The following is a 61,255-nucleotide window of genomic DNA, read 5'->3' on the forward strand; positions in this document are numbered from 1 at the left end:
TAGCATTTTGTGACGATGAGTAACCGCACAGAGTATGAGTACAAATTCAGTTTTAAAAGCTTGACGTAATTTTTGGACGACAATTAGTTATATGCAGAACTTAGATCACTTACTTATAAACTTGAAAACGCACCACATAGTGTCTTCCTCTGTACAAAAAAAAAAAAAAAAAAAAAAAAAAAAAAACCACACAACTATAGCTGAGCGGATGCTTAGTAATGTATGTTCCTTTAGTGTTCATCACTATTGCTAAACAACAATTATACTTAAATACTTTTACACAACTATACTTGCGACAATTCTTACAAAATCTACTTTCATGTGTATGCTCAGAGTACGTTCTGCCATACACATATAAATTAAACCAATTAATGTGTTCAACATCATACTCTACCGTTCCTTGATATTTGATGTGATATTTTTCTCTTCTCATCAAACATCACTTCTCTGAATTAATAGCTGTCATTTCACATTTGCTTTTACTTTCCACAAATGTCTTGTTACATTAGCCAGCCAGTATTCCAAATGGAAATGTCATTGCTAACACGTCAGGTAGTTCTTTTTTTTTTCTAGCAGTACTGGAAACAAAGTCAACTGTCCCGTCAGACCGTCAGTTCATTTGGTACGTGAAGTAGAGTTTATCTGGTTTTCTGACCATTCAATATATACTAATAATTATTATAATCAGCTACATTTACTTATCGCCAGGTACTCATTAGAGCTGAGTTGACTCAGGGGTGTCATATTCACTCTAACCCTGGAACTGAACTAGACATTTGTGTAAGCAGGCGAGTGATCCAGTTGGTATGGTGGAGAGGTGGTGGATGGACGGTGGAGTATAAACAGGAAAAGGAAACCAATGACCCAACTCAAGTATACACTATTGTCTGAGTTAAAAAGTTAAGACGGTGTAGCTATTGAAATTTGAATTTCAAATTCTGACGTCTAAAGGAAGACAAAATGAAGACACAATGTGTGTGATCTATTGAACATTTTAACTCTTGCATTCATACGTGGTGAAAACAAAGAAACATTTTAAATTGGCCTTCATCTTTATCTACGTGTGATTGTGTACATTTTCTCTAATCTTCTGTTTGAAGCAATAATATATTTTAAAGTTAAAAAAAGTGTGATAAAATGTATTGTTGTGGATGAAGATGATATCGCACTTCCGTTACGTGTCAAATATAAATTCTCAACCACTTAAGGAATGTATTGTTGTGCTGTTTTCCATTTTATTTCAAACAGACTAAATTAAATCGTAGAGTTTGTTCTTTTTAACTTAAAAAAAAAAGATGGCATAGACTGTGTATTTATATTTTACATGCTGCAATGAGAATAATGCAAACTGATTATTGTTGGTAGAACATCAGTTAAATGATGTAAAACATTATTAAAATAATTGTAACTGATTTAGCTCAGTTCATTGTTGACTCTTGACAAGCTTATGCACGGGAGATTAATGAAGAAATAAAGATGCTACGATTAATAGCTATCATTTGTATTTGGAATTATATAAGATAAAAGCAAGTAACTTAATGATTCGTTTGGTTTTTTTTCTTAGCCCAAAGCACTATGTGATGCTTCTTTGGAATTTAATTACAAATCAATTTTGGCAGACGGAACAATAATATAGAGCTAATTAAAGAACAACAGAATGACCTCATCGACAGAAAACAGTAAGTGCATCAATTTTACTTGAAGCAAAACTTGTGTTGTTTCTTATTTTAGCTTAACTGCTATTTCAACTGTTATGGTGTGTCAATGTGTAAATGTTTACTGGTTTATTAGTGATTGTGTTAATGATTTCTTAAAATTTGTGATATGATTTCAAGCACTCGTTTTCTAACGGTGAATGAGTTATGTTGGTGGACCCTGTGTAATTTTAAATAACCAACTACGTGGTAAGTGTACTTCAGTAGGTTAAATGTGTTTATTTACATTCAGTCGAAGAATACATTGAATTGTTAAACACACCCCTCAGTTCTCTGGCCGGACCAAACTGACCTCTTCCACGAAATAAACACTCTTTTCTATATCTCCACTAAATAGATTCTACTTCTGCTGTAATTATTGACCCATACAAAACCAACGGCAAGAATATCAATACATACAAACAAATCGATTCTAGAAGGAGAAAATAGTTATTCCTATACTGGTTATTAGCTCACCACATAAAAATACCATATGATGGGACTTTTATTGAATCAATAATAAGTCATTTACCTGAGAATGCTTTTCTTAATTACATGTATTCTTTTTTATGACCAATTTGCACTAGGTCTGTTGTTGTCAATCGATTCAAAACAACGAGTAGATTACGAAATATAGAGAATCCGGCCGTGGAAAAAGGAGGATATTGATGTGTTATTAGCAAAATTAACATATTTAATGATTTTTCTAAAGAGAGGAATGGCTAAGATGTGGACATCAAAGTTAGACAACCACACAGCAAGATGTAGACCTTGGAAAATCTTTTTTGTTTAGCGTCACGTGTTTTCATTCCTTGGGGGACATTTCTTAGATGGATGCTAATTATTAATTAAACATTTCGAGAGCGTATTCAAAATTACGCTCAATATTTTTCTAGAGTAAGTAGAATGTCATTGAAATGCGTTATTTAATCGTGTTAAATCGTATGTGCGATGTGGGTTATGTGTTTAGATAGTTTTCCGCTTAACATATGGATCTAACATTCATACTCTATGGTAAGTCAATCCTGTTTTTGTTAGCATATTATTTATTATATATTTTTATATTAGCATATGGGTAGATAAACATTAGTAGACTAATTAAATGTTTCGCTTCACGATGAATATGGGTGGGGGGGGGGGGGGGCAAAACACAGTATTATAAATGGTGTTTTAATACACCAGGTTTGTTTTGCAGCTTCTCGTTAAATAACCGAATCCCAAGGCATCTTAAGGTGTATTGTTAGTTTCTATTTATGTGTCAAATATAATAGTATACAAGAAGTATGATGTAAGATAAACATACACAAATATGTTATATGCCTTTAGAGATTTATTCGCTGAAGGTGCATGATGTTACTTGATGGTACTAGATGTCAGGTGATGTTTACGTTTTGTAACATGATAGTATATGACAGTATGTTACACAAATATCATTAAAATCCTTATGAGTTATTTCTACTTAGTTAACGACTAAATATTTGATAGTGGCATACTTTGCTTAAGGATAGATACGCTTCGTCAGAAATACATGGCCGGAAACCTACATTAAAGTTGTGACTCGAATCTTTAATGTAGATAACTGCATCGTTTAAATTACACTTAGTTTGCTGCTTCAATAAAATATGATGGACTTAATTACTATCTTACGAAATAACATTCATGATACCTTGAAGTATTTATAAAAGCAATACGATTTTTGTATTCTTAATTGAAAATATTGAAGTGCTCAACCGGTATTTTTATTGCCTTAAGTGCACTTGTTCTAAAAAAAAATCTGGCTTCATATTCCAACAGTGCTTTCAAATTATTTTGCATTTAATTAAGATTTTCTTTTGTCAAGATTTCCATTTATAGAATCTTCTATATGAGAGAGCATGATTACAGACTATAGATGCTATTAAATACATGCGTTTTTTACATTTATACCTGATCTTCATTGACTGCGTCAAAAACGCCCAAAACTTAATATTTTATAAAGGCATTAGAAAACGCAATTAATGTATTCGATCATAAGTATTTTTACTTAATCATATCACTGCTAAAATTATGTTATATTAACTATTAATTAAAATTTCGAAATACTCTTTAACTGTATTTTTCCTTTAAAAGCCGGATCTGTTTATAACACAAAAAAACTATAACCGACAGAGTTTCCTATAAAACAGCTGAGAATGTTCACGTTTCCTGCTCCTATTAGAAGCGATTAAGTACTCACGCTCAGGGAGCGTAGGTTACAGATTATCGACTTGCCCTTTTTTCTGTGTCTAATGCTTCCTCCCGACATTTAGATTACCCATCGGAGCTTAAGCAATGGCTGGGTCTTGTTGTGTGACATAATGTTTGAAGATTAAGTGTTTCTTTCATCAGGTAAGATATTAGTTTATACTTTTCTTCTGATACTCTTCTTCTTCTTCTTCGTTCTTAATTATTAGTGTTGAAGAAGATCGAGATTTATCTGCCAGTGGGGTTGAACTCGAGACTGTTCGAATTTATCAACCATGAGCTTTTTGCCGACTCGACCACGCCTCCAACACAATTAAGCGTTACGTGTCAACTGGTTATGCGCCATTGAGGCCATTGACTCCGATTTCAGCCTGCTTTTCTTTTTTGGATTTGCTTCCATAGCCTTTGTGCAACCAAGAACAAACTACAAGGCAGCAGTTGTTTAGTTTTGGAGTTGTCTCTCCTAGAAGAGTGGCTGTCCCCAGCTAACGAGCCTCATCTGCCCGAGGGTTCGAACTCGAGACTTTTCGGTTTAGCAACCATGTGCTTTACCGACTCGACCACGCCGACCAACCTTCTCGTATCTTCTGATACGACAACCAAGAGATAATTTACGTTGTAGTTTTCGGCACACAATTAACTTGATAAAAAACCTAAATGTCAACTAGATCTAGTAGTCTAAGTATTACACTTTTTTTTTCGAAAAGCTCCTTTTTACATTTTTCTTCTATAATTTTAAAATTAAACGTATTATATTTTGAAATATGAGATACGTTTTCAACCAGATAAAACGACTTTAGCTTTAATATTAATTTTATTTTTAGGTAATATCTTAAATATCTTAAGTATATGTTTTAAGCAGTTATATTTTAAATACCTGTAAGTTTACCTTTTTAAAAACGTTAATCTTATGAATTAACTAAATTATTATAAACTTAAAAATCGTGTGTACTAATCAAAACGATTGCACCTAATAATTAATTACTAAATAAACACAACGTTTCCAATATTTTGAAAACGTTGTACAACTATATATAAAAACTACTTTCACTACAATAGTAGTTGCTGTTTTTCCTCTATGTTTAGATACTGGTGTATTGATGTGCTTTTAACATTAAATTTGACAGATAATTATTTTTTAAATGCATTTTTTTAACGGCAACGGCAAATCACACATCTAAACGCTTTCTCGGGTATTGATTTACGCTACTTCCGGTGCAATTATTTCGATTTCTTTCTGACATATTTTTACCCAGTGTCTACTTTTGGATCAGCTGCCATTCAAAACGTATCAATGTCTTTGTGCCTTTGTTAAGATAAACGGCTCCGTGATAGACCTCTGATTCTAAAGTTTTGTGATGAATTTCCATGGATGATATGTTCTAATTAGGTTCGATGCCCGCACTGAAATTTAGAGAATACAGGCAAACGAGAGTTTATTTGCATAGTCAATTTTAGCTATTGTGGAAAAAAATCCAGCGCTATACATTCATACCTTGTTAAAAATTCTTACTAATGCACACATAAATCCACTCATTCTAAAGAAAGAAATACGACGGCATGTTTTATTTGCTAACTGGCCAATTAACGCATTTCTACAATTCGAAAATTTAAAAAAAAAATACGTTTCTTCTATTGGTATCTCAGTTTAAAAAATCAATGTAATGCTTATAATTGTATACATAAGATCAATAAATAAGACGTATATAAATATCCGGGGACGGTTAGTTTATTTGCAGCTTGGTTAAACATCCACGCCTTGTTTTTTATCAGAGGATTCAACACAATTTAATATCAAAAGCTGAATTTCTTCGTGTGTTTGTAGGGAAAAATTAATGTGTTATATCTTTTTAAACTAATGACTAGTGGTTTCACAAGTTTTTATTTAGTTCGCAACGTCTGTTTGTGGGTTTGTGGTAATCTTGTAACTCAATTTAGACACACTTGTTTAGATATAAGAACTGAAATAATTACATATAGTACAACAAAGAGTGTTTGTTCAAAACTATTAATGAAATAGATTATTTTTAAAAAATTAAAATAATTGTTTTTATGAGAATGTGTTTGTGTATCATCATCATCTGAGCCTGAGATCCGAACTCGAGACTTTCGGGTTAGTAGCGGTAGCTCTGCCACTCGACCACGCCGTTCCCGAAGTCTTTCTTAGTTAGGTAATTATTTTATTATGTATATAATTTGCTCATAAGTTAAGAACATTATTAGATGTATTTTTTAAATAGCGTACACATACAATATGTGTCAGAAAAATACGCGAACATTAATTAATATTATTCGTTAAACTTTAACTTATGACTAATTTATCCTAGATCTAGGTTTAATATATCATACACCAAATAATATATAGCTTTGTAATAGCTTGCAAGTAACACTTCTGGTATGAAATTCGTTATTACTGAATTAACATTAATAAAGGGAGGCAATACACAAAGTAATATTAAGATGAATTGATATAGCCAATATGCACTTATTCTATTAAGTAAGCTGTTTTGTGTACAAAATATTATACGCAATCAATTATTTAAAATCCAGAAGCAAAGATTATATTACGTTTTATTTTCAAAACGTGATTAAAATTAAGATATTAAATATTTACGTCACCATGTAAAATTAGCTGCCCCTCAATATATATAAAGAATCGTTTTATAATATTTTCTAGTTTGTAATCGAAATAGTTTCTCAATATTTTTCTTATATCTTTGCTGAATTTATTTATTTATTTCAGCTCTACTTAAAACCCAAATTCTACCCCGTCCCGCCCCCCTCACCCACCATGCCGAGGGAAAAAAAACCTTGAATCATCATTTAGTTACACATTTGCATACTCAAGTTATTTTTTTTTTATTTTTTTTTTTTATTTTTTTTTTATATTTAGACGTTTTGTATTAGATCTATGTATAAGTAAACCATCTTAAATCAATGAAAGTAGGTTACAAGTCAGAAAGAAATATTACTATTGTAAATCTGTATCAGCCTTCACAAGTCGATGATGAAAACTGTAATACTAAAGCGAACACACACAACTGACGCTGTAAATTACATGTTTGATGCCAAACAAAAAAAAATGTCTTTGCTGAACTTAATCAAGCGTTAGGCTTTAATATTTAGGCTGAAGTCTGATTTTTTTCATTAGAAAAAAAATGATTTCCATGACATATTGCACGGGTTCCCAACCTGGGGGTCGCGACCCCCTTGGGGGTCGCGAAGGGCTTTCTGGGGGGTCGCCAACTGGTATACTAAACCTAAGCAATGAGAAACAAAACTTAAATATTTAGAAGAATATCTTAAATTTGGCTTTACTAACATCACTAGAAATGGAATAGAGAAGAAACAATGCATACTGTGCAAAATTGTTCTCAGTCAGGAAATCTTCAAAACTAAAATCTCATTTTGCGACGAGTCATTAGGAATATACCAAAAACGATATGAAGTACTTTAGTCGGCGTGAAGCTAGTCGCAAACGTTAGAGAGTTAATCGAACAGGATGTTTTCACCAAGGAAACACAACATCATATAAAGTCGCGATAGAAATTGCCAAGGAAAAAAAAAACATTTAAAAAATCACCAAACCATGCATGTTGAAGATGGAGAAAATAATTCTTAGGGATTCCAGTGCAGTAAAGATGCAACAAATATCTCTGTTTTATAATACTATTCAGCGGCGTATAGCAGATATGTCCGTAAATGTAAAAGAACACATTTTGAATTAAATCAAGCTTTCACTATTGTTTGCTTTTCAAGTTGATGAATCAACAGACGTGAGTTCGTGTTCGCAGTGCTTTGTCTCTGTAAAATATATTCATTCAGATCATAGCAAAGAAGAGTTGCTATTTGGTAAAATAGCATGGAGAAAATAAATACGTTTTTTGAAACTGGATGATTAAAATGGGTTTAAACGGCTGTGGGGTATGTACGGATGGTGCGCCATCGATGTTTAGGTCAAAATCGGGCTTTCAGAAAACAATAAAAGATTTAGCTTCCTAACCAAGGGTTATTTTCTGCATTCTTCACCGGGACGTCCTCGCCAGCAAAACTCTTCCGACTCTTCCGGAGCCCATAAAGAACTGGGCAAAGACATTAATAAAGATCACGAGGTTTTTCTTTTCTACACTGGCAGTCAAACGAAATGTATTAAATCGTGTTTTTGAATTGAAAGACAAAATCAAGTTGTTCTTGTAAGTGCAAAAGATATAAGACCTTTTGATATACTTTAACGACAAAGAATGGTTGGAGGGAGCAGAGTTTCTGCCATGTTTCACTCCAACCCCCCTCCCAGAAGAAAGTCTACCGCCCCCCCCCCCCCCCCGAAAAAAATGGAATTTATCTAGGAAATATATATACTTTTAACAGAAAATTTTTGTCCGCCCCTTCACCAAAAATTTAGGCCCCCCCCCCCCCCCTGGAGAAAAAAAATCTAGAAGAAACACTGGGAGAGAGTATCATACATAAGCTTAACCTGAAGCTTCTGGGAAAATGAACCAATAGAAAATAATATTTTAGTGCTTATTAATTTCCTTCCTAATTTCGACTTTTTAATTCTATGGGGGTCGCGGGTCACTTTCTTTTTATAAAAGGGGGTCGCCACTCGAAAAAGGTTGGGAACCACTGACATATTGTATTTGCTACGTATAAAATGTATATTATGAACTTGAAAGAAATCATAATATTTTCATTGCAATACTATTATTATGATTTGAGGCTAAAGCGCAGAAACAAGTATTTTTAGTTTAAAAACGTATTAATTGATTTTTAAAATGAAAACCATAAATTTACGTGGTTCAACAACATATAACAACATTATAATTATATTTCCATAATTTGTATCGTCTTTCTTCGAGTGTATATAAATAGGTTTTTAACAACGTTTTAATTCTATTTTCAGATTAACATCGTCTTGAACTACAATTCCATGTTGACTACAAACCGGTAACATTTTTTTTATGACTGGATTCAATATAGCGTACATGTCAGTAATTCTCAGTAATTGGTATGTATTAGATCTCACACGGTACCTTCTTATTTATAACAAGCGACAATGGGCACACGTAATTCAACTGCTACATTAACCGTAGTGCTGATTATGCTGCGGGTTGTTCTAGTACATCCTCAATGTAGTGCGAACCTCCAAGGAGACGATTTCCTTCTCAACGGCATCGACACTCGCATCTACGCTAAACCCGGCGACATCAACATCGGCGCGATCATGCAACTCACCCACCCACTAGACGGTTTCACGTGCAGTGAGCAGGTGTTGACAGGTTCCACAGCGATAGAGTACACGGAATCGATAGCATTTGTTGTGGAGCAAATAAACAATCGTAATGATCTACTACCCAATGTTACTTTAGGATTTGCTATACTCAACGACTGCGCGCTTCCTTCAATATCTTTAGCTCAGTCGTTGTCTTTTCTACCGTTAACCGAAAACAGATGTCACGCTAAAGCGGTGAAGAATTCGTCGTGTTATGAATGTTGTTCGGCTGGGTCTTCACATCACGTGGATGTTGTCGGAGTACTTGCCCCGTTGATGAGTGTCTCGGTAGGTCCTGTGTCTTTTCTATACACCGTAGCGAAAATACCGATTATCGCTCCTACTGCCTCGTCCGACGAGTTCAGTAACAAAAACAAACACCCGTATTTTTTCAGAGTTATCGGCCCTGATAAATTTCAAGTAGAGGCCATGTTAAATTTTATCTCTGATAACGGTTGGACGTATATATCTGTTGTTTACATAGAAGGGACGTATGGAGAACGTGCTTTTGATAATATCAAGTATTTAGCTCCGGCGTTTAATATATGTTTAGCTACCTGGCATAGAGTTAAATACAACGAGAACACCGACCTAGTTGCCGCCGACTTGATAGGTTATTGGAAAGCTCGTGTCATCATAGCCTTCATGGATGAAGTCCCGTTCACAAATTTATTGACATCCGTTGATAAACTAAACGGCACCGGTAATTTTTCATGGATCGCCAGCGACGCCGTGTCTTTAGCTTCCAGCGATTTTATGTCGCCTTTTAAAAGAATGCTGGTGGGTTCGTTTTTTATATCGTTCCGGGTACCGGTTGTGGATGAGTTCTACTCATACCTTGAGCGCCTGAACGTTTTAAACTCGACGAATCCCTGGCTAAAACCAGCATGGGAGAGCCTGAACAATTGTTCGTACGATAGCGGAACGTGCAACAACAGTTTAAATTTTCTCAATACTTCTAAATTTGATTATCTCATTTTTGCAACGCTAAGCATGGATGTGGTCTTGGCTTTTGCTAACGCTGCTCATAAACTTATATCCGATTTATGTCCGAATGTAACCGGAAAAGATGTACAACAATGCGTTAAAAGTGATGTTCTGTATAAGTATTTAAAAGGCGAATCTTTTCAAGGATATAGCGGGGATATAAGGTTCGACGAAAACGGGGATTCAATAGGAAAATATGTTATATATCAGTGGAGTTATGAAAAAGTACAAAACATTGACCGGAAATTGTTTGATGAAAGTGAAAAAGGACTAACGAAACAGGAAGTTGCGTATTATGATACTGTTTCGAAAAATATAACTTACAGTGATAATGTTATTTCGTGGGATTATTTTACAGTTTTTGAAAGGCTTATTCCGATAGATGGGGACTCTAGTACCGTGTACCGACCGGAGTCTGTGTGTAGCCGCCCGTGTGTTGTGGGTGAGTACAAGATCCAGAAAAACCCCGAGTGTTGCTGGGACTGCCGGACGTGCCGGAACAACGAGCGGATCATCAACAAAAACACAGCGTGCGAGGAATGCCGGCTGTTCACCTGGCCGGACCCGGCTACCAACTACACCACCTGCAGCCCCATCCCCCTCACCTACCAGGAAACGACCAGCGTGCTGTCTGTTCTACAGATCAGCTTCGCCATCCTGGCACTGGCCGCCATCTTGCTCGTCAGCGCCTGTTACATCCATCTGCGGGAAAACCGCGTCATCAAAGCGGCCAGCAGGGAGCTGAGTCTCCTACAGATCGTCGCCATCTTTGTCGGTTACTTCACCGTCATCTGTTTCCAGACCTACCCGACACAGCACATGTGTAGTGTGTTGTTCTTCACGTACTGCCTCAGTTTCGCCACCCTCTACTCGCCCTTGCTCGTGAAGACCGTGAGGATTTATAGAATTTTTCACAACGCGACCAAATCCAAGACCAAACCACGGTTCGTCAGCTCTCAATCTCAGGTCATAATCTCAACGAGTTTAATCCTAATACAGGTAAATAGTAATCATATCTCCTTATAACAAATCATGTATAATTTTCCACAGTGAATACATCATTAGTTTAATAGTTACGATCAAATATGGCAGAAGTCAATTATGTTATTGGGTAATGAGATGTACATTTCATTAATTTGGTTACGGTTATTGCTACTTATTTTTACAAGCTTTTACTTAGCTCACAAAGTCTAAGGGTTTGTAGTAAATCTTGTAACTCAATTTTGACTCACTTTTATTCCAGCGATTTCGGACTAACTTTTATATACTTTCTCTCTCGAAGACACTACATGAATATACATTTTGAAATTTTGCAATTAGTTATTAAATTTTAATTTAAAAAATATCGAAATTTCGTAACAAATCTCAAGCGATCAATCTATCACTACCGAGGGTGAAATGTCACGGTTGGCTGATTTAATGCCTGAAAGTTGCTTACGAACTAGATAGGGGCAGATAACTCTCATTTAGAGCCGGGGTTTTAGTCGTACCCTTTATAAATTTAGTCAACTTTATTTCGAACGAATGGCTAAATTCGGAAAAGAAAAGTAATATAAAACATTTATAATAACAAGCTTTTAAATACACTAAAAATAAAATAAAACTTATTTGCTTGCTTTATCTCATGAGCAACAAAACCTTTTTATAAAACAAAGAAAATTTGTTTCATGTTTTATTTTCAGTGCATTTAGAAGCTTGTTATTATAAAGGTTTTTATCTTTTTTAAAGTAAACATGTGTATTCGTGATTGTCATAGCACTATAATAGATTGAGTTTTAATGCTCCAACACACTATAAATAAAACAATACAAATATATTCACAAGGTATGTCATTGTTGTTTTGTAATTTGATTTTAGAGTTACATTAAAGCAAGCAATAACACAAATTCTAAATTAAACTGGAAAGACAGCAAAAGTTATCTCCCTGTTACGTACAATGCCAGGTCAATACGCCCTGGTTAAATGACAACGTTTCGCCCGAGTTGTTACACCATAGCTCGAGGCGTGTGTTAAGTGCTTATCCAGGCGAGTCGCGTGAAACAATCAATAGACCTTGAACTAAGATCAAAATATGAAATAATCCCAGATAAAGATGTACTTAAAGATTGCAATTTATTTTTGTACGTTTATATACGTTTGAAATTTTTAAAAATATTTAAAACCAAAAACCAAAACTAAACAAAATGATTTTATTTACCATAAAACCATCACAATAGAAATCAACTACACATGTAACAGCTGCAATACAAAATCAATCAACAGCCAGTCTTTCGCTAAGTATTAGCTATCTGAAAGTTATCTGAAAGTCTCTGTGTTCTTTTCTTCTCGCCTGTCTAATAGGGCTGGTAAGTAGGTCACCAACCAGTTCTACGGCTCACTAAAACCTGCATGAGCCATAGAACTGGTTGGTGACCTACTTTCCAGCCCTATTGATATTAGAACAAGGAAGTTCACAATACGAGGTTATCTTTAGATTGTTCTCTTTAAACGCAAGGACATCAAGGGCTTGTCTGCATTGAAAACAATGGCTAAAAAATAGTGTTTATCATAAGCTAACACGCTTGCTTCTTCTATATGGGAAATAACTCTTAACTACCGTACACTGTTCACATTCTCAGCAAGTACTAGTCGAATCACAAGAAGTGCGCTAGAATAGTTCTTCATTATATACAACGAGCCGACCCGCGGCATATCATACGCCGCTATTTAGTTGTTTTTTCTACTTTTCAGTAATTCATAATTTGTGAATTCGACACAACGCTGCCACTGAAAATATTTCTTTAAAACACTATGAGTAGCTAGTTAAGGACGAACCCCCTCCCTCCTCCCCCGCCCCCTCTGTTAAAGTAAACTCCACTTAATTACCCCCCCCCCCCACGTTTAAAATCGTTTCAAACTAAATTATCTGCCCCTAATAGTCGTCACTAAACCCGGCTCTGCTTGTAAACATTTAGCGTGAACCACAGCTCACCAGACCATGTAGGGGTGGGGGTGGTAGGGAGTGCGCTTACAGTTTGTTTTCTAGCGTCTCCCAGAAGATAATTATATATATATATAGAGAGAGAGATTTTTATGTGTGTTCATTTGAACATATACTGAACATTTTATTGTTGGAATATGCTTTAAACAATATGCTATCTTTTTAAAAACTTTTTTGTGTTTATTTTTCAGATTGGCCTCTGTATTTATATGTACGTCGTGTACCGACCAACGGCCAAGAAAACCCAACCCGTCGCCACAGAAAAATTCGTGGAGCTCAACTGTGACATGACTCTCCCAGGGTTATCGTCCTTCCTGGCCTACAACCTCGTCCTTGTCTCCCTTTGTTCCGTCTTCGCCTTCAAGACCCGGAAACTTCCGGACAACTTCAACGAGTCCCGGTTCATCTCGATGTGCGTGTCCACCACGCTGGTCATCTGGCTGGCCTTCATCCCCACCTACTTCACGGCTGGACGTCAGTACGTCCGTGTGCTGCTGCTCTCTGTCTCGCTCATCCTCAACCACACGGTGGCGCTGGTCTTTCTCTTCCTGCCCAAGGTCTACGCCGCCGTCTACCTGCCGCAGGAAAACGTCAACACGACTAGGCTGAACACCGCGCTTACGACAAACGCCTTCCCAATAAACAGAGTAGCACCTGCCAGCCTTGATCACAGTTCTACTAGTTAATCAATAAGATGTTAATAATAGCTTCCCCCCCCCCCCCAAAACACACAGTCATTTCTTTGGGATAGCAAGGGGCAGTATTGCTTCCACCCCCTCCACCCCTCCACCCCTCCAGGAACACGTCAACTCCACCCGGGTTAATTAGAAAATACGTTATAGAAAAGAAATACCTTAACCAGTGTCCAGGGAGAAAATTGTCTGAAAAAAAAAACACTGATTAGTACATAAACATTGCATATAGATAGGATAAAACGAGAACTGAAATGAGGTATGTGTTACAAGTATTATAAAGAAACAGAAAGTGTTAATAACCTCACAAGTTAAGACTAATTAGAGATATATGTCATGTTGCAACCCATGGCCTTTGTCAATACACGCACGTGTAAATAACGATACAATTTTTTTTTTTGAAAGCTGTGAAGTTTGTACCTGTCTTCTTACTTTACCTATGTTTTTAACTGCTGTCATTGCGCTAAGATTGTGGAATCAAATGAAAATAAAATATGTTCGAAATTCTTATTGTTGTTCGTTAATCAAATCCAACCAACCATAAGATACTAACAAACTGAGTAAATAAATGTGTACTGAGCATTGGATTCGGCCATACATTTTTTACCCATTTCAAAAAAGTTCTTAAATGAGTTTATTTAATACACGAACAACCTATAAAAACCATAAAGCAAATATTTTACGAATTATGAGATAGCATATATATACTATGAAATCATAACACTATGCTACAGTAACGATAGTAGATTTTGTATACTATGCTAGAATGACATATTAACATATTAATTTTAAAGTTTGCACATAGTAATTTAAAAAAAAACTTACCCAGTACACTAATAATACGCTAACTGTATTTATGTATTTTAAAATGTAATAAGTTCTAATTTTATTTTACTGTAAAAACATTTTAGTAGCCTTTTTTGGAAGTTTCAGTGTGTTATAAATAAGAAGCTTATCAATAAAACGTAAACCTACGCTATATGCAACATATGTCATTTGTATGCAGCTTATTTTTATCGCATCGTTATCGAATATTAGCTCAGCAGCACAACCCCGAGACAAGGTTCTCTGGGTTGGTGTGTCCTACCAGCTGTGATGGTGTGTCGTATCAACTGTGTTGGTTTGTCGTATACAATGAGTTGTTGTGTCTTATCAGCTGTGGTTTAACGAAATGTGCTGGTTTGATAAGAGACTTTTGTTTTTCTTTTGGGGTTTCTAGGATGCCTAGCTGTGTGATAGTAGTGTGATACTTTAGTAGTGTGATACTTTAGTAGTGTGATACTTTCGATGAGTAATCATTTAGTTGTGTGATTATTTATTTGCCTAATACTTACGTTATTCGATCTTCTTCTTCGTTCTTAATTTTTAATGTTGGAAGGGATCCCCTCCAACACAATTAAGGATACGTGTCAACTGGTTATACGCCATTGAGGCCATTGACTCCAACCAAGAAAATACTACAAGGCAGCAGTTGTTTGATTTTTGCGTTGTCTCTCCTAGAAGAGTGGTTGTCCCCAGCTAACGAGCCTCATCTGCCCGAGGGTTCGAACTCGAGACTTTTCGGTTTAGCAACCATGCGCTTTACCGACTCGACCACGGCCGACTCATTCGATCAATTATTTGTGTCGTACTTTGAATTGTATGATAATTTAGGAGTGTGATACTTTAGTTGTGTCATCTTTGTGTTTTGTGATACTTCACTGGTGTTAACCTTTAGTTGCGTTACATAGAAACCAGAAACAATCATGTCTGAAATGGTCAGTACTCAAGCGAGTACGTTGTTTGTGAGGACTGTGATTATTCACACGACAGGGCTTACTGTAGATCTAGACGAACTGGGCAAGTATATCAAACGTTTATTTCAAAGGCAGGCAATCGAGGATGTGTATGGAAAAATAAACAGCGGCGAAGTCTTTGTGTCCTTTTTTAACAGTGCAGGTAAGCATTCACTGCAGCTAAAAACGATTATATTCAAATTTTAAATGTTTTGTGTATTTTGACGTTTTTACTTTCTCGTATACAGAGTGTACAGGTAGTATTGTAATCGTGCATAATTGTCACATGTAATTTTGACAGTTTTCACCGTTTTACTTCTCAGAACTTCATAATACACAGAGTATAGGGGACTTATTTTAATCGGACTAAAATTCTCAATCTAGATTTATCGAAATTTCGGCGTTTTACGTATAATCAAGTCAGAAAAACTGGGCTGTGCAATTATGTTTGTGTGTGTATGTGTGTATGTGTGTCTGTGAACAAGATAACTCGAGTACCGTTACAGTTAGGTTGATGAAATTTCATATATAATTATATCAAATGTGTAGTTCTTTATTAACTTTTTAGCGTTTTCTGGCAAACGGAAGTGGAACTTTTTCTACTTTTTGTAGAATAGCGTAAAGTAATACTTCCGTTCACAGGAAATTACCTAAAATTCGTCTATCTAACTAAAAAAACTACTCAAGTTATAGGCTTTTAAAAAACCGAAAGTTTATTAAATTCAACATTCCGGTCACCGAAAATCGCTGAAAAGTTGGTATAGAACTATAAATTTGACATAATACATATGGAATTTCGTCAAACTAGCTGTAAATGTACTCAAGTTACCTTGTTTATATACACACACAGACATACGGACAGAATTGCAAAGCCCAGAAAGCTATGAACACTTTCTTCTTCAGTACATACTATTCATTTTTTTTTTCATTTTTTTCAGACGCATTGTTTTTATGTGAGCAGCATCTCAACAATAGCATTCCTAGTATCTTGCAATGTACAATGGCAAAGATGGATAGCCTGGATATGGATGTGGACAAGCTGTGGCTACACGGGGATCACGTGACTGACTCGATGCTCAAACAAAGGATCCAACAGATGATCCATGACAAGGGTTATCACGTGACTGGAATAATCCAATACAGAGAGCCTCGGTGTATTATTGTTTGCTTTAATACTAAGAAACTTGCAGGTAATACTAGGCTGTTGTCTATTATAAGAAGATAGTGAATTTTAATTACAAAAAGTTTTATGATGAAGAAACAATTTATTTTCTAACACCAATTACATTTTTAATAAATCATTTTTAGTAATTATATTTTGATGTTTTGTATTATATAAAGGTAAACCATCTTAAATTAAAGAAATTACATGTGATAAAGAAGTATCGTCATTGTAAATCTGTTTCAGTCCTCACAAGCCGATGATGTAAACTGTAAAACCAAAGCTAACTTAATACACTAGCTGTATGTGCTGATTACCGTGTTGTAATGTCGCTACGTTTTGTTCTGGTTTTATTCTACTTTTCAGCCTTATATGACGTCTTCAACTTAATTTCTGTCACATACAAATGCCAATTCGTTCGGGCTCAAGTGCGGGTACGTTTTAATGTCAACCAGCTCTCAAAGGATGAAGTTCTTAAGACAATCAAGTGCAAAGTGGGAAATGATGAGCTGATAGACAAGAAAGCTGACGCTCAGGGAATGATCCTCAAACTTAAAACAGTCGAAAGTAAGTCGTGTATCTCACATCTGTTTAACATCTACATCGGTATGTCAAAATAGTAGCTTTGCTAATACCGAGAGGTTCTGACATATAAGCTGGTGAGTCTGTCGTATATAAGGTGGGTCTGGCATATAGCTGGTGGGTCTGGCTTATAGCTGGTGGGTCTGGCATATAGCTGGTGGGTCTGGCTTATAGCTGGTGGGTCTGGCATATAGCTGGTGGGTCTGGCGTATAGCTGGTGGGTCTGGCTTATAGCTGGTGGTTCTGGCATATAGCTGGTGGGTCTGGCTTATAGCTGGTGGGTCTGGCGTATAGCTGGTGGGTCTGGCTTATAGCTGGTGGTTCTGGCTTATAGCTGGTGGGTCTGGCTTATAGCTGGTGGTTTTGGCTTATAGCTGGTGGTTCTGGCATATAGCTGGTGGGTCTGGCTTATAGCTGGTGGGTCTGGCTTATAGCTGGTGGGTCTTGCATAGCTGGTGGGTCTGGCTTATAGCTGGTGGGTCTGGCTTATAGCTGGTGGGTCTGGCTTATAGCTGGTGGGTCTGGCGTATAGCTGGTGGTTCTGGCATATAGCTGGTGGGTCTGGCATATAGCTGGTGGGTCTGGCTTATAGCTGGTGGTTCTGGCGTATAGCTGGTGGTTCTGGCATATAGCTGGTGGGTCTGGCATATAGCTGGTGGTTCTGGCTTATAGCTGGTGGTTCTGGCTTATAGCTGGTGGTTCTGGCATATAGCTGGTGGGTCTGGCTTATAGCTGGTGGTTCTGGCATATAGCTGGTGGGTCTGGCGTATAGCTGGTGGGTCTGGCTTATAGCTGGTGGTTCTGGCATATAGCTGGTGGGTCTGGCTTATAGCTGGTGGGTCTGGCGTATAGCTGGTGGGTCTGGCGTAACATAACACTCTAAAGCATTCCGTCATACATTGGCCCACATAATTTGTAACGCCGTTATGACTGTGGTTGAGTCAGTAAAGTTATCGCTTCAAAACCCAAAAGTCTCGAGTTCGAACCCTCGGGCAGACTAGACTCTACAGCTTGGAACACCAACTTATCTAGGAGATACAACTCTAAATTGAAACAACTGCTGCCTTGTCGTTTGTTCTTGGTTAGACTAAGGCTATGGAATAAAATCCAAAAAGAAAAGAAGGGTTAAATTGGAGTCAATGGCCTTAATGGCGCATAATCAGTTGACATGGTATACTTATTTGTGTTGGAAGGAATCTGTTCCAATACTATAATTAAGAACAAAGAAAAAGACCAAAAACGATTTGTATAGAACATTAAAATTATATTTTACCTGAGTTCAAAACGTTCGATATTTTAGTAAACAATATTATATATCCATTTATAGTAATCTCCTGTTTATCTTCTAGGCTTGCAAAAGTTGTTGAAAGACAAACATTGTGAAGTCAAGAAACAGCAAGTGACCTTTGAACTCTTCTACCCTTGTCTCACTGTAGAATACTACTCCAACTTTCAAAAAGAAGAACTTGAAAAAAGGTCTAAAGGTAAAATCCTCAAAGCCTGTGCGGGAGAAATTATTTTACTAGAAAAATCAAAATATTTGTCCGATATAAAAGTGAAGTATATAGACAGTGTCAATATTGACTTGGATAAAAACAAAGAAGAGATATATATCTACGGGGATCCTGTGCCTGAGAGACAAGTGTGTTCGGAACTGGAACTCGTTCTGAAAGAAAAATTTAGCTTTTGTCCTGTCGATGAGCTGGGGTTAGAGCCAGGGGAATGTGAAGTTCTAGCCACTGAAGGGTTTGACGAGATGACCAATCTCTACTTCAGCATTAAACAAATCCACGCGTGTATATCTAGGGTCAACTCACAGCTCAAGGTGCACTATGACGTGGCGAGCTTAACAAGAGCTGAGCTTAAGCGAGTTCTGTGTGAGTACATCTCGAGAAATGAGATCGAACTGGATCCCGTTCTTTGTGCTGTGTTCTGCTCAACTTCTTGGCGAAGTTTTTATACGCGACGAAAGCAAGAGGAATCAAAGCTTCAGTACACGGCCTTTGGTGTAGACGTGCCGAAAAACAAGATGATCATCTACGGACCAACCGCAGACACCGAAAAAATAAAAAGTCACATGACAAAATACCTTGACGAACAATTCCTCAGAGAAAGTATATTCACGATGGACTACTCAATATACAAATACATGGAGACATTTAAACCAGAAAAGTTTCAAGAAGTTGAAACCATTTGTAGACAAAATGGATGTAGATTAGAAAGGTTTGAAAACATGTTCCATTTTGTGGGACTTGAAGAAGGAACATTACTAGGCTTAGAAACCATCAACAATTTAAGGTAAATCATAATCTGCCTTTCTATTTTATTAATTAAAAGGAATTTGATTTATCATAAATTACCTTCATTTTAATATTATTTATCTTTCCCAATAGTATTAAAGTAACCACAAAATCAAAATAAAGACCTCCATAATTATTACTTCGGCTATTATTTTATGTGGAATAAGATGGATTCTAAAATTATGATAATTTTGCACATAAAGCATAATATAGTAAACTAGCTGCAAGGCCTGGGGGATAACAGTCCAAAAATTTGTTTTTTTATCTCATGTTTTGTTGGATTCCCAGTTTTCTAGCTCCAAAGAAAAAGGTTTCATGGTAACAACTTGAAATGACGACATATACAAATATTTCATCCAAATTAAGTACTATGGATTCCATTGTACTATTGAATACTCATTGATTTATCTAACTAGCTTATTTATGTTGTTTCATACAGACACATAAATATATAAGTTGCACTGCGGAATATAAAGCACTATGTCATTATGCCCAGCTCAACTCTACTCCACCCTTTCTACACACACGAACTACCGACCCCCACCTCTTAACTTACCATTTAGTGTTTCTTTCTGACATTTTTTCCGAGGGGGTGGGAGCAGGGGCGAGCATTAATGACAGTATTATTTTGTACATACGGTCCAGTTTTTTTTGGTGGGGGTGGAGGTGGGGGCGTACGCGTAATTCGTGGGAAATGCGGGGTACATGTGTATCTATTATGCAATAAAATGGATAATAATTGCATATGAAAGCGCTTGATTTATATAGATCATATTCGTAAGTAAGTAAGTAAGTAACTTTTTCCTTTCAAACCTGACGGTCTACGGGGCAAGTGAAGTAGAGTTCACTTGTTTCTGTGACCTCGGCATATGAAGAGATAGTGTGGTCAGCACTTTGCCCAGCCGCCTTTACTCTCCCTAACATGAGTTAGGTACCCATCAGAGTTGGGTAGACTCAGGGATGGTCTACTGACTTGAACCCGGATTCGAACTCGAAACTTACGGGTTAGCAGTCCAGCTCTTTACTACTAGACCACTCCGTCCCACGATCATATTCATTAAATATGTTAATTGGATAGGTTTTGCGATATTTGTTTATACAAATTTTGTAAACGTTTATACGTTATTCATATATTGAATGATTGACGTTATTTTCTATTTAAGAATCACAGCGTCAACTTTCTTTAGGGTAAACGTTTAAGATCCACGACCAAAAGATACCCGAAACATTTTTTTTGGTGACTTTTTGTAAAAACATAAAAGTCACTCTTGGTCGACAACCAAACATAATTTGATTTTACTTTTTCCTTTGTAGCCCTTGAGGAGCAAAAGGCTGCAGCCCTACCTCTCCTTTGGAGTCTGATTTGGGCAGCTATTTTTAGTTGAGCCCACTTAGGCCCAGCAGCCCTTGCTTCTCCTTCTATGGTCCTTCATTAAGGATTGTTTACGTAGATCTACTTTTTAGTTTCTCGTATATACGAAGTATAGAGAAAGTATTGTAATCGTGCAAAAAAAAAATCGAGATTTTTGCATATCTCGACGTTTTACACCGCACTGATACGGAAAAACATAATTTTGCAATCTTGTCCGTATGTCTGTGTGTCTGTGAGTAAACACGATAACTTGAGTACCGTTAACGCTAGGTTGAAGAAATTTCACATAGAGGTATTTTATCAAAATCATAGATCCGTATCAACTTTTGAGCGATTTCCGATAATCGGAAGTGGTACTTTTTCTACTTTGAATTTTTCAAAAGACTATAACTTGAGTACTATTTCAGATAGATAAATAAAATTTCACATGTAAGTAAAGGATCTAATTCTCTACCTTTTGAGTAATTTCCGTTGACCGGAAGTACGCTATTTCCAATTTCTCAAAAAACGCACGAAAATTTATAAAGTACTAATAATATCCCGCACTATTATGCACATTTTATTAGGCGTTCACTTAATGTGCTATTCTTTTTTTTTTACGAGATTCCATTCTATTATAAAAAGTTTAAGTAATTAAAAATGCACTACAAATATTGTCTATATCCTGAGTTGCCATCCCTCGTAGTTTTATCCTAATCTAATAAATCTATAATAGGCCACGTTCGCACTTCTCTCTCTCTCTCTCTCTCTCTGTCTGTCCGCAAAATATTTTCGCCGGACATCACGTCAGAATCTGCAGCGATATATCGAGAACTTTTTACGGACTTTTGTTGAAAATAATATGTTAGATGTTTTAAATGTATAACCACAATTTTATTTAAAGAAGAAAAATATAAAATAAAGGCGTATTCAACTGTAGAAAAACAATTTTATTTATGAAACAGGAAAAGCATTTATAGATGTGAAAAAGAACGCATAAAACTGTGACGTCACTAATGTTTATACATTAACTAATGACGTCATCTGCCGTGTTTAGAATAAAAAGAAATGAACTATTTCATTCAAATTTGATTTAGATCTACGTACACTATGAAATGTACACAATACAATTTTTTCCGGCCTAAACTCATAAAATTTATTTTATTTATTTGGATTCTAGATCTAGAGATTCTAGATCTAGACTAGATCTAAATCTACAAATCTACGCAATAACTAGATCGAGACGTAGACGCTAAGATCTAGATTTAGACTCTAACTTCTCTAGAATCTATTCCAAAAATAAATTTCTATATTAGGACTAAACTATTTCAAGACATAATTATTTTATACAAAATCTTTGTTTGGAACTGGCTAATTTGGGATTAAAAAAATTAATTTGAAAGAATAGGCATATTCGCGTAAGTTAAGATTTTAATATAGGCCTACGTCTTTTATTCTCCGTGTTTTAAAAGGTGCCTATATAGCGGAGATGATAGTGTACTTAAACCCACGCAGGTGGTGCGGGTTCGAGACGCACCAAGTCAACTTGAATAATCTATTTTTTTTTTATTTTGCTCGGGCTAAACTTAAAAAAATTCTATTAGGATTCTAGATCTAGATCTAGACGATCTAGATCTACGGAAAAACTAGACTTACACAGATGTAGACCCTACCTAGATCTAGAATCTATTCAAACAATACATTTCTATACTAAAGTATTTCAGGCCTTAATTACTTTATTGAAATCTTTGTTTATCTAGGCAATTTGCTAATCTCTATATTATATAAAGCAAAGTTGTCGGGTGTCCGATAGGGCACTTCCCGGTGCCGCAGGCGCTTCAAATTTTGCAGGATTTTGCCTTGGAGCGACAGAACACGAGGGCCGGTTGGCCGAAAAGTCTACGATGAGGGGGTCAAAACTGACCTCGACTGACCGGCGCCTTATATGAGCTATAAATCGAAAAAAAATGTCCACGGAGGAACCTCTTCATAACTCTTGAGATCGTAGACCGACCCTCGGGCGAATTAATTAAGCATTCAAATTCTCAATGTTTTCGAAAGCCTAAGCGAAGCTGGGCAGCATGCCTAGTATTAGAATATCCGAGAAAGTTTAGGGGAGATTACTCCCGGTTTATTTCCCTGGGGATTCCAGTCTAACGCATAACTCGTGATGTAATCTATTTCCTTCTCACGGTATGCCCGATCTATCCCCATTTGCGGACTTTTACTTTTATGACTCTGTCAAACAACTGCTTATTTGTGGTTTGCCAAAAGTCTTCCTTTGACGTTTCTGGCTATTTGATCTTAAGGATTATTCGTAAACATCTGTTTGTGAACGACCACAGCTTGTCTGTATTTGACTTGGTAACCCTCCATGTCCATGATCCATAAAGACACATTGCCTTAACATACCATTTACCTACACAAACACATAATCATCATCACTCGACGTGGTCAGGTAGCAGTGCTGACCATACTGACCCTCTATATGAGGATGTCATTCAAACAGATGAACTCTACTTTATCTGCCCATAAGTCTTCGGCACGAATGGGATAAGATGATGATAATTTTTAACAATAAATTAACAGGCAATCAACGGTATTATTTTAATTAGACTAATTAACTATTCTATTTCCAGACGTTCGATCAAAGTGGGCATGATCTCGTTTGGCCTTTCGTGCTGCTCGGAGTTTCTTAAGTCAGCACAAGGCCAAAGAATTCTAGAGGAAGTAGGACGACAGAAAGGTTGTCTGCTAGAGCTTCGAAGTGGCAGACGTAGCCACCAACCAGAGAGCGCCCTCCCGAGTGCTTGTTGCTATTCTGGTGTCATGGGTGCGTGGCATGTTTATATAGTCACGTGTGAACCTTCTAGGATGCAAGTCGATTGTTTTCTCAACGTAATGCACGTGCAGAGATTCAAAGATGACACACCACCTTTTGGTTAGTTTTCCGATTTTTACAAGAAGCAATATCATCTAAATGTGACATATCAGACCACAATATTTCTTAAAGGTGACAATAAAGACCACGACATTCCTTAAATGTGACAATTTAAACCATCTGCTGTACAACTCAGGGGTAATATTTTACCACATGTGACAATATACTGCCTCAGTAAATGTTCCCTTTCGGACTTGGCTGGCCACGAGCAGGTGAAGTAGAGTTCAACTTTTTCCGTGACCTCGGCCTGTGAAGTTATGGTTTGGTCAGGACTATTCCAAGCCGCCTTTACTTTCCCTAACGTAAGTAAAGTACCCTTCAGAGTTGGGTGGACTCAGGAACAAGCAATGACTCTAGCCAAAGAAACGGAATCGAGACTTTGATGTTAGCATTCGAACGCTCTACAATGGTTTATTACCTCTATATTCGATTACTTATCGTGTTGAAATTAAAACTAATAAATTATTATTTTTTTAGGTTTTGATGACGATTGCTGGAAGAAACTAAGGACGACTGACATCACAAACTGCAGGCTGATATTAACAGGCGCAGGAAATAAGAAAGACATCCCAATCATTCACATCATTCACAGTGGCGCTAGGAAAAAACTTCTCAATGAAATGACACCTGCCTTACAATATGCTGAAAAATGTTCTGAACATTCAATAGCTCTTTCAACAAGCTGTACTGGTATGTTATTAAAATACCATGTTCTTTTCTTTCTGAATTTTAAATATTGAAGATGATTTCCACAAACACAATTAAGTATTACGCAGAGGCGTAGCGAGGGCGGGACGGGGGGTGAGGGCCGCACTAGGTGACTACATTTAGAGGGGTGACACCAAGGCAAAAAATTGCAAAGTGTGCAGAAGAAAAATGCTTGTAGCGAGTACCATTACTGATTAATTAAAGTTAAGCACTAATTGACTATTATTACTAGAGGGTGTGGGTGACATCATGACGTAAAAATTATTCATTTAAAACTAAATATGCTGTGGAAAAGTCATTGCTACGTAGATTATGTAAAACTTTTTTTTTTTACATAATTGTAGGCCCTACATTGATTACGTTGTTAAAAGTAAAACGTAAATTTAAAATATATTAGATCAGTACAGCGAATGATCATTCACTTTTAATTTATTTCAAAAGTTGTTGCTAATTCATTGCTCTATACATTATGTAAAAAATGTTGTAGGTCTAAAGCTTGTAAATAAATTGTACATGAGGTTTAGCGTTGAAATCTTCGATGTTTTCAGATGAGGGTCTGTTACAGTTGTACAGTTGGTGATGATCAATATGCAAATCATCGGCAGTCAATCTGAGTTTCTAAAAAAGCCTTTGAACCTCTACGTCTGCTGTGGTGACTTCACTCAAGCTAGCGGTGTTGCCAACAATCTTTTCCTGAAAGGTGCAACAACGTTGAGTACTCGCACTTTTTCTCATCAACCGATTTGAATTTAAGTTGTCTTGTCATGCATTTCGGTATCGTCTACATCAGGGTACTCCCCCCTCCCCCACCCTCTAAGAACAATCTAGTTCTGTGAGAAGCAGCATAGTCATAGAGGTTAGGTTCAGTGTTTCTTCCAGACCTTTTTCCTCCGGGGGGGGGGGGGGGGGCGTGCAATTGAATTTTTTTTGGGGGGAGCGGATTAAAATTTCCGAAGGGGGGGGGGGACACTGTTAAAAGTATATATTTTCTATTTTAATTCCATTTCGTTCGGTGGTAGACTTTCTTCGAGGGGCCCCGAAAAGATTCCTGGAAGAAACTCTGATTAGGATAATTAGTTCTCGAAATCGGAAAAAAAAATTAAAAATCCTTTACACCCGTTAAAATCCTAAAACGTCTGTAATTATATATATTTCTTTAGTTTAGGTAGGCTAAAGATACTAAATTTACCATGTTTATGTCCTGGGTTAATCGTTTGGCAAGATGTAAATGGGGTGGGGAGAATAATATGTCACAAAAATATAAACCCCCATTTAAAATTCTTAGCAAGCGCCATGTAAAATACATTACTTGTTTCCGTCAAAACACATTTCTTGTTACAAATGCTTCTTTTAGCACATCGATAATTGTGTTTTGTAAATAACTAAAACAAAAAAAAAATTATTAATCAACTGTAATTATGCAAATCACCTATAGTAACTGTAATCTTTTTTTTTTCTCTCTCTTACCATTATTGAAGCGCAACCTTCTCTATCCTCTGGCCGTGGATTGAAACGAACAGAAATTGAACACATCCCACTCGAGAAATTAAACATCTCCACCAATGCAATAAACGACGACGGAGACACACCCCTGTCTTTTAAAGAAATAACCGTATTTTCTACGGAAATAAATCTTATCATTGGAGACATAGTTCTGGTTGATGTAAGCACCAAAATCAAACGCAGTTTTAAAAATACAAATATTTTCATTGAAAACAACAAACAACAAACAATAATAGTGTTTAGGAGAACCTATTTCTAAACAAGACAAAGTTACACATACTTTTATGAAAATGTATGGAAAATGAAGTATGTTTTTGAACTCGACATATGAAGGGATACTTTGGTCCACATTATACCCAGCCTCCTTTATTTTCCATCTGAGCTGGGTGGACTCATTGACTCATGTTTCCATATATATATATATATATGTGTGTGTGTGTGTGTACGTGTGTATGTATGATTGTGAATGAGATTTTTTATAAACTTTAATTATATTTTTAAACGTAATTATTTTGAAGCAAGCTGATAATTATTCTAGAATTTCTAATAAAACGTAATAATGTGCTCTGTTACAGTCGGATGCTATGGTGACCTCATTTCAGTCCAAATTTGGTGAACCTAGAGGGATGGTCATGAGGGAGGTGGTTTCCCGTGGTGGGGCTCATATAGAGGAGCAGCTCAAGCAAAAGTAAGTCGTATGGTGATATAGATGAGCAGCTCAAGCAAAAGTAGGTCGTATGGTGATATAGATGAGCAGCTCAAGCAAAAGTAGGTCGTAGGGTGATATAGATGAGCAGCTCAAGCAAAAGTAGGTCGTAGGGTGATATAGAGGAGCAGCTCAAGCAAAAGTAGGTCGTAGGGTGATATAGATGAGCAGCTCAAGCAAACGTAGGTCGTAGGGTGATATAGAGGAACAGTGCAAGCAAAAGTAGGACGTAGGGTGATATAGAGGAGCAGCTCAAGCTAAAGTAGGTTGTATGGTGATATAGAGTAGCAGCTCAAGCAAAAGTAGGTCGTAGGGTGATATAGAGGAGCAGCTCAAGCAAAAGTATGTCGTAGGGTGATATAGAGGAGCAGCTCAAGCAAAAGTAGGTCGTAGGGTGATATAGAGGAGCAGCTCAAGCTAAAGTAGGTCAGCTCAAGCTAAAGTAGGTCGTATGGTGATATAGAGGAGCAGCTCAAGCAAAAGTAGGTCGTAGGGTGATATAGAGGAGCAGCTCAAGCAAAAGTAGGTCGTAGGGTGATATAGAGGAGCAGCTCAAGCAAAAGTAGGTCGTAGGGTGATATAGAGGAGCAGCTCAAGCAAAAGTAGGTTGTAGGGTGTTGAGGAAGTGGGTCGTGTGATTTGTCAGCTCCTGTCTGGTGTGGGTAAATAGCTGTCTTGGTTGTGTGGGTAAAAGCTGACTTTTTAGTGTGGGTAATTTAATTGTCTTGATCATATGGTTTTATTAAATCTTTCAACTCAATTGCTTCCAAACTTCTTAATGTATACTTCAACCCATACATGCCTTTAGACTTGGAAAAAAAAGAAAGAAAAGAAACAAATTTAGAATTTTATAAACACCAATTATTGTGAAATAGGTGCGCGGATCTTTGACCACAGGTGCTTTGACCATAGGGGGTTTGACCATAGGGGGTTTGACCACAGCGGAGCTTTGACCATAGGGGCTTTGACCATAAGGAGTTTGACCACAGCGGGCCTTTGACCATTGCGGTGCTTTGACCATAGGGGGTTTGATCATAGGGGATTTGACCATAGGGAGTTTGACCACAGGTGTTTTCTCAGCAGAGGGTCTTTGATCACAGGTGGTTTGTCAACGGGTGTTTGATCACAAGCGCTGTGTCCGGCTTTGATCATAGGTGTGATACAATTAACACGATTTTATACATGTTTTCTGTGAGTACGTTAATAGAAATTGACATGTATTTTAAAAAAGCCAAGAACTAAATTTTAGTCTCCACATAAAGGCTGGTGCTAGACCTCATAGATTTATTTTAAATATAAATGAAGCACAAATAATGCGACATATAACAAGTTTCACAAATAAATAATGTAGAAGTACTTGAAAATACATAGCATATATAAAGGATAAAAAATGATACAAAACTTGCCAACAATATAGTCAAAGAAGTAATACTTAAAATAATAATCATTAAAAAAGTTTTAAAAAACCCACGTTTTCTGATTGAACTAAAAAGTAGAAAATAAATACTATACATCACAATAATGCAAGCGATCACTCTACTATAAGCGATGAAAAACGTGGGGCGCCGAAGTAAAAGTTATATTACTATTGATTTAATAATACTATTGACTTTTATTAGGGAGCTTGTAGAGAGTCAACAGTATTAGAAACTGTAAGAAAATCACGGCGCCCCACGTTTTTCATCGCTTATAGTAGAGTGATCGCTTGCATTATTGTGATGTATAGTATTTATTTTCTACTTTTTAGTTCAATCAGAAAACGTGGGTTTTTTTAAACTTTTTTAATGATTATTATTTTCTACTTTTTAGTCTTTGTCTGTTTGTTTGCATTGAAATCTTGCTATCGATTTTATCTTTTCACTTTTTTTTGGGTAAACGAAGACAACTCGTAAAAAGACAACTCGTAAAAACGAGAGACCCTTTCTTCTTCGGACTCAATCGCAAGTGAATGATTGTCAGAGGTTAGTTGATAGCGGTTAGGACGAGGGCTGGTTACTGACTAGAACACATAGATTTGAACCCGTGTCGAGTGGGATAGCAATCGTGTGCCCAACCACTCGACCATATCGTCTCCCCCAAACTGGCCACCAGTGGTAATAGTTACCTCCTGTAAGTTTAAAGTCGGTTCAAACTAAATTATCTGCCCCTAAGCCTGTCGCGACGTGGGATCGTTCGCTTCACTGCGCGCGGCAAGAGAGAGGCGAGCTACGCGTCGCTCGTTTTTTTTCTAATGGCTCGCAGAGGAGAATTATATATATAGATTATATAGCGGTCTAAAATGCTCAATAAAATGTTTCCATTGATCAATTTAGTAATAATAACAATTGAATATTCTATGGTCATCCAAAAGAAAGCTTCCCTGAAAATTTCAGCGCTAGCTAACTGGGAAGTGCCAGAAATTTCGATCGCAAGATTTGATTGGAAAGACAGAGAAAGCAAGTTAATGAAAACGTGGGAAAAATGGTTAACTAAATGACAGATGTGCTATAGCACGCAAATATGTCAGTACGTCTGTTTGACCATATTATTACATCATGTCGAAATTTAAAATATAATTTAGCAACTTTTAAAATAAATCCTTACCATATATGGACAGCATTGGATAAACCACCTGAGATCAAAGACCCTATGTGGACAAAACACCTGTAGTCAAAGCCGGACACAGCGCTTGTGATCAAACACCAGTTGATAGACCACCTATGATCAAAGACCCTCTGCTGAGAAAACACCTGTGGTCAAACCCCCTATGGTCAAACCCCCTATGATCAAACCCCCTATGGTCAAAGCACCGCTATGGTCAAAGGCCCGCTGTGGTCAAACCACCTATGGTCAAACCCCCTATGGTCAAAGCTCCGCTGTGGTCAAACCCCCTATGGTCAAACCCCCTATGGTCAAAGCACCTGTGGTCAAAGGTCCTAGGACCGTGAAATATCAGTTTAAATAAAGTATTTCTGTTGACTCATGATGTCATGAATAAACTAATCCCAATATAAACGACAGATATCCAAACGGCATGAAAGATTGGGATTTTGCAGTCAGCGGAGCGGGAAAATTACCTCACAAATATCTCTTTCACGTGTGTCTACCTTACTCGTACTTCAAGACAGCAGAAGACAAGGTACGAGCATTGATACTTGCTTTATATTTACTCAGTTCCCAATGACGCGCACTGTCTTATCCTTGTTTATAATAAAACCTTAGTCCAAACATAGTCATGACTAGTTGGCGCAGGTACAAAAAAAACTAAATAAAAAGCTTATTTTGAGCTGCCTTAAAGTAGACATTAAGAAAATAGAAAGTTACTTGACTCTACGAACGATTTTCTACAGTACTTGTGTGATACGTCAAAAAAACTATTAGCAGTGACTGGTGGTGGTGGGGGGGGGGGGGGTCGCTAACGTAAATAAATATATAAATATGTGGGGCGCAAAACTAACTGTTGTAACCTCTACCTTATTGTAATGTCAGTATTATAACAAAGACAATGATCATTCGCTTTACATTATTATAAGTATCATCTTTATAACAAAGACAGTAAAGGTATTAATAATAAAGTATTTATAACTGTATTACAGATCACACAACTGGTTTTCAATCTACTTGAAGAGGCGGGGAATCTTCAACTCCAGTCTATTTCCATTCCAGCTTTAGGCACTCGGGCACTGAACTTTAACCCGAGTAAGAAGTCCAGAACTTTGAACATAATTAAAATATGTATACAGTATAAACAAAAATTGCATTTACATATAACCTAAACACTTTGTTTTTTTTTTAAGATGTAAAACAATCGTGTATGCAGTGTAAACAAAAATTGCATTTAGATATAAGTTAAGCACTTTGTTATTTGAAATTTTTAAAAATCTTAATTTCCAAGGGTTATTAGACAGCTTGCGTGCTGAATTTATTCTTAGGACATGTCCAATCTATTGCCATCTTTGTTTTCGATAATTTCGGAAACTGCTTCCATTCCCATCTCTTCTAGTTGTCTATCATTGAAGATGGTGTTAGGCCAATGGACGCCTTTTATTATTCGCAAGGGATTAGTTTGAAAATTGTCCAGTTATCCGCTGGTTGCGGTTGTTACATTCCAGCATTCGCTGCTGCCATACATGGGTCGGCGTGGTCGAGTCGGTAAAGATCATGGTTGTAAAACCGTAAAGTCTCGAGTTCGTAACCTCAGGCAGATGAGGCTCGACAGCTGTAGACAGCAACTTCTTTAGAAGAGACAACTGTAAACACAAACAACTGCTGCCTTGTAGTTTGTTCTTGGTTGGACAAAGGTTATGGAAGCAAATTAAAAAAGAAAGGCAGGCTTAAAATGGAGTCAACGGCCTATATGGCGCATAACAAGTTGACACGTGTACTTAATTGTGTTGTAGGAAACCTTTTCCGGGAATCTCCCCCAACACTAAAATTTAAGAACACTGAAGGAGGAAGCTAAGTTAAAAGCTAAGGACATTACTTTTGGTTACAATTATCTCCCTTTATTCTAATAGGAAAAGTGTGTGCAAGTATTCTCAAAGCTGTCCAACTATACACAGAAGAATACAAAATGTCCAGCGTCAGGAAGATTAATTTAGTCGTTTATAACACACAAGTAGAGATCTATGCTGTAAGTACAGTCCAGTTAAACCTTTAAAATTGATGTGGATACACATAAATAACAATAATAATAAATACACATACATAATCACAATCATCTGAATAAGCGCCTGTTTATGATAAATCATATTCACATATACGTAGACATATTAATAATTAGATGTATATATATAAATTATTTTGCTCAGTAAAATATTAAAATAAAATGAGGATATAATAGTATATTTGTCTCACTGTATAGATTTGTCTTAGATATAACACATATTTTTTTTTATTTTGGAGTAGAAATCAAATTCAATATTTTTGTTAATTTTTATTCAGGCATTTCATGAGGCCTTTTCAGATTTTAAATGTAAGTAAATTATTTTTAATAACATCTGTGTTTCTGTGTTTCTGCAATGAATCTGTATAATTTTATTCATTAGTCTGGAAACTTTTGATGAGTGGAGATAATCATATTATTCCTGAAGCGCCCGGGGACAAACTTTCGATTTGCACACCCCCCCCCCTTCAAACTTTAGATTTGCACCCCCCCCCACCCTAAAACTTTCAAATTTTTTTCCAACCAATTTTGGCGCCCCCTAAGGTCGGCGCCCAGGGACATATGTCCCACCCGCCCATCACTCGCTAAGCCTCTGCGATGAATGGCACACAATAGAAAGAAATTGCTCTTTCCTGTTTTTGTTAATGCTGTGTTATTTTATGTCCTTTCATCTTTTCTCAAAAAAAAAAACCCATTAAAATAAGCAGTGATTTGTGTTATCTTCTTAGCCGATAGAACAGGCATTATGTCATTGATGACAAAAACACTCGCAAAGGACATAATAGGGAACTTAATGGTGAATGTTCTCATTGGTGACGTCAGTAATCAAAATGTAAGTCTAATTACAGTATTGACCCGTGTGGCTACAGACTTTGACCACACGTTGACAAAGACGTTTTAGAATTAAGACACGCAGATCTACATATAAGAGAGTATATATATATATATATATATATATATATATATATATATATATATATATATATATATATATATATATAAAAAAAAAAATATATATATATATATATATATATATATATATATATATATATTTATATATATATATATATATATATATTTAATTTTAAATATATGAGATTCAATATCCATCCTATTTGTATGTGGTATAGTTGAATAACAATAAATTAAGACACATTATTTAGAGATTTGTATTTGTGTGCGTGCGTGTGTGTGTGTGTTGATGTGCGCGTGTGTGTGTATGCGTATGTGTGTGTGTGCTTGTTTGTTTGAATTAGTGTGTGCTTGCGTGTGAATGCGTGTGTTTAGTATATGTAAGCTTCTTCAAGGATTTTTTTTTAAAAGAAAGAAATCAAACATATTTTTATCCTCCTAGTCTGACGCGCTTCTTGTCACCGCTCACACGTCTCTAGACTTGACAATCGGAAATCTTTCCAGAGCGGTGCTAAGCTCTGCAGGTCAGGAGATCCAAGACATGCTGAGACAGAGGTTAGTGAAAGGTTTACGTTACATCTGACTGACGTTTAATTTAGGTGTGTCTTACTTATACTATATGTAGAATGTATACTGTTCCAATTCAGAAATAAAAATAAGACAGCCCACTAGTTTTTATAAAGTTAGCAGTAAGTAAACAATAAACAACTTATCAACAGTAAAAAAAAAAGTAATCACACACGGGGCAGATGAAGTAGAGTTTATCTGTTTCATTGACCTCGACATAGTAAGTAATCCCGTGCTCAGCACTATGTCCAGCCGCCTTAGTTTCCCTAACGTGAGTTAAGTACCCACCAAGGTTGGGAGAACTCATGAACATTCTACAGACTCGAGTCCGAGAACTGAACTGAGACTTGCGGATTAACAGATATATATATATATATATATATATATATATATATATATATATATATATATATATATATATATATATATATATATATATATATATATATATATATATATATATATAGTCCGGCCACGACATCCCCTAAGAAAATAATAGTGAAGTCACTTTCTAAAACCCATAAAACGTGGCGAGCAATACTCATGAGAGACGTAGACCACAACTTGAAGGTTAACCGAGCAATTCATGCACCCATTTTGTAAGCCGCTCTACATCGCGTTAACAGGTTTGGATATAGGGCGGCGAGGCACTTTAATCTGGTTAATAAATACAAATGGTAGCTGCAGTGAGGTTAATACATAGTATTTGTAACTGTCTTTAACTTGTGAGGTAACTAACACTATCTGTTTTATTACTATTTGGGCAATATAAATATGCTCTAAATCTTGATCACATCGTTCCTGTAAACTAGTTGTGTAAATCAAACCTAGCTAGCACTTCATACTAGAACTTGATTTTAATCGGCTCACTACTAAACATCATAAAAATGCAGTGGCGCAGCGAGGTCGGGTGTCATCCGGTGCGGCACTTAATGGTGTCACCCCCAGAGGCGTAGCGACCCTTCCCGGAGACAAACTTTCAATTTTCGATTTGCACCCCCCACCCTCTTCAAACTTTCGATCGATTTGCACCTCTTAAAACACTATTTAACACTCGAATTAATCATTTCTTTAAGTGGAATTATCATTCTTCTCTATATATTTTGCTATTTTTTGCTTTGGTGTCACCCCCCCCCTAAATGGTGTCACCAGGTGCGGTCCGCACACCCCGCCCCCCCTCGCTACGCCTCTGTAAAAATGTATCTGCTATTGCGTTCCACCATGTAGAATTATAAAATACATCTATTGCTGCTACGTACCTTCACAAGTGGTTCTTGTTGACACGTTGCTTTCAGGTACCCACAGGGGATAAAACACTATGCATTCGCCACATCTATCAGTGGAAGGTTAGGCTGTGGTCGGATCTACTTCATTGCTTTACCAGTGTGGGAGGTAGTCAACACCAGGAAGGTCAGTTTACTTGAGGGTGGGTGGGGGTGGGTTAATTTCGTTTAGATTATATCATCAAATTTTAAGAAAGGCGAAATTAAAGGTCTGCACAGTGTTATCATACATACAAATGCGATAGAATGTATACACGTTCTTCTTTGTTCCAAAGCTATTTTATCTGGGATATTTTAGTATTAAGATACATTATCCTAGAACAGTTTTATCTGGGATATTTCTGTCTTAAGATACATTATTCTAGAGCAGTTTTATATGGGCTATTTCTGTCTTAAGTTGCATTATCCTAGAGCAGTTTTATCTGGGATATTTCTGTCTTAAGATACATTATCCTAGAGCAGTTTTTTTTTTGGAAATTTTTTCTGAGATGATGTGTCTTGTCAACTATTTAAGCTATAGCTGAGATAATTTATGATGCTGAAATATATTTTTATTCTATGTGCATAATTTAAGGAGGTAACAATCCGGGGAAATATGTTTTAATACTACACAAGGAACAATTATCTATATATATAATTCTCTTCTGGGATCAGTTAGAAAACAAGCTGCAAGCGCGCCTTTGCAGTCCCCTCTCTTCCTCTCTCTATCACTATCACTACCACCCCCACCCCACCCCCACATGATCTGGTGAGCGGTGTTCACTCTGTTTACATTTTACAATCACAGAGACGGGTTTGGTGACGGCTATTAGGGGCAGATAATTTAGTTTGAAACGATTTTAAACTTAGAGGAGGTAACTAAGAGGAGGCTGCTTTCACGTGGGGGGGGGGGGGGGGGTAGTGTTTTTAAGCAAATATTTTCAATGGCAGCATTGGTACTGTCGAATTCACAAATTATAAATTACTGAAAAGTAGAAAAAAAACAACTAAATAGCGGCGTATGATACGCAGCGGGTCGGCTCGTTTCTCTAAATTTCTCTCAAGGGGCTTCAGTATAATATGTATAAACATTAAAACAGATAACATTTAGGAAAGTTCTTTTCTGGGTTGTAAACAAATCCCTTTTATCTTAGGTGAAAGAGTTGCTGGTCGAAGTCTTCAAGGATATGGAAAAGGCCGGATTGGCATCCGTGTCTTTGCCTGCTATTGGCACTGGGGGGTTAGAGTTTCCTGTTGGTAGGTAGAAAAATGTTTTGTAGAATGTCATGTTGGTAAGTAGAAAAATGTTTTGTAGAATGTCATGTTGGTAAGTAGAAAAATGTTTTGTAGAATGTCATGTTGATAAGTAGAAAATTGTTTTGTAGAATGTCATGTTGGTAAGTAGAAAAATGTTTTGTTGAATGTCCTGTTGGTAGGTAGAAAAATGTTTTGTAGAATGTCATGTTGGTAAGTAGAAAAATGTTTTGTTAAATATCTTGTTGGTAAGTAGAAGTATGTTTTGTTGAATGTCTTATTGGTATGTAGGAGTTTAATTTGTTAAATGTCCTGTTGGTAAGTAGAAGTATGTTTTGTTGAATGTCCTGTTAGTAAGAAGAAGCATGTTTTGTTGAATGTCATGTTGGTGGTAAGTAGAAGTATGTTTTGTTGAATTTCCTGTTGGTATGTAGGAGTTTAATTTGTTAAATGTCCTGTTGGTAAGTAGAAGTATGTTTTGTTGAATTTCCTGTTGGTAAGTAGAAGTATGTTTTGTTAAATGTCCTGTTGGTAAGTAGAAGTATGTTTTGTTGAATATCTTGTTGGTAAGTAGAAGTATGTTTTGTTGAATGTCTTGTTGGTAAGTAGGAGTTTAATTTGTTAAATGTCCTGTTGGTAAGTAGGAGTTTGTTTTGTTGAATGTCCTGTTCGTAAGTAGAAGTTTGTTTTCTGTAATGTGTCATTGGAAAAGATTTGGTAGAAGCTTAGTATGCCTAAGTGCGGGCATTATTTTTTATAGTTTGTTTATCAGGTTGAATTATTAAGGTTGTAGTGTGATGGTAGTGAGACTGTTGTTGTAGAATAATAGATTTATCTGTGTAGTTGTCGCACTTTTGTGGTTGTGGTGTGCTGGCTGTTGTTTGGTGGTTGTATTTTAATGGTTGTTATGTGGCTGTTATGTTATCATGGTAGTGATGTGATGTTGGTGGTGTGGTGGTTATTTTATCATGGTAGTGATGTGATGTTGGTGGTGTGGTGGTTATTTTATCATGGTAGTGATGTGAACTTGGTGGTGTGGTGGTTATTTTATCATGGTAGTGATGTGATGTTGGTGGTGTGGTGGTTATTTTATCATGGTAGTGATGTGATGTGGTTGTGGCCTATTGATTCTAATCTGTTGGCTGCTATTAAACTGAAGGAAATAATGTCCTTGAAAGAACAAATTTTAATAGTACTTTCAGCCCTTAAGTCACCTAATTTATACGATTAGAATATTATTAGACTGAATTTCTCAAGCAAGGAATACCTATTTTCTCAGCTCAATCAAAGAATATCATCACTGAGGCAATCAAACTTTTCAGTCAGACCAACCCAAACTGTCTGCTGAACTTTGACGTCATTCTTCACACTGACGACGTCATTGCTCAACAGGTCACATTGAAGAATGTTTTGTTTCTGATTATTTTTGAATTTGTATTTTTAATTTGGTTACGTTTATTGAGAAAAGGTTTTGCGTTCTCATTCAGATGTTAGTATTCTTAATGGATTCAATGGAAAACATTGCAAGAAAAAGAAACAAATAATTTGTGGAGGTGTTGAAATTGATGTTATGCTTGATGTAATTTGTTCATTTAAGTTCATATTATTATTATAAATAAAGGACAGCATGAAAAACATTATAACACACTCTTGCTAACCGTAAATTATAGAGAAAATGAGCTTTGTCCTGTAAGAATTATAAATAGCTTATTTCTAATGTATACGTCTTTACAGTGTTACGCCAAAGGATTGTTAGAAGATGAAAACACAATAACATCTGGTAGGGCATAGCTTAGAATACTTAATACTTATTTGTTTCATTCAATTAAATTTTAGGTATACGTAGATACACACACACACACACACACATATATATATATATATATATATATATATATATATATATATATATATATATATATATATATATATATATATATATATATATATATATGTATGTATATATATAATAAGTAATTATTTATATATTTATATATTAATAACTAGTTATTTTTTAGTGATTCAAGTTTCACTTTATTTTTTCTGCTTGAATTCAGACGTGACGCGATTCAACTATAATCAACTCACGGTGATATTGAAAAAGTTACCTTTAAGTCAAGAACAATCTGACGTCATTATGGTGAGTGTAGGTGAAGGAGAGGACATTGCATCTCAAAAGACAGGTAAATCTGTTTAATGTACATGTCTACACCTTACTACCTATACATTTTTAATAAGTGCCATTTCATTATTTAACGATTATTTTGATTTAATTAATTGAGATTCTGTTTTATAACACTAACGTTTGACATTTTTATTGGGTTTTTTTTGCCCATTCTTGTGTATCCTACTCGACACCAAAAACACTACTAGCTACATAAAACATAGTGAGATATCTTTTAAATATTTTAATGTTTCACCATTTTAGAGAAAATAGCTTGTTAGTAATTTATTAGAAATATTGCAAAGCATTAAGCTAAATTAAATTAAAATAATTTCTAGCCTAACTTTTTTGATGTCGTCGATTTAATCGTAGAGTTCCCTTGATTGATTTTATGGGCATCGTGCCAATGTGAGTGAACAGTCTTTACATGTTTAAAGAACGAGCCAAAATATTTTTTTTTCTTTCTCAGGACAGAGGAGTGTGTGGGGGAAATGTTCAAAGGAATTCGTAAAAAAGTTACAAGCAACATGTAAGTCTTCAAGAATTTGTGTTTTTAAACATTTGTTGTTTTTTAAAGTTACTCTAAATTTTGTCTAAAAACTCTTTGACGATAAGTTGGGTATAACGTAATGAAAATGAGTGTATGTCTAAGATGTAGGCGACTTTTCCTAAAAATATTGCTTTAAAAAACGTTCATAAATCTATATTTTTATTAATTTCATTACAGATAGCGATCAAAATCAAACTGGCTTTGTTCAGATCAAAGACCCAAAATGGAAACTAAAATGTAAAGAATTGTATATTCTTAACTCCAATGTGTATAAGGACGCTTGGCAACTTGGGGTCTATGAGGTTTTAAAACACGCTGAGAGAGCAGGATTCAATTCGATGTCCTTGTCTCTAATAGAGTCGGGTAAGTTACATCCAGCTAGACTAGTTTGTTTGAACAAAAATACAAATCTAGTGATCGAATGAGAGATAAAAATATAAATAAATCAAAATACGACACACTAGACCAGGGGGTCTCCAAACTACGGCCCGCGGGCCGAATGCGGCCCGCGAGGTCCTCTCATCCGGCCCGCGGAGATCTTTTTTTTCCACGGAAAAAACGTTTGTTGGTGATTGCTGAGGAACTTTGCCCAGAAAAATCAAAGACATTCCTGGAAGAAACTGGCCCCCGAACTGAAATTTGATAGTTAATGTGGCCCTTGGACTAAAAAGTTTGGAGACCCCTGCAATAACACATAAAATGTTCATTTGATTGAGTAAAATATTCGTTGGTTATAGATATTCATTTCTCTGCTAGGCTGCACCTACCAGGAACTGCTACAGCGAGTCAAGGACTTGCATTCTGCTTTAAAGACATTTTCTTCAGATGTCAAATCACTGACCAAAGTCCGTCTGGTTGTTGAATGTCCACAGGTGTACAGTGCTGCTCGGTGCATGTTTAATGGTCTGTAGCTCTATATTCTTATCTCAGTTGTTCACAGTCAGCTTAGTTGGGCATGTAAAGCTCATGCTACTAGACCGAAAATTAACCGAAACGGTGGCAGATGAGGTTCGCGAGGTGGGAACAGCAACCCTGTAAGGAGATACATCTTTCATATCAAGACAGGAGTGGAGCCCCAAAAAATCTGGGGGGGGGGGCAGCTGAGGCAACTCAGAAATTGCCAATTTGTATAGCTAATGCCCTGTCCCTTGGACCCAACAGTTATGTAGAGAAAGGATGCCAGACCCTTCTTGTATCAGGCAGCTGTCTTTTAATCTCAAATCACAGCCAACTGATCGAGTTCTAAAAAGAAAATTTTAGTCATATGGGTGCAGGGGGATGGGGGGTGTGGGCATTAATCAGAGCTATCAGAATGCAAAAGATAGAGAGTTTTTGTTTTAAAAACATAAATACCGACTTAATTTAAATGTTTAACTTCATAAATACAAAAAAAAGGAAAGCTGAAAATATAAAAAAAACCTATAATACCAAACTTTTAAGTAGACTGAAAATAAAAGAAATCAAACTGGCTTTTTTGTTAGTAAAAACAATGGTTGCTGATTAAATCTCTTACACATTTGAGCGACAATGTTTTGACTAGAAAGCATTTTTTTTTCTTACTTTCAGTGTATTTAAAAGCTTATACTTATACAGATGTGATCTTTTTTTTTTATTTTAACCAAGACCTGAGCTCTCGTGTTGTCCCTCCCAAGTGTGCTAACGTTTCTGTGTATTACACCGATACTGCGGGAAGATCGGAGGCGGAGACACAGCTCAAAGATTCTCTGAAGACACATTACAAGGAGTCCATATTGTTTTCTCAGTTCGTGAGCTCGTTCAATGACGCCAACGTAAGTCTTTTTAACACACATTGCTATGGACATTATATCAGGATATACTTGTAATAAGGCAGTTGAAATCAGAGTTTCTTCCAGGCATTTCTTCGGGGGGAGGGGGGGGGGGAATGAGGAGCGAAGAATGTCTACCCCCCCCCCCCTGCCCTCCCGAATAAAATAGAATTTATATAGAAAATGTATATATTTTTACTAGTGTCCGCCTCCCCCAGCCTCTATCCGGAAAATTAAGTCCGACCGCCGGAATATCAAGTCTCCCCCCCCCCCCCACCCACCGCGGAGAAAAAAGTCTGGAAGAAACACTGGATGAAATAAAGTTCAGCTTTTTCTTTGACCTACGAGTTTACTAGAAGCATTTAGAAAATTTAAAATCCTAAATATTGCTTACATTCCTAAATGTTTTCTATGTGCATTATTTTACGAAAACAAATTAATATCTACTTTCGAATATATTTTTAAAATATTAATTTAACATTATGTTGGCTAATAATTCTATCTTAGTCGAATGTAATTGATAACAAGCTTATTTACACAACAGTCTTACAGATTAAAAGAAAAAGGTTTCAGAAACATGTTGGATGTCAACATTGAAAAGAACACGCTTAAAGTATCTGGCTTTGGTGACGTCACTGTTGTACAGAAGGAGATTCAACAAATAGAAATAGAGGACTGGAAAAAATGCATGGGTTAATACAATTAATTGCGCTAGTATAACGGTTACCTATTCACGAAATCAAATAACTCTTTGTTAAAAAAATACATTACAATAATAAATGGATAACAAAGATCTGTAATAAAATACGAAAGCTTCAAACCATTTTTAAATAAGCGTTCGACACGTTTTTATACATTTTTTTTAAAATTATCTTGTGAATAATACATACAAAAGAGCACTCTTAATAGTTATCTGATATAATAAACTGGTAAATGTAACTATTATTGATATATGCATATGAAAATATATAGAGAGAGATAGATGGATTTGCTCATTTAAAATATTTTATGTATAAATATGTACACATATAAATAATATATATATATATATATATATATATATATATGTATATATATATATATATATATATATATATATATATATATATATATATATATATATATATATATATATATATATATATATATATATATATATATATATATTTATATATACATATTTATATATACACATTTATATATATATATATATATATATATATATATATATATATATATATATATATATATATATATATATATATATATGATAGGAAGAGAGATAGCAAATGAGATAAACGACGTTGATCTATATTTGTTTCAGTTGGTAAAAGTATTAGAGAGAAATGGGAATCTAGCAAAGTTCGAGACAATGTGAAGCTACTGCCGACATCGTTCGAGTTCATGTGTGTAGAGAAATATTATAAAGACAACGGGGCTAAAGGCGATGTTATACAAGTAAGTTCACTCAAACCCTACCAAGTAATGTATTTACAAATTTTAAAAAAGGCATTAATTTGGTATTCAGTAACAAAACATACTATCTTTTCACAACACAATACAACATAACTTGGTGTAAATTCACGCAGCTCGATGCACATATTGTAACACGTAACTAAATTTAAGGAAAAGTGATATAACAAAGTAACGTAATCTAGCTTTAAGTGACAAAAAGACCTTACACCTCCACTTTGACCTTGACTTTGGTCAGCAGCGTAACCAAACTTTCGCCATGACCACAATCTAACCCACTTCAATCCAATCCTAGTTTCACTTTCTGCTTACCTAGATTGAACGTATTGAAAACAAAAAGGTCTGTGAGCTTTACTCAAGCCAAAAGATGATGATGGACAGAAAAAATCTGTTCCACGAAAACGAGAAGCTGCTTTTTCATGGTGCCAATGCCCATTCAACTTGCGCTATTAGTGAGACAGGTTTTAGTCGCAACACCTGTGGGAATCATGGTAAGTAGCACCAGATCTTTAACAGTATCTACTAGCTAATTCATAGTTAAAGTAAGTGGAACCAATTTAGTCCTCTTTGCTCCTTATGGAAAATAGGCCTCCATCATTTCCTTCCATTTCGTCAGATACCAGCTGATAATTAAGCCGCCTCCCAAGCAGAGGCGTAGCAAGGGCAGGGGGGGGGGGGCTGGGGGATGCGGACCGCAACGGTCGACACCATTTAGGGGGGTGACACCAAGGCAAAAAAAAAGCAAAATATAGAGAGAAAAACTTGAGGGAGGGTGCAAATGGAAAGTTTGAGATGGGGGGTGCAAATCAAATATTAGAATGTTTGTTCCCGGGAAGGGTCGCTACGCCTCCGGGGGGTGACACCATTAAGTGCCGCACCGGGTGACACCCGACCTAGCTACGCCACTGCTCCCAAGACATCCCTGTTGGCTTTAGTTCTTCAAGAAGACTCCGCCTCTAGGTCTGTCTTGGGCCCTCTCTTTTTTTCCCTGGGGATTTCATTCAAGCGCTTGGTGTGTTAGATTTTGGTGATCATTTCGCAGCGTGTGCCCCCCCCCCCACTTCCTCCTTCTTATTTGCACTGTCATAGGCGCATGCCTTGCTTTTCTCCATAATTCTATAAATCCACACCTATATTAGCCAATTTATAGGTAGAAAAGTAAACCCAGATCCAAAAGACTATCTACTGGCTAACTGATAGTTAAAGTAAGTAGAACAAAATCCACACCACCATTTATTAGCTAATCGATAGTTAAAGTAAGGAAACCCAGATCCACAATACTATCTACTAGCTGATTGACAGGTAGAGTAAGCAGCACCTAATTAACAACACTATCTACTGACTAATTTATATTTAGTGAGCCAAAAATGATTAGCAAAATGTGAACTATGAAGTGTTTCTTCCAGACTTTTTTCTCCGGGGGGGGGGGGGGGGCACTTGAAATTTTCGGGGCAGCGGTAGACTTTCTTGGGGGGGGGGGGGGCGGACACTGTTAAAAGTATATATTTTCTATATAAATTATATAAATTTTATTTCGATCGGGGGGGGGGGGAGGGGGGGGGGGGTAAGCACCGAAGAGGTGTCTGGAAGAAACTCTGGAACTATGTTACTAAACGTGTGGTGATGTCCCCAAAGCAAATTCAGCCAGGAAAGATATGACTACTTGAAGAACAAACTAGGAAGATGTAACGTAAATTTGCCACATCATCAGAAAAGTGACGTTACTACATAAATGTGTACCGTAGTTGTTATTTGGATAAGTTGAGTGCAAATTGAAATCAAGTAAAAAAAAATTGGTCCAGATAAAAAAATAATCATGGGATAAATTGTTCTGCGCCCGTTAGGGTTAGCTGGTTCAGGATGTCATGAAATGATTTATCATCAGTACGACTTTACTTTCAATTTATAATAGCGTTACGAGTCAGGATTATGATAATACGTGTGAGATCATTCAAAAGAGTTTGAGATAAAAACAATTAAATACCCTTTGAGACCAAATGAAGTTCATCCGTCTCGCTAACTGCAGTATATAAAGAGATATTTTAGTCTACAATACAGTCTGTTGATAGGCGCTTTTACATATTACTTCTGTGAAATAAGAATCAGCTTTCTATCATGATTAGGTAGTTTTTTTACGAATAGTAGTACGTGAGACTAAACTGAGCCTTTCCGGATAGTATCAGTGGTCTCTAACTCTTGACCACACCATCCCAAACAGAATGAAACAATAGGTACTTCTTTTTGTATAATCAAGCAGAGGCGTAGCGACACTTCCCGGCGCCCGGGGACAAACTTTTGATTTGCACCGACGCCCCTCAAACTTTCAATTTGCACCCCCTTCAAACTTTTGATTTGCACGCCCCTCAAACTTTCGATTACTTTTTCCAACCCATTTTGGCGCCCCCTAAGGTCGGCGTCCGGGGACGTATGTACCCCCCTGACCCCCCCCCCCCCATCGCTACGCCTCTGTAATCAAGAGATCAATTATGTTTCCTTATCTACCACAGATACTCGCTACGGCATTGGGGTTTATTTCTCCAAGTCGGCCGAGTACGCTGAGAAATCCGCGCTGCCCAGCGACACAGGGATTCTCAAAATCTTCTTGGCCAGGGTCCTCGTGGGTTATTCTGTTGAGACCACACAGGGACAACTGGCGATCGTTCAGGAGCCTAACTCTAGTAGAACATACGACTCTGGAAAAGCACCAGACAGTAACGAGGATGGGATTGTCGTCATTTTCACAGACTCGCAGGCGTATCCTGAATACGTCATCACATCTAAGATACATAGCAGCGACACTCAGACAACATCACCTTAAATATATATATATATATATATATATATATATATATATATATATATATATATATATATATATATATATATATATATATCAGTATCGGAAAATAGTTCCCTAAAAGAACCACACATTCTTTTGTGAACGCTTATTTTTCAAAGGATAAACTAACAATATTTTAAAGTCTGAAGATTTTATAATAATATCGCAGTGTTTTGTGCTATAAAGCAGGTGAACATGTGGATAAAGTCATTCTTTTTTAAATCGTTACAAACTTGTATGAACATCAAGGACAAGAGACGAAATGTAGCTTGCGCCCAACACTACGTTGAAATAATGGGACGGTTCAGAAATTAAATAGATCTTATATTATTTAATTCAAAGACAAACAAAATAGTGAATTTTAATCTTTATATTTATCACTAGTTAAAATGTTTGCATAATGATGATCTTATATTGTATGTGAACTTTGATTTATTGAAGGTTTGTTTTAGAAAGTAAACATAACAATTTTTGTTTTGCATTTGCCATGTATCAAAAAGCAGTTATATTTGTATTATTTTTTACTTTTTTTTTAATTTCGATTGCGCTACAATATACTTAAGTATCCGTTGGTTTATACCTTATTTATCATTGGACTTTTAAAACTATAACAACTATACAATACGTTTTTCCGTTTATCGAATGTAGATCCCTATTACTTGCTATATACTGTATTATACAATGTGGTAAACATCATTAATTTTCTAAATTGTTTACCTTATATTAATCTGGAATATCTTTTTAAAATCATTAATAACACAATATGTTTAAATACCCCATACTTTCTAAATGGTGATATGTTTCAGTAACTGAGAAACAAATTAGGGTATGATAGATAATGTGAGGTTAATGATACTGATGACAAGAGGTGGTAAGCGTTGGATTATGATGTTCAGTAAATGTTCATAAATTGTAAGTCATGATTGTGATGGTAAATTTTTTTGTGACATTACCTTATTATCCGGGAAAATACATAAAAATTATTATGTTATCATACATTATGCTTACACTACCATAATCATTTGACGTTATTAGAATGTATTTTGTTACTATTAAAACATATATATTAATAATAAACCATGAAGTCCAACTAAGTAAGTCTTTGTTTAGAAAACGCATGGAGATAATATATAGATAAAAAAAACAGGGTTTCCAAGACATGGCTGCTTCACGTAAACTAAAGGGTTGTCGACCCGACTATACTTGTTAAAATATGTATACAGTAATATATCAAAGCACAAATATAGGGGTGAAATTTAATTTTAATGCCTAATTTTTAAAACCATGTTTATGCAATAATGACCACAAGAATAAAATGTTTATACCGTGTAGCAAGTACATATTAAAGGCAATGTAAACCATGATTAAACGAATGATGTGGTATCTCATCTTAAATTAAAACAATATAAAATCCATGTAACAAAGGTTTACTTAATTGTATAAACATATATAAATATATATATATATATATATATATATATATATATATATATATATATATATATATAAAATATATATAGATAATATATATATATATATATAATATATATATTATATATATAATATATATATATATATATATATATATATATATATATATATATATATATATATATATATATATATATATAATTCATCTACAATAAAATAAAAATAAGAACAAAAAAGCATGATTTTGCATTAATGTTCAGCTTAATAGATCAAACGCACTCCATTAATTTTTAAACATAGCATTAACCGAAAACAATTAATACTCTTTACCCTAACAACCTTAGATCTTTACAAGTGTGTATAATTAGAGAAACCAATAAACCCATTTGATAAATGTGAGAATGTATTCCATTGTACTTGTGTTAAATGGAAAGCCAAAATCTAAGTGTATAGATAAACAAAACATAATGAGACCTGAGTTGACTACAGACTAAAAGTACTGTAAATCAATTGAAATAATTTAGAAAGCGTATTGTATTTTATAGCATCATTGTATACCTTTCTCTCTCTCTTTCTCTGTCTCACAAATACACATTCGAGCGCACTTTCTATCACATATATCACGTATATAATTTCTTGTGCTTTACATATGTATATGCATATTATATATATACATATATATATATATATATATATATATATATATATATATATATATATATATATATATATATATATATATATATATAAGGGAAAATCCGCAGTGTAGTATATATATACACTCTGGATTAAGCTTGAAATAAAGTATTTACACTATTATTTTAATCGCACATTCTGCCTTGTTTTGAAAGAAATGATTCATAAGCAGCATAAAGGATGAACACATTTTTAAAAAAAATAAAACATGATTAAATGCATCTTTTACAAGCACTCGGATTTCTAATGCAAACTATCAACAACGCTTTGAATATATATCAGGACATTCAGATGTTGTTGGTCACTTTTAACACAATGCGAGTTAGTTGTAGATTGTACGCCAAAGTACGAAGGTGTACATACAAATGCCATTTATTGTTAAATTTTGTAGCATTTACCTCACCAACTTGCTGTTGTATTTACAATTAATTTTTCTAAATACATATTTCACTAACTTTGGAAAAGTGTTTACATGCGCTGTTCCAGAAAAACAAATATGCCTATGTCCATAACAAAGTTGGCATATATATCATACGTGCTAACAAATAAGGACTAATTTTTAAAAGTGCAGTTTAATAAGCAAATAAATATGATGCCTAAATTGTATTATCTTTTGGAAATATATCAGTAAGAAAATAATAATTTTAATTTAAAAAACTAATCGCAAAAATTTACTTTAAAAACGAAACAAACAAATCATTTTACAGCACATGGAAAAACCTCTCCAAGTTTCAATGACAGATCTTCATTTTTTTTTTTAATTTAGGAACATTTTAACTAAATTAATTAGAATCATCGCATTTTAAAAACTATACTCTTCTTTGAGCTCGTCATTTTCAACGAAAGGCACACTCGCTTTTCTATCGTTTTTGTAGTACGGAACTGCCAGGCTATTTTTTCTTTCTTCCTTGTTCGGAAAATGGCCAAAAGGCACGCTAGTTCTTCTCTCACTTATGCTTGTGCTGTTGGCGAATGCGATGCTGACTTTGCGATCTTCCTTGGTAGCGTTCGGAGAAAAGGCAACACTAACTCGCCTACTAGGGGGGCGAGGTTCGGGGTTCTCTTCGTCGGTTTTAGATGTCCTGTGATTTCTGTAGTATATTCTGCCAACGTGGAAACTGACTTCAAGAATAAACTGGCAGACTTCGATAGCTGTGAGGACCGAGAACCCCAACCAGAGCCCCAGTTGACCGCCGATGTTGCCTAGGAGACTGTTCCAGTCGAATGTAGCTGAAGATGAAAATACCTCGTAGCGGAGAGTCTCGTAGTATATCTCCAAACGGAGGAAGTTGTCGAGGGCGTGTTGTCGCGGCTCGCCTGTCCAGCTGTAGGTTTTGTTGTTGGCTGTGGCTGAGTTGTTGACAAACTGGATGTAGTTCTCCATGTAGCGTTTAGCTGGCCACGTCGCCGTGGATACGGTTGTCTGGTAGCTAATCTGTTCGCAAACAGGCGGACACATGTCTTCACAACCTAATTGGTGTTTCTGGAACTGTAGTTCCTTATCTAAGACACAGGCAGCGTGTGTCTTGTTGCAGATTTGCAACGTTGCGTTAGCAGCCAAGTTGAGAAGAGATTTATAGCTGAGGACTTGAACTATATTGGCCACGTCCGTCTCAATACAACCACAATCCACATAGATTTTAATCTGCAAACAGGTCCGTAGACAGGCGTCTTTTGTGTAGTCGTAGCCCAAATCTTTGTAGATATTTTTTATTTCGTTGGATACGTTGGTTTGGCTGATACAGTTGCCGTAAGGCGCAGGGAGCAGATAAGTCTCAGACTGAAAGAATATATTGAAATAGAAGATTTCAAATATGACTATAGCATGCGTAACAAGTATTCCATATTTTATTTACAATTGTAACACACACCAAAAAAAATTTTTAATCACTTTTCCCCAAGTAGCAGTGTTACCAATAAAGTTCAGTGCATACGAATACTTAGCATTTCGTATTTTGAAAATACATATATTGGAGTTTCCTTGTAATAGGGCTGGTAATAAGTAGGTCACCAACCAGTTCTATGGCTCATGCAGGTTCTATTGAGCCGTAGAACTGGTTGGTGACCTACTTACCAGCCTTATTGTATCCTAGGTTTTAGTATATTAAGGAAACACTTTAAACCGTACAATATTGAATTGTTCCCAGAAATGCGATTACATGCAATGCGATATGTGCACTGATGGAAAGAGTTTACTATCGCCACGGATATCAACGATATGATTAATTTCAATCTCGAAGGGAAGAGAAGAAGAAAAAACTGGTTCAATATATTAACAGTACACACCTTGGTAATGCCAATACTAGTAACAAAGCCCGGCGCTGCCAGGATGCCACTGTTATCAGGGAAGACGATCTCAGAGCCAGAATGTAACAAGACCTTTATCCCAGCTGATTCGGTGATGGGCAGGTACTCGTCCTGTTCGATGTCCAGCTCGATAATCAGGCCGTTGGCTGGACCGGGTTTTGTCACAAACCTGTTTTCGTTTCAGTCGAGAGAAAGAAACATTTCTTATATAGGGCCTACAAAAAAACATCATTTGCTGTAAAGGGGTCGTCCATAAATGACGTCACACTCGTAGGGGGGGGGTAATTTTGTGACGGTGTGTGATGAGGGGGGGGTGAGTTCAGATGATGCGACGTCACACTTTTGCATTTTAAAAAAGCAATGTTAGAAAATGAATTTTGGACGTTATTTCGCGTTTTAGAAAACTTTTTTGATAAATTGCAATAGGAATTGATAAAAATACTCTATTTTGACAGAGTTCAGACAAGATTTTGAAAACATGTCGATGTTTTAAGAAAAATTCAACTGCAATTTTGAGGGGGTTCTGGCTTTTTGTGACGATGTGTGACGGGGGGAGGGGGGAGGTAAAAATCGTCCAAAAAAGCGTGACATCATTTATGGATGACCCCAAACTAGTCATTTTATAATAACTTTTAATTGGAGCTTTAAATTAATATCACTATTAGTATACGTAAATATATAATTTGCATGACATAATTACCAAGTTTTTGAATTATTCGCAGTTTTATCACCAAATGTGTAGCAGTTTCCATCACTGATGAATGTATTAAGTTTAAAATCTGACGTTTTACATGTATCCTAAAATATATATATAACGTGATTTTATTTATTTATCGTTTTCGTATAGTTTACAATATTTAATAAAAAACTAAGCTTACTATACACAGAATTAAATTACTAAGCACTCGTTATACTTACATTTATTGAGAGAAAGAGAAAGTTAAGGGGTAAATTATGGATATAAAATAGTAAGCTTACGATGACTATATAAACGTTGTAGTAATATTCCTGTGAACAGCTTAGAAATAGCGACTCAATTTTTTTTCTCTCAGTATTATATAAAGTTTATCATAAGTACATTTTATACTTGGATTGTTTAAAATAAAATGTGTCGAATGGTACAAAAAAATAGGTGATTGTTGAACAGAGTTGAGATATAAACGAACTCACCGAGTTGAACATACACAACAGCATCATGTCTGAGACATTGTGGCCTAAGTTTTCCTTCACCTCTCTGGAATAGTCGTTGAGGGCGATGCTCAGTTGTCGCAATTGATCTGGCACGGTGAGATTGTTCTGTAAAAAAATAAAAACCAGATATACAATATTATTTCATCCCGTGGTTTTTTTTTTTTTTTTTTTTTTTTTTGGGACGGCGTGGTTTAGTGATAGAGCGCTCGACCACTATCTTTAAAATTCTCGAGTTCGGATCTGGGATCGGGTTTCAGTCCGTCTTGCGTTAGTGAAATTAAAAGTAGCAATGACTTAGTGCTGAACACATCATCCCTTAATATACAAAGTTTAAGAAACCAACCAACGATCTTTTTTTTTATTTGCCTTACTAATTGTTATTTTAAAATTGTTGGATTTTTTTTAGTAAAAGTACACTTGAATTTTTTTTGTTAAATTGTGTGTGAAATCGTTTTCAAACACGAACTGACATTTAAAAACAAGGCAGTTAAAATTGTGTATTTTCATACAGTAAACCCTAATAGGTTACCCAGCCCGGATATAGACTCGGCTTCAAAAACAAAAGCTTTATTCCATTGATTCCATTTACTCTATTTACTCTATATAATTCCCAACTTAGCGATCGTCCGTTTACGAGTTTACGCCTTTTTAGTGGTGTTTACTTCTCACATTCCCATCGTCAGTCTTCGTTAACCGCCCCCCCCCCCCCTTCGCCAACCCCTCAAAAATAAAAATGACGACCCGACTCAGACTATACCACGCTCACAAAAATGCAGTTGTGTTTGTATAAACAACTTCTTTTTTAAAAAAAGTTTAATAATTGAGCTCGATCAACAAAAATTGTATTCACTAAAAAAAATTTAAATAACGACTGACATTAACTTCAATACAAAACTTTTTAAAATGTTAAACAAACAGCGCCATCAAACTTTTTGAACATTCTCCCTCTCCATCGTCACATGTTGTCACAAATATCATATCCCCCATCCATATTTGGAGTGTGACGTCATTTATAGATACCACACTTACAACCCTTAACTATAACCGTACTGAAGAGGCGTCGTTTTTCTCTGTGTTTGGGAATTACGCACAATTAAACAAATAAAAGAGTTATAAACAGGTATTAAACAAGTAATAAAGATTACAACTAAACTGTTTTGCTACTAAAGTGCTTAAATACTAAATGTGCCAACACCCCATATTTTTTTTTTCAGTTGCTATTTTTCAAAACGATGACGTCAATAGCAAAAAAAAAAAAAAAAAAAAAAAAAGCGCCAAACACCAATCGCATCCGAGGTCGCCATTTTACGTGACCTAGATTATTTCTAATGTAATCTTTTGAACACAGCTGCTCTGTGAGACACTAGAATTTGTGTTGACGTTGTCGAACTGCTCAAGCGTGCGATTTATTCGCTGATACATCTTTAGTTAGCGTGTTGTATGTTGTGTAGAACTGGAAAACACGGGACTTGTGGGAACGCTAAGCATATGAGTATATCTTGGGAAAATATGACATAGGTCTTTCAGTTCATATTTTAAAGTGGTGTTTGTGTGTGTCGGTAGATGAAATATGACTTTTTGTGACGAAAGATGAAATTTGACTTTTGTGACAGTAGATGAAATATGACTTTTGTGACGGTAGATGAAATATGACTTTTTGTGACGAAAGATGAAATATGACTTTTGTGACAGTAGATGAAATATGACTTTTGTGACGGTAGATGAAATATGACTTTTTGTGATGGGAGATGAAATATGACTTTTTGTGACGGGAGATGAAATATGACTTTTGTGACTGGAGATGAAATATGACTTTTTGTGACGGGAGATGAAATATGACTTTTGTGACTGGAGATGAAATATGACATTTGTGACGGTAGATAAAATATGCCTTTTTTGACCTTGTGTGTCCTTTTATTTTAGGATTTTCCTAAATTATTTCGTCCAAAGAACTTCCTATATTCTGGTTATTTAACACCGGCGGTTTGTGTCCGTGTGTGTGGATTTGGGGGGGGGGGGAGGGGCGGGCAGAAGTACACTTTGTTTGTGGTTTAGTAGAGGGGTTAAACCGACCGAAGCAAACCGTGTAATGACCTTATTCGGTGTACGGTTCATGTGTGTGATTTTGTGCATGCTGTATGATATATGTGATTTTGTGCTTGCTGTATGATGTATGTGATTTTGTGCTTGCTGTACGATATATGTGATTTTGTGCTTGCTGTGCATAACATGAAATTTTATCCTTGCTATGCTATTCATAAGATTATTATCTTGATGTACGTTACATATGATTATGTGCTAGCCGTACTATTCATGTGATTATGTACTAGCCGTCATATCTTTGATGTATAGCTCCAATGGTTTCGTACTTGCTCCTCATGTCATATGGTCCTGTTCTAACTTCCGTGTACTGACCACAACTTTCAACCGTCTCTCCATTCACCTGTCCGGTGTCCGCAAACAATCAGAGCGTGGAAAACTGACCCGCCTTTCTGTGTGGCGCGTTAACTGACCACGTACTGACCCATGGTGAACCCCATGACCTGCATACGATCCTAGGGGAGGGGAGGGGGGGTAATCTTGTCCCCGCGTCCATTTAATAAATGTGGTTTGTGCCAGTGGGGAAAAAATTATTTTTGAGAATCAGACGTCACTATTATTACATTTCTGACATAGGTTTCAAGTCAAGTAGAGGTCATCATTAAAGTACGACGCACAATAGGGAAACGAACGGGAAAATTTATTACAACATTTAATAAATGATATATTATTAAAAAAAATTATAAATCATTGACGTAGTTGACAAAAAGCGAAGCTAAGAGAAACAGTTTGCGTTCATTCCAGACCTATATTGTACCCAAAAAAAGAGTGATTTAGAGTGATACTCGTAGACGCATGCTAGACATTTGATAACTGTCTGTCATCATCGATAGAAATGCATGTATATAAATATCTTACCACGCCCTTCGATATCACCACCCCCTCCTCACACAAACCTTTTAATATTTTTTTTCATACGCTAATAGTGGATACCAGAGTTCCTTCCACGTATCTCTTCCAAGAGAGGTGGGGGGAGGCTACCGCCCCTCCCCCCTCTCACCCGAACGAAGTGGAATTTATATAGAAAATATATACTTTTACCAGTGTCCGACCCCCCTCCCCCTCCGGATAATGTTGTCCGCCCCCCGAAAATATCAAGTGCTCCCGCCTCCCCCCCCCCCCCCCCGGAGAAAAAAGTCTGGAAGAAACACTGGTGGATACGTTTGTCTCAAACTCAAGAATAAAGAAAGCTTATTCTAGAGAATATACTAAAGAATAGTTTAAATGATAGGAATATGTGTACATGTTTTAAACCTTACCTTCTTCCACTGCTCCAGGTATTTCTGGATGTCTTCAGACTTTGATAAACGAATCCTGTTCAAGTTACAGATTGTGACAGCCGGAAGTTCCAGCTCATGGTCAGCTTCTATAGACAGCCCTATGGAGGAGGGGAAGGTGTAGTACGTGTTCACCGTCTGGCTAATCTGGTACAGAGCGTAGCTCAAGGCCGAGATGACCAGCCCTGTCCAGATTAGTTTAATCCACAGCTGTTTGCTGACCGCGGCCCTTTTGATGCCATGCATGGTGGTCATCTGGCCAAAGTCCTGATACATCTCGTTAATCTGGTGCAGATCGTGCAGTTTGAAGCCGGTCTTCATTTTAGTGAGTGTTCTGTCTATCTATGCTGTTATCAAAATATGACGTGTTGTCTACGACCAAACATAACAACCTAAAAAGCAAAAAGTACAGCTGTAAAATGGTGCTGCTATTTGTTATAACTGTTACTTTGAGAATTATTTGGTGAATATATTTTTGTAGTTAATGGTTGGGGACTGGGTTTTATATGTGATGTTTAAATAGTAAGAGGTTATACTAGATGTATAGGGAGTAAGTTTTTATAAAAAAAACTGATAACTGATAGCTTAAATAATTGATAGCCTGCATATATAATTATGGTAATCAAAAACAAAAATTAGCTTTTTTTTTTAAATGTCAGTACCATCTGTTATGCTGAAGACATAAAGTGGTATGTTGATTTTTTTTTAGTGGTTGCATGGGTCTAGTTATGTTAAATTTTCTACAATAGCAGTTAGTATCGACAACTGTCTCAACTGTATGTTTTTAATTTAACTCTAGAAACAATGGTGGATACATTATACAGAGCAAGTGATGCGGATTGGAAACTATTGGCAGTAACTCTAGGGTCAACTATACAAAACAAATCGTTTTAGCTTGGCCTTGTTCCTTAATAAAAGTGTCTATAAACTATACACGACTAGATCTATACATAATACTATTTTGCTATAACACTACGCCAAAAAGCTTAAATTAACATTCAACATATGTATATTCATTTAAAACACCAACAATACTAGATCTCGTAATTCGTTTATCGTAGCATGCCGAAAAAACATAGAATCATTAAAATATTTCTAGCTTCAAAGTATTCCCAAAACTTGTGTTAGAAAAACTAGGTCTCGCCGTAGTAAACCTGACCTTCAATCAATGCCTACAACTACCAGTAGTGACCATGTTATGACGGCGCTAAACGCTCAATGAAATCACAAGTGACAATGTTGTAGGATCTAGTCTAGGACTCTATCTCAATGATTCTAAAAATGTATATACTTTTTAAAAAATCAAAGCTGAAAACACATCTTAGTGATTAATAAGGGCAATCAGATTCAGAAAGCAAAAGTGTGTAATTATAGAAAACGTAATTAAACCAATAGATTAGTAGTCGAAGTAAATGTTTTTCTTCAATACTACAATTTAAAATTAGTAAAATTACCAATAAAATTGACTAGCTTAGTCAACTTTACATTTTGCCTTTAGAAACAAGTATTTCCTTTAACATTAATTTACCATTTGTTTTTTCTTTGTTATCAAAGTAAAGTAGAGTTAAGTATTACAATTTTAAAGTCAAATAATGTTCAGTGTCTAGTTGTGTACATACACGTGTATATGTCAACTATGGATCAGTGAACATATCGTTCATATTTGGCTAATTTCAAGATATCTACTAAATGCTAAATAATTAATCTAGTTGGGTCATAGACATAATGATTACCCGTACCAACGGATTCGAATTGCGGTAAACGACGCAACAATTATTTAAATTTTGGGATTAGATTAGTGTTAATATCCCATTTAGATTTATCCCTAGGCTGAAGTTTATACGCGAATATTTTAGGGATTGGGGGAAGAGGGGGGGGGTATGGGAGATGATAGAGGTTGTAGATACCGTTAGGTGGGGGTAGGGTTTAGGGGGGGGGGGTCGAGTAGATGTACGGGTAGGGTAGAGACATAGTTATGAATGTAGTTAAGAGCAGTAGCATCAGACTAAACAAAACGATCTACATTTATACGTAATGTCTATGTAAACTACTTGTTTACTAAATTCAGGGATGTTATGCATAATAATTTGCCAACTTACCGAATTATGCAGGCTTTTAAAAAACAATCGCTGGGTAAATAACGAACTACTTTACTCAAAAGTGTTTAAAACATAATAAATATTTACTTTTTGCGGATTTGGTGTTAAAAACGCAAACGTCTTATACTTGAAAACAAGCAGACGTCCACAAAGACATAAACGTCCTAACGTCTTTGTATCTCTGACATCCGGTTGCGTTCAAAAGCAGCCATGCATTATATCCAGATAATCAAACAGCTATCCAGGCTAGCTATCCAAGCTGTTTATTTCGTTTTTACACTGGCTTATACAGGTGGGGCAGGGGAGATGGGGCGTAGAGGAGGCAGCAGCCTGTTCGTTAAACTTGTGGTTCTCAAATTTTTTAAAGTTTCGGCCCCAGGTAGAAGTGCACTTTTTAACATATTTTCCCCCTATATGTTGCTTCAATGTAAAATCGTATTCCCAATCTGCATCGTACTACAGAAAGACTGTGCTTCGTGAAAGTCAATTTTTGTAACTAAAGAACTGGTGTTCTAATTTTTTTATATAACAACTTTACTTCATTTCTAACTATGCATACTTGGAGATTTTAAAAATCATAATCAGATGGTATTAACAATTTATGCCCTATACAGCGATGCATTACTAACTTTGTCTTCAGTACATAGAATGGCCTTTGGTTCGATTATCGTCAGTATTTTGTCGTCATAGTTTCGGGCTAACTAATTAAAGTCAGGTATCCTACTCGACAGATTAAGGATTAGTGTGTTGCTAACTTCTAAAAATGGTGTCCACAGAACAGCTAACTCAACTCTCAATCTGCCATTATGTCCCTTTAAAAAGAAAGGGAGATAACTCTACAAGTTTGCCCCTAAAAACGGAAAGACAACCCACACTGTTAGAACCTTTGGCCTGGGATCACAAACTGGTAACGTGGGGTTTTTGGCTCTCTTTTAAAATTTGACCTCAGCACGGCGTTCCGCTCGACTGATTTTCTTGGTTTGTTTAGTCCTTTCTACCAGCCAGCCTTGGATTTAGTAACATCGAGTTGTCTCCCTGTGCCCTGCGTATGGTAAACCTCGGTGAACACAGGTGCAATGTATTAAACCGCAAACAGCCATTGAATATAAACAAACCTTCTTGTGTTGTACTAGACTATGACTAGCAACTTGCTTACACGAATAAAGTAGATTTTCCGGTTTTTATATAAAGGGGGAAGACACTTACATCATTGAATTTTTTTTTTTTTTGCTTCTGCCGGCATTTTAATTTAAATTAAATTTATAGTGAGGGTTAGATTAAAGGTTATGGTGGGGATATAGATCATTATTATCTTTTCTCGTTTGTGTCCAAGAAACGTGGGTCATATGAAGTAGAGTTCATCTGTTTCAATGACCTCGGCATGCAAGAAGATTGTGTGGCCAGCATTATGTCATATGCCTAAAGTGAGTCAGGTACCCATTGAGTTGCTTGGGTTCAGGGACGTAATACGGACTTGAGCCCGGGATCCGAACCCAACACTTTCACTTTAGCAGTAGAAAGCTCTTCCATGCCACCACACCGTCTTTTAAATATAGAAGTAAACGTCGTTATGTATGTCATGCTACGCTTCAGATTAATGTTTCATGTTTATCCATACTATTACACCACTATATTGTCTATTTCGTGTTCTTTAGGTTTCTCCTTGAGAATGTTATATATCAAGTGTATGAATAAGGAGTTATCTATGATTAGTGAATGAAAGGTTACAAGTGAAGAAATAGCCGACAACCTACTGTCGTGTAGGGGACGGAGTGGTCTAGCGGTAGAGAGCTGGACTGCTAACCCGTTCGAGTTCGAATCCGAGTACAAGTCATGTTAGGGAAAGTAAAGGCTGCTGGGCATAGTGCTGACCGCACTTACCTTCATTTGCCGAGGTCATATAATCAAGTGAACTCTACTTCACTTGCCCTAAAGACCGTCAGGTTTGAAAAGGGAACCTTACTTACTGTCGTGTTCTCGTGTAGTGTTAAATATACGTGCAAAACATACTATACATAGAGGGTACTTTACTTTCTTTCTCTTTACATTAAGTTTTAGTATTTATTTTTTTACAGTCTCCGTTAAAAACATTATTAGGTTACAACAGAAAAAAAAAGTTCTAGATTATTCTAGAAGATCATAAAACCGCCATGCTTTGTTCACGGTATGGGTCGAGGCACTGTTCAGGAAAAAACTAACCAATCAGAAGAGAGTGGTGTACGTCACGGTTTCTCAACAGCCAATGAGACGACCGCAACCTTTCCCCCACAACTGTTCCTTTTATCGTAAAACAAATGACATTTCGTAGGCTATAAAGGCCTTCACCCAGAAGACGGAGCTCTAGGGCTTTATTAGACGCGAAAATAAATTTGTTTTTTCCTGTCTGCCACTTCAACACGCAATATATACCGGGGCGGACCAGAAAATTATTCGATCCTGCGTTTTTAAATATAGCATGACATACACACACAGAAACATGCAAATTTTATATATATATATATATATATATATATATATATATATATACAATTTTAACACAATATCAATGTTGTTTATTGCCCAGTCATATTGTAAACATGAAACTAATGCGAAAACACAAGCTACAAAAAAAAAATGACATCAATTTTTTTATGCAATTAAATTTCAAATATTTTGTTGCACAATTAATCATTTTTGACGGTACAAAATTTGCACTGATGCTATAATGGCATACACGTAATTTAAGACGTACTCAAGCTTTAAAACCGCAGATAATGTTAAGTATTAAATTTAAAAAACAAAATATAAAGCTGTAACATTTAAACCAGGGCGTATCGAAGTTGGTCTTTTTTTGTATCAAATTCCACTGGATCTCAACTAAACATTAACAACAGCTTCCCTTAATCCTACTCCTGACCCAAACAGCGTTCAAGCATAGTCGAATTGTATTTTAGACCCCGTTTGGCGCAACCAAACTAGGAACGACAATACAGTAAGGTCACAAAACCTGGCACTTTCAGCGTCAGGTGACGCCGCTTAGGTAATGACGTAAATAAAAAATTAAATTAACATTGCAAAAAAAAAAAAAAAAAAAAACAATGGCTCCATCATATTAAAAAAATAGTTTGGCGTAAAACACCAAAGCGAATATACAGAAAGATTTGTTGAATACGGGGCAGGAGGGGAATTACTGAATGTTTGCACCTGATGACTTTCGACCTACTGTCGCCAGTGTACATGTACGCCAGTACTTACCACTTGTTTATACCCAAGTAGTGAAAGTTAATATTGTTTCAACAAGTAGTTTCTTCTACCCCACATCATCTTCTCAACACACTCCCCAACAACAACAAAAATACCAGCTGTTCGTTTACATGCATGTTAAATAAATTTCCATTTTATGTTGTGTAACTAAATCGCAGGTTTTTCCTAATCATAGACAACCTACAGCTTTAAAAAAACAACTGTGTTATACAAGCCAGCTGTTGCTACTATTGAATGCTGTTGATAGGGATTACATAATTTAAAATGTAGATATTTATTGATCGAACACTTAGCAGTGTACACTATACTGTGCTCTATATGTCGGTGTGGTCTCTAAACGTCATAGTATAAATATGTAGCATTAATTTCTTAATTAATATTCAATATTTGAAACATTGCGAATTCTGAGGTATGTATGTATGTATGTATGTATTTATGTAGCGAGGGGTGGGGGGGGGGAGGTGCGGACCGCACCGAGTGACACCATTTAGGGGGTGACACCAAGGCAAAAAAATAGCAAAATATATAAAGAAACTTTTGACGGGAGGGTGCAAATCGAAAGTTTGAGGAGGGGAGTGCAAATCGAAAATTGAAAGTTTGTCCCCAGGAAGGGTCACTACGCCTCTGGGGGGTGACACCATTAAGTGCCGCACCGGGTGACACCCGTCCTCGCTACGCCACTGATATATATATATATATATATATATATATATATATATATATATATATATATATATATATATATATATATATATTGCAGTGCCTCTCAAAGCCTAGTAATACCCAATCTGTACAATTGCAGATTTAAAACGAATTGTCTTCTAATTTGAACCACATTTTAGTTACAATTGTTGTATATCTTTGAGTCTGATCAGTAGCTGTCTCATCAATTAAGTTTTACTACAAACAGTCCTCAAAGTGGTTTTAGAATTATATTTTTAAACGTACATATACGTAAATGTAACTATTCAGTCTTATGGAGATCTACTTCGACCAAAGGTATAAAATTGTGCACTTAATATCTTGTGAAAATCTAAGTACGTCAAGATTCTCCGGATAGCTTCATCGAAAACGTATAAATAGCCCTCATCTTAATTTTCACGTTTTTTATTTAAAACCATAAACAATAGCTTCCTTATGGGTAAACTTAATGTGTGTAAATAATTATTGTAATAAGTTCTAATTTACATATGGATAATAACGAGGTTTCAAAACAACCCACATTAAATCCTGAAAATAGTTTCGTGTTCAAATCTCATCGTGTAATCGCGCTAGTAAGTACGCCCTAAGGGTGTCGGTTTTTGAACAAAAACAAAATCTCGGTCAAGTCTGTGTCGAGTTCAACCAACCGTATCTGAGTGCAACCAACCGAATCCTTGTGACACCGAGCCACACGATGTTGCTGTATAAATCTCAGCTGCAAGTTGTCAAGCCGCTTTCGTTAAGACCCAGTGAGGAATGTATTTCTTGAATTCGAATACTTAACACACAATGAACTTCTATTTTGTGCTACACATTTAATTTCAGACCACATCTTACCACATGCTTACATAATAAGACCCCATCCTACCCCATGCTTACATAATCAGACCACATCCTACCACATGCTTACATAATCAGATCACGACCTACCCCATGCTTACATAGACCACATCCTACCCCATGATTACATAGACCCCATCCTACCCCATGCTTACATAATCAGACCACATCCTACCCCATGCTTACATAATCAGACCACATCCTACCCCATGCTTACATAATCAGACCACATCCTACCACAGACTTACATAATCAGACCACATCCTACCCCATGCTTACATAATCAGACCACATCCTACCAAATGCTTACATAATCAGACCACATCCTACCACATGCTTACATAATCAGACCACATCCTACCAAAAGCTTACATAATCAGACCACATCCTATCCCGTGCTTACATAATCAGAACACATCCTACCCCATTCTTACATAATAAGACCCCCATCCTACCCCATTCTTACATAATAAGACCCCCATCCTACCCCATGCTTACATAATCAGACCACATCCTACCCCAGGCTTACATATTCAGACCACATCATACCCCATGCTTACATAATCAGACCACATCCTACCCCATACTTACATAATGAGACCCCATCCTACGCAATGCTTACATAATCAGATCATATCCTACCTCATGCTAACATCCTACCACCTCACAAAATTTCAATTCTCATATAAAGAGAATTTCACTCGCGGTCACATCCTACCAAAGGCTTACATAATCAGACCACATCCTACCAAAGGCTTACATAATCCGACCACATCCTACCCCATGCTTACATAATCAGACCCCATCCTACCACATGTTTACATAATCAGACTACATCCTACCAAAGACTTACATAATCCGACCACATCCTATCCCATGCTTACATAATCAGGCCACATCCTACCCCAATCTTACATAATCAGACCACATCCTACCCCAGACTTACATAAATCGATCGCATTTTATCCAGGTTTACATAATCAGACCACAACATATGAAGGGTTAGTATTGTAGCTGATGGTGAACCCGGATTCGAACTCGAG

The 61,255-nt window shown here is 36.2% G+C and overlaps 4 protein-coding genes across 4 annotated transcripts; 3 read left to right on the forward strand and 1 right to left on the reverse strand.

Annotated features, from left to right (window-relative positions):
- The first annotated feature begins 8,970 nt into the window (after positions 1–8,970).
- LOC131956858 (metabotropic glutamate receptor 5-like) lies at positions 8,971–12,135 on the forward strand. The gene is made up of 2 exons (XM_059321471.1): positions 8,971–11,172; positions 12,031–12,135. Exons 1-2 carry the CDS (start codon positions 8,971–8,973, stop codon positions 12,133–12,135), a joined length of 2,307 nt encoding a protein of 768 aa, XP_059177454.1.
- Positions 12,136–13,353: 1,218 nt separating this feature from the next.
- LOC131956859 (metabotropic glutamate receptor-like) lies at positions 13,354–13,839 on the forward strand. The gene has a single exon (XM_059321472.1). The coding sequence runs from the start codon at positions 13,363–13,365 to the stop codon at positions 13,837–13,839; it is 477 nt and encodes a 158-aa protein (XP_059177455.1). The 5' UTR covers positions 13,354–13,362.
- A 28,015-nt stretch (positions 13,840–41,854) lies between these two features.
- On the forward strand, positions 41,855–44,305 carry LOC131956860 (protein mono-ADP-ribosyltransferase PARP15-like). The gene is made up of 2 exons (XM_059321473.1): positions 41,855–41,978; positions 43,995–44,305. The coding sequence occupies exons 1-2, from the start codon at positions 41,855–41,857 to the stop codon at positions 44,303–44,305; spliced, it is 435 nt and encodes a 144-aa protein (XP_059177456.1).
- A 2,687-nt stretch (positions 44,306–46,992) lies between these two features.
- On the reverse strand, positions 46,993–53,649 carry LOC131956861 (degenerin deg-1-like). Its single transcript, XM_059321474.1, has 5 exons — positions 53,311–53,649; positions 49,931–50,056; positions 49,461–49,558; positions 48,740–48,929; positions 46,993–48,233 (listed from the first exon to the last, which is right to left on the reverse strand). Exons 1-5 carry the CDS (start codon positions 53,647–53,649, stop codon positions 47,256–47,258), a joined length of 1,731 nt encoding a protein of 576 aa, XP_059177457.1. The 3' UTR covers positions 46,993–47,255.
- Positions 53,650–61,255: the final 7,606 nt, after the last annotated feature.

The sequence above is a fragment of the Physella acuta genome, unplaced genomic scaffold (genome assembly GCF_028476545.2).
Source record: "Physella acuta isolate Inbredline_101_S28 unplaced genomic scaffold, ASM2847654v3 ptg001180l, whole genome shotgun sequence".
Classification (NCBI taxonomy): Eukaryota; Metazoa; Mollusca; class Gastropoda; family Physidae; genus Physella; species Physella acuta.

Coding starts and splice junctions, on each gene's coding strand:
- LOC131956858 (XM_059321471.1), top strand. CDS start 8,971: ATGGGCACACGTAATTCAACTGCTACATTAACCGTAGTGCTGATTATG. Junction 11,173..12,030: donor CGAGTTTAATCCTAATACAG/GTAAATAGTAAT, acceptor ATTTGATTTTAG/AGTTACATTAAAGCAAGCAA.
- LOC131956859 (XM_059321472.1), top strand. CDS start 13,363: ATGTACGTCGTGTACCGACCAACGGCCAAGAAAACCCAACCCGTCGCC.
- LOC131956860 (XM_059321473.1), top strand. CDS start 41,855: ATGATGATGGACAGAAAAAATCTGTTCCACGAAAACGAGAAGCTGCTT. Junction 41,979..43,994: donor CAACACCTGTGGGAATCATG/GTAAGTAGCACC, acceptor TATCTACCACAG/ATACTCGCTACGGCATTGGG.
- LOC131956861 (XM_059321474.1), bottom strand. CDS start 53,649: ATGAAGACCGGCTTCAAACTGCACGATCTGCACCAGATTAACGAGATG. Junction 48,930..49,460: donor GCGAATAATTCAAAAACTTG/GTAATTATGTCA, acceptor AAACGAAAACAG/GTTTGTGACAAAACCCGGTC. Junction 48,234..48,739: donor CTAGTATTGGCATTACCAAG/GTGTGTACTGTT, acceptor ATATTCTTTCAG/TCTGAGACTTATCTGCTCCC.